This window comes from Martes martes, assembly GCF_963455335.1.
Source record: "Martes martes genome assembly, chromosome: 6".
NCBI classification, from domain to species: domain Eukaryota; kingdom Metazoa; phylum Chordata; class Mammalia; order Carnivora; family Mustelidae; genus Martes; species Martes martes.
The window spans coordinates 132,503,266-132,575,354 of NC_137893.1; the positions used below are offsets into that span (position 1 = coordinate 132,503,266).

At 40.3% G+C, this 72,089-nt stretch overlaps 1 protein-coding gene across 4 annotated transcripts; it reads right to left on the reverse strand.

Moving 5' to 3' along the window:
- Positions 1-302: 302 nt before the first annotated feature.
- On the reverse strand, positions 303-51,003 carry MAK (male germ cell associated kinase; the record flags this gene model as incomplete). Of its 4 annotated transcripts, XM_080806892.1 has the most annotated exons (14): positions 303-457; positions 4,234-4,353; positions 6,753-6,827; positions 8,515-8,646; positions 15,029-15,177; positions 18,002-18,174; positions 23,070-23,381; positions 26,887-27,054; positions 27,932-28,103; positions 31,745-31,877; positions 34,769-34,848; positions 38,636-38,757; positions 39,434-39,488; positions 50,903-51,003. In XM_080806892.1, 14 exons carry the CDS (start codon positions 51,001-51,003, stop codon positions 303-305), a joined length of 1,947 nt encoding a protein of 648 aa, XP_080663018.1. The 4 variants fall into 4 exon arrangements, with proteins under 4 accessions (XP_080663018.1, XP_080663019.1, XP_080663020.1 ...); XM_080806893.1 differs by lacking the exon at positions 6,753-6,827; XM_080806894.1 differs by lacking the exons at positions 4,234-4,353; positions 6,753-6,827.
- Between the last annotated feature and the right edge of the window lie 21,086 nt (positions 51,004-72,089).

The window sequence follows — 72,089 nt, forward strand, 5'->3', positions numbered from 1 at the left end:
TCTTATCATACTTAGTAACTATTAATTTGTAGATCAAATACTTGATACTTTGGCAAATAGTTTATTCAATACTTTGTAAAGTCCTACCCGTATATCATCACTGTGGGCAACCGATGCTAAGAATATGCATTTCATTTCTAGGAAAGAAAATAGGAGATGGTTTTGCTCTTCAAAGTAGTACCCACTACTGCATATTTCTTCCAGAACTCAGTAGAAATAGACATGATATCTGTAGACATATCCTAGGGTCAGGGGACTTGAGGGCTCCATGGAGCAGTGCTGTGGGGCTTCACACGAGATTCCTACCGGTGGCCGCCATACTTGGCCACCCAGTCTGTCCTTCCATGCACCGAGGGAACTGGCTGTGCACGGTTCACAATATTTAGATTCTTGGCCGTAGGATTGTAAGTAGGTCCTGAAAACTGCCCCCGACCAGGTTTTGTGCTCCAGGTATATTCTGGAAGAAATAAGAATTGGAAGTTGGAATTTTATTCATTTCATTAACAAATTTAAAATCAAGCAATTTATCTTTTTTATTTTATGGGGGAATCTAGAGTTTATCTTTAGTTCAGTGGTCTCTAAGATTTTTTTTAAATATTAAAACTAAAAATTCTAGTATACTCTTATGTTGATATAGAATTCTTAGTAGCTTAAGAGCCAATATTTCTGGTTTACAGTTCTGATACTGCTGCCGCTTCTTTTTTGGGTTTACTCAAATGCCTTAACACATTTAGGTAGGCAATATCAACCAGGATGACCAAGAAATTCTGGGTTCAGGTTCAACAGGCAGTACCCACAGTGTCAGTGACTTTGTAAAGTCACACAGTGGTTACATCTAATATCAAATGTAATACCCACTACAGAAAATTAGTTTGTAATTATGAATCCTATAAGTCTCTGGCTTCATGGAGCTACAGGGATGGGATCCCATTCTAGATTTCTTTTAAACATGAAAATGGGGTTTTTAGAGGCAAGAAACTTCATTTTTTTAATTGGGAAAATGATGGATGAAAACAATTCGTTTAAAAGGTGAGCCATTCCTAAAATCCCAAAACTTTGTGAAATTTTAATTTGTTAAATATTTGTTGTTACCTGAACAATTTACAAGCTAAACTTGCTTAAACATCTCAAATGACAAAGCAGTAAATCATTTCATAGAGAACTTCAGTCTCTTCTCCAGTCCTTCCCTCACCCACCCTCACTTCACATTTACAGCGGATTATCAGGTATTCTCTCTAAAGAGGATGTTTGATCTGTCCATTTGAGATTTAAGTATCTTTTCACACTGTGTGGTGACTATCACACTTGGATTAAACTCCTAAGTGTCAATTTTGAAATGAGTCTAACCATTTTGTACACCTAGCACTATACCATGTTCATGTACATGGTTTCCCTGTTTTTGTTATTGTTTATATCTATACTTTCTCTAAACCTGGGAGTGGAGGGGAAATTATAGGAACAGGATGGGTCCATTGTCCTGCTGACCTCCACTCAACAGGGAACATAGCATTAAGTGAGGAACTGCCCAGGGAACACCCTGTCCTGTCCTCTCACTCTTACCAGGTTTAAAATTCTCCGGGTTAAAGCCAATAGAAAGCTACCTGATGAAGCAGGGACAAAGTGTTTAGAAGAGCCAGTCAACCCTTAACTGTTAAGGAAAAACTGATTAAACCACTAACCAAGTTTTCCAGGAATGGCCCTTTACTTCTAACCCATGGGAGTGTAGAAAAGCACCAGTCTGTTAAATTTGTGAACCCAAACCTGAGGTCTACAGGCCAAAATGGTACTGGGCATGGAGGAGAGCGCCTGGGGGAGGGTGGGAGGGGAGGGAGACAGAGAGGCTATAAGCCCTGGTGATTCAGAGAACCCCTTCAGCTAATAGGGTGAGGCCCTTGGGGTGCAAAATGAGGGATGTGGGGAGTAACAGCTTTTTCTCCAGGTCATGACATAGCTACAGTCAAGTCCTAAACGGATTTGAGGGAAACCGTGTCCAGGCAGATACTTTTAAAGCCCTCTTGGAAGAGGGGATCGTTTTGTCAAGAAGGGTATAGTGTTGACATTTAGATTCCTATCTGAAAGATAATAGTTTTAGGATTCAGGCACCATTGCTGAAGAACGTAGGGGCTGACAAAGGATCCAAGATCTTGTGGGAGGGCAAGAAATGCTTTTGTGTCTTTGCCAGACCAGACCCTGCACCTCCTGAGCATGGGGCAGGCAGACAAGCCTCTAAGGTTTGCTGTGCATTTAAGAGCCACATGTGTCCTATCAGGGGCGTTTAACTTCTTATAAAAAATGTTTGCTTAAGGAAAGATGTTCACCTGTAGTTAAGAATTTAATCAGTGCCACCACTGTGTCACTTTTAGCAAGAAATAGAACCTCTGTAAAACAGATCATGATAATAGTGCTTTCTGTAGTGGAGTTAATGAATGTAGCGCACTTAGATCAGGGCCCTCCCTGCCCTTGTAAAGAAAGGGTGGCTGTCCAGGAAAGAAGTCCCCCCCTTAAAGTCCTTGTTACCATCAGAGCAAGGGGAGAAGGTGGTGTTAGGAAGTCTGGGATGAGAGATTACATGGGAAAGCTGGAAGAAATTAATTTGCATTTTCTTCTCAAAACCTGAGAGTGAGGACAAGGAGGAGCTGAGAGGGAGGCAGGCTACATGAGAAGGGGAAATAGTTGAGTAAATAAGGTAATGACCTGGTTTTGTTTTCTTGTGGGAAATTGCCACCCGGGTGGGAGTGCTGGAGGACACATCTCTTACAGAACAGTGGTTTCCTAAGGATTTGCCTTGACCACGAGAATGATTAATATTTACTTCTTTTTTTTACCTATCCTCCTACCACCATCTGTAGGAAAATCTGACGAGCAGAGTAAATGAAGAGATAAAAAGTTATGAGAAAGCATTTACTAAAAAAAAATGTAAATAGGACTATGCATGCTAATCTGACAGAATATTTAACATAAAGGCCTTCAGTATCTTACAAAAATAGTCTTAAAGATACCTACTTTCGCTTTGTAAGAGCAGGTACTCAGATAACAAAATAATTTGATACATTATGATTTCCTGCTTTTATTTTAAGAATTGCTATTAAGCCATGGCTGGTGACTTACCGTAAGGTTGACTTAAAATACCTGAGGCTTTGGGGAAAAAAAAACAAAACCATTGCTGTATATCAAATGTTGTCTTACATATTTTGTTTCAGCAGAGGGATAAGGAAGCAGTTCTTCACAGATAAGGTAACTGAGTACTATTTATTTCTACTCTGTGTTAAGAGATAGTAAATTATAGACGTCCAGTGCTTTTTACAGTTTTAGCTCCAACAGTGTGAACTTTAAAGACTGGCAGCTTGAATCAGGAGTTCTAAGATAAGCCCCTGGCTAGGACACACCCCAAGATTACTTTTCAAGTGAATTTCGCTGTTACACTACAACTTTGTATCTTACCAAACTTCTATCTGCCTTCGCCTTTAGGCACTTTCATGAGGACCTCTATTTTAGATTAGAATAATTTCGAGAATGTTCATAGCTAGATCTAGTCAAGCTCAAGTACAGAATCATGACCCTGGTCTCTGACCATACCACCCTGAACGTACCCCATCTCATCTGATCTTCGAAGCTAAGCAGGGTCGGGCCTGGTTAGTACTGATGATCAAGGGCATACTCCTGAACGTGGCTGTCCTGCCACGCTACTAAGGAATCAACCCTTCACCACTCACTGTTGCAAAGCCAGTGTGGTGTCGTTCAGTACAGTGGAACTGTAGAGGAAATGGCACACGGACAGTGTCTCAGCATTGGTTAAACTTCCCCTCTGGGCCAGGCGCCAGGTGGGACGCTCTGAAGGATGCCATCTTCCATCTCGTTGGCTAGCACAGCATGTTCCTTGGAATTACCCAGATCCAGTTGCTGTCCCGGCCGCACCGTTGACCAGCTGTGTGACCCTAGGTAAACTGCTTCATGTCAGTTTCCTCCGCTGTAGAAGGGCTCCCTGGTCCAGTCTTGTGAAGAGTAAATGGCATAATGTGTGCCTGGCAGAGAGAAGCCATTTAGGCAGAGGGAGCACTTAGGACAGACCCTCAGGCCACAGCTTCAGAAGAGGAAAGGACTTTTTGCCAAAAACGATTAGAACTGTGTTAATGAGACTAATTTAAAAGTCTTCACTTGGGGAAAGTGATGGTATAAACTTCGAAAGAGCTCCTTTCTGATCAGAAATCTCAAAAACTATAAAGTTGTTCTTACCTGAAGTTGCTGCACTGAGAGGTGCTAAGTGTATCCTCTGGCCAGCTGAGCCCACTTCTTTTTTGAGAAAGGAAGGAATATATCCTGACTGATTGTAAGTAGCATAGCTTCCAAGATTGCCTGGTGACGCATCATAAAGTTTCATAATCAGAAGGTGAGTATTTTAAAGCACCAGAGAGTAACGAATACTACACCCCTCCCAATTCTGGATTCCGTTTTTCGAGTATTGACTCTATTTCAAACGCTGCATAATAGCTTTACAGATAATCCTGTTGAGTCCATATAGTGCCCCTTTAGATGCCTATTTTACCCACACCTTGTGGCTCTTAGAACCTGCCTAAATGATCACAGTAAGTGACCAAGCTAGAATGTGAACCCAAGGCTGTCTTCCCTGAACATACCAGTTTTTTTTAATGACTTCTTTCTTAACCTGAGTGTGTTTTCCTGCCAGGAGGCCCCCCGGCGCTCCTGTGCTCTCTGCTTTTCTTCATTCTGTAAAATCACTCTAGTAACTGTACCTGTTCTCATAGGGTTGCTGTAGAGAGTGAATGAAATGTATGCAAAGCACTTAGCATAGAACCTTGTGTTCAGTAAACGTCAGCTGTCATTAACCTCATCCTCATCACTGTGAGTGAGTGATTGGCCTGGGGGCAGTAGAGTGATGGGCTGAAGGGGGAAAAGCTAAAGTCAGAAGACAGGATGTCAGCTCGAGCTGAAATGAGAGTCTGAACTAAGGGAGTCACAAAGGCAACGGAGAAGAGAACTAAGTGGGTGTACGGGGTAGGCGGGGTAGGGAAAGAGGACTACAAACCCCTCAGTTTGTATCTTAGGTGACCAAGAACAGCAACAGGTTTGTTGGAAAGACATGGTGCCTGTGGGATACTGGAGTTGTGGTTGAGCAGGCCTGGAGACAGAATTAGCAAGGTATGGCGGTTACGGGGCTATGGGCTTGGAGGAGCCAGCTCAGAGGGCTTGTGGGATGTGCAAAGATCCAGAACAAAGGCCCAGGGAACACCAGCATTAAGAGACAGGAAAGAAGAGGACCCGCAGAGGAGAGGGAAGAGGGAGGGTGGTAGATGATAGGAGGAACATCCAGGAGCACACAGTGTGTGAAGAAAGGAGGAAGACCGAAGGAGGCAGAGATCTGATGGGATTAGCCTGGCTGTGGACTCTGGCCACTAGGATCATGTCAGGACCTGGCAGGAGCGGTTTCAGTGGCCTGAGTCCAGGTGAGGACAGGCCACAGTGAGCTGAGAAGCAAACTGGAAATAAGAGGAAAAGGAATATAATTTCTTTCAAGGAGCCTCACTGTGCAGGAAAGGAGACACACTTGTCAGCAAGGAGGTGGAACAGGACTCTGACGGTGATGGTGAGCTATGACTGAAGCATTTCTTACAGCGTTACTGGTTCACAAGTCTGGCCTCTGAACCTCTTGTCCCTGAAGTCTGTCACAGTGCTCTGCACAGGAGGCCCTCAAGTGTGTGCTCTTGAACCAACAAATGCCAAGCAGCAGCATCATCACAGAAGTGAGACTTTAGATAGTGAACACGTCAGTTTGTACAGTTTTTAACACTACGGAATTCTGCATATGCACAACTGCCTAATTTGACCTTTCTTTCAGCTCCAAGTACCCATTTCTAAACCACTAATGAGCCTTTTACATCAAAAGATTTTTGAAAGGCAGTTCACGGCAGTGATCCCATTCAACAGCAGCTTCAGAACCCTGCTCCGGCTGTCCTCCGCCTCCTCAGAGCAGATGCTACATGCTTACGGTGACAAAAATCCTAGGGTTGGTTATATAGTAATACCTTGGTAAATATCATGTCCTTCATTGGCTACACAGCGAAACTGACTTAGGGAGCCTAATTGACTTGCCCACAATCACAAGGCTACTGAGTGACAGAATGGGGATGGGATATGTCAGATTCTAAAAGCCATGTGCTGAGCACGTAATGGGCTGTAGGGAGAAAGTTGCTAAGGAAAAATGCACAAAAAATTCATTATTTTGGCTTCTTACTTTAGAAGTACCTTATGAGCTGCAAAGTTTCAGGCTGGAGCCAATAGTTAGCACCGTTTAAACCAGCAACAGTGAATCTCTAGGAAATCTACCACCTCTATTAACCTGGTTAACTTTTAAGTGATCGTTAATGTGTAAGGAATGAGTTTCAGAACTTTAAAAAAGATTTTCCAGGAATACTGATTACAAATTAGAAAATATTCTTTTAATTCTTATTCTCAGTAGATTTGCTTCATTTATATAAATTGTCATTATTAATTTAAGAAGATAAGCCTAGAGCTTTGAGAGCAAGTTAGTTTAGAATCCCGACTGCTGAAGAATGGTGTTCTTGACGCCATGGAACGCTTCTCTTTCTCCCAGCCCTGGGACTTCTAAAAGCAGGTGACCTTGGTTGGCCTTCATAGTGGCCTTGTATGACAGGATTCAGGGCAGATGTGGAAAAGAAAATTGGACAAGATAGTCAAAGAACAAGTTGTACTCATCTACAATGCCCAGAAATTACCTTGTGGGTCCTCTAATTTTTCAGGAAAACTTTCATTGCATGATAGTTTTTCAATTGGTTTAATTATGCTTTCCTCTGAAGAGAAGGCAAGTGGAAGGAAAGAATGAATAAGAAGAATGTTTTAGGAAAAGCAGAGAAACAATGGTTAGATGATTAATGAAAAAATCAGGAAGGACATAAACTGTTCTCACGTGTGGTCACAGCTTTCCTTTGACGCCAGTCAATTCTATATTCCCCCAAGATGCAAAGTTGTAGTGGGATCATGTAAACTCATTTGTACTTAACCAGCTGGTTCAGTGAATATTATTTTAAAATAGTGGAAAAAAATAAGTAAATTAGTGCTGCAGTGTCTGATACCTCAGCACTATTAAACAGGTAAGTTGAGTCCTCAGAGATCTGGAAAACTTAAAATGTCCAGAGTGTGTTGTCACATCTCAGAACACCCCAGTAGACTACTCACTTGCTGCATCAGTGATCTCAGATATTTTTGGATCCAGTTCTCTGTCTATCTATCATCTGTCTTATAAGAACTCTACTTCTTCACACACTTTAAACTGTTGGGTAACATTTTTCATTGTAAGTTTTATAGTTCGTAAAGTTGTCATTTGTGGGATATTATAGACATTTTAAAATAAAACTATTACATCTCTAATTTAACTTTAAGCAATGGGATTTAAATACCATGGTGATTTTATGCCTACCAATACTGACTTACAGAATACATAAATACATTCTTCCTTTTAGCCATTGGAAATTTCACATTAATCTCATTTCTCTCTAAAATTTTATTTTCATTCATGTCAGCTCCCAAGTTTTATCCAAATATAATTTTAGGCTTAAAAGTCTTTAAGTTGACCGCTGAAAACTATGTATAAATTGAAACCTTTCAAAAAATTTTTATAGCCATAAGTATGTCAAAATACTTTTTTTATAGATTAGGTTCATTATAATTACAACAATTCATTGCATATAATTAATCAAAAAAGAGGAATACTATAAATTTTGATTACTGAACATTGAAAGGCATTGTTTTTTGGAGAAATTCATCTCACTGAGAAAGATGGCACCTTTTCAAGCTGTCCTTGTATCCACAAATGAGTATTGCTTATTGCTAAAATCAGGTTTCAGCACCAGTTCTGTTCCTTTTTCTCTTGTTCCTTTTTGGAGATGGAAGCACTGAGAAACCTTGTTTAACGTAAATAGATAGTTGGAAATGAAAGGTGTTCTGTTACACAGCTTTGTCACAACAGTCTTTGAACTCTATTCAGAGTTCTAGACCAGAAATCATAGTGATTTTGAAAATGAGTTTTCATTATCTGTCAGCTGACAATTCAATCAGGCTGAGAGCTGGAAGCCACGTGACTTAAACAGGATTTGTTCCCCAGTCATCAAGAGTTACTCACTTTCTCAACATTGAGCCCAACATATGAAACTGTGTCTTTGACTGGCTCCCCAGAGATTTTTATTCTTTGGGGAAACAGGAAACACACCCTAGTAAACAGAATTTGTCTTTTCTTTTGTACAGTCAGAGAATAGAGACCTGTTGCTCAGGAAGATGCATTTTTTCGGACAGAATCCATATGGAAGTTGAGATCTGGCAAATGATTGCCTTTAAATGATCTGTGCTGAAGTACCAGTTAGAAAGCTTTTGTGTACCCCCAAAATTATCTCAGTTGGAAGAAGGTAGCTTGCAATGGAGTTAAAAGTAAAAATCTGCAGAAGGAAAACAATGTAAAATACTCTAAATGTATTTTTGCTTTACCTGCATTACTCCTTTTGAAAGCAAGTTCTGTCCCCAGGGATCCCAATGACTTAGGAAATAACTGATTACTCCAAGTATACGGGTTTATATCCTTTCCACTGGCTACCAAGGACACATTCTTGGGATTTACACCTTAGAAGAGCAAAATAGTCATTTCAGAGGTTAGAGTGTGATCATTAACTTGAAGGAAAAATATATAATACATTTCAGATGAAGACCAGAAATAACATGGAGGAGGAGAATGGAAATAAATTTATGTTACAATGTAGCAGATAAATTGCCTTAATCTGAAATACTTCCAATAACCTGGAACCCTCACAGTGTATTTTATAAACATAAGGTGTTTTCTGTCATACAAGAAATAATAGGTTAAACATTGCTAAATGTCTTATAAAAATGGAGATGATAACCACATTTTCTTTAAAAAGATACTTCCTTGTCATTTACTTGTTTTCAGTATGAACTCTGGACCAGACCCTGGAGGAACACTTAGTGTGGCCAGGAAAACAGACATGTGACCAAGAAGTCAGGGGAATTGAAAGTTTGGAAGCAGATATGTCAGCATCTATCAGTGAAGCTTATTTGTATATGAAACCTAGTAAAATCTAAACAAAGTATTTCTGATTTTCTGAAATCTGTGAAATGTGGAGTCAACTTTGGACTTTGGTACTAGTAGTCAAAGGGTGGTGTTTCAACTTACTTTTTAAGAGATTTGAAAATTTCCTGAACTTGCTTTCTTTTTACTGACCATAAATTGGATGTAGCATACAGGACGGTAAAGACCTCACACCGTCGAAGCCTCTGGGTTGTACATGAGTGTTTTCTTCAGCTAATACAAGGAAAATCCTCACTGGGGACTACCATTAATGTAGGAAATTAGCAATTTTTTCCAGGTGGAACAACTTGCTTTTCAGAGTGAACTCCTTAGCAAAGTTTCCCATTTGTGAGACATATAATAATATCCCTAGTTCTGAAGACAGAAAAAAAAAAAAAACAGGTTGTTTTGTACCTCAAGGTTATTGGTCACCAGTTCTCTAATGAAACACTTTGCCAGGTAAATAATTTGCCTTTCTTATGGCATATAGCTCCGTATGGATTTTGGTTTCTAATAATACACTTACAAACTGAACTACAGTAGGCAGTTACCTGACAATAAAGAAGATGCACTTTCTAAAGAAAATAGCAATAACTCATGAAAAAATCTTCACCAAAAAAAAAAAAAAATCCTTTACCCCCTAAAGAAAGGGCAAGGTAGGGGGACAAACTAAAAATCACCTTAAATGACTGTTTTCATGAGTGTAGTTCAAAAAGAATGGGCTCTTGAGTACCTAAATTATTTCGTTAATCCAGTTAGCCTAGTTGTTTGTTTGGTTTTTTTTAAGTAAATATATCCATTAGCAAAGAAAATTGCTTTAATTCTTTTTTAAAGATTCCAGATTTCTTGGAAATAGACACAGTCTAGACTGTTAAGTCATTTACATCTTAGTTTACAAGCTTTTACTGGGCACCTTCTATATAGCAAACACTGGGATAGAGGTAGAAATGAACATACCATCATCCCTTGCCTCAGAAGAGATTAAATCAGTTAGCAAATATTTAGTGAGCACCTATCACATGCCAGGCAGTGTATATGGCACTGGACAAAAATTGGTGAACACAGCACACTAGTTTCTACTCTTTTGGCTCTTATAATTTAATGGGAAGGGAGACATTAAGTTATAAATAGGTAATTAGTGGTATATAAATTGTTTAAAAGAATCTGGTGCTGAGGGGGCAGGCAAATAACAGAAGCAAGTTTCTTTAAAAGTTCCGTACTCTTTCTTTAAAAAACAGGAATTTTAAGGTGAACTGTGAATCTGATTAGGGGTTGGGAAGGGGTGGGAGGTGTGTTCCTGGGAGAGGCGACAGTGTAGGCTGGAGACCCGAGATGGGGAAGCCCTGGGAGAGAGTCCGTGGACAAAGGAAGAACAGGGACAGGCACAAAATGAGGCTGGAGAGGGGAGTAGGGGTCAAGTCACACAGGGACGTATGTGTCCTGTGAAGAAATTTTAAAACACGGTAGGAAAGGCAAGTGTAGAGATGACATGGGACATTGAAGACAAGGCCAGGGGAGCAGGAAGGAGGAACAGAAGTAATAAAGGGACTCGAGAAGGAGCAGGGTTTCAAAAGCGCTGTGTGGAGGGAGCCGGTCTCCTTGCCAGCGTGGCTGCATCCGTGCGTGCGGGCCGGAGTCCTGGTGCTGGGAGCAGGACCGGAGACCAGAAGGCACCTCCGAGAGATGCTTTGTGCTTGCATCGCACACTCTACTGCAACTACCTTGCTATCATTAAATACCTAAGGCTTACAGGGTGAGCTGAGCGATGACCGCGGTCCCATTGTAAGTAACAGAAAACAAAGTCTTGTTCCAGTACACAGCCGGTCAGTAGCAGGTCAGTAACTATGACTCTTGCGTCTCTCTCCCTGAAGGCCAGTGTCACAGATCTGCCAATTCTTGTATAATGTCATGCTGCCCTGAAAGTATATGGTACATTTCTAGAGCTCTCATGTTCCTAAAAAAGTCGATGCTTAATAAAACCTTTAATGTTTGGATTTATAATTTTAAAAAAAAAAAGAGGACCCCCAAAGATATTATTTTTTTTTAAATCCTGAAGATACTCAATTATAAAAATAACTTTGGATCACAAATGGCAAGGAACACTTCTTATTGCAGTTTCTATCCTCTGCAGTTACTGGGTCATGATAGGTGCTCAATAAATGTTTGTCCAGGTAACTGAACTGAGCTCAAGTCTAGTTTCAAATCTCATCCAGCTCTAGAGGGGCATCCTCAAGACAAAAAAGGCCAACAGGGGAATAGTAAGGCTCAAATTGAGATTTCATGCACTTCTAATTTCAAGTCTGTTTATTAAGTTTCAATTATAGCCATGCTTATGAACCACAGTAATTTGCGAAACTGTTACATCTCTCTTTTAAGAAGGAAGTGATCTGACCAGTCTCAGATACCCAAAATATGTCCCAGAAAACCACTTTAGGGAGCAGAAATATGAAAACAGGGTACCTTGCATCCATTTATCCTAACAAAAATTTACAGTTGCCTTTCCCACCACCGGAGGGCTCCTGTATAGATAAAAATACCAATTTGCTGAGTGATTTTTATTTTTTTCCCCAAACGGAAGAGTATCCCCCATGAATTTGTGTTCTGGGAACTTTGCTACATCCCTACTTTTGCAGTCAGATCAGAACTCCCTCACAGTACCAACACCAACATTTACAAACCTCCAGGTATCTCGATAGAGATTACAAGGGAAGTGCCTTTGTTGCTTTCAAAAGTGCCCCCCATGTTTTATGGTCTTAATTCCAACTCTTCTCCCCTTCCTAAAGACTTTAGTCCCTCAGGCATCCCCCTCCCCTCCGGCATGATTAATGCCTCCCTCTGTAAGTCATCATTCCTGTCCACATGTAGATGAGCTCCAAAGACCCAGAATCCCCACCACTGATGTGCTCCCTGAGCAGACTCCAGTATGGCCCTGTTTTCTAAGCTCTTCGCAGCAGAACATCTCCAAAGAGGAGTATGCCTGTTCAGTTGCTACTTTCTCACTTCTCATCACTTTTCAACCCATTCCAGCCTACTTCTCCCTCACCATTTCAGACTGAAACTGCACGCCCAGGGTCATCAGGGACCTCTCCATTGTCAAATTTGATTGGGTATTTCTCTCCCTTCTTATAACCACTCAGCAGTAAACTCTTGCAGGTAAACGCTCCCTTCTTGGCTTCTGGAAACCACCTGTGCCTGGTCTCCCCATCATCTGCCTGGCTCTTTCCTATTTCTCAGCTCCTTCTCCTCTACCGCTACCGTGGTTCCCATTCCCAATCTCTCTACAGGTGATCCTAGTCAATCCATGGACTTAAATGCTGTCGGGGAGTTGCTGCGGACTCCTACATCTGTTCTTTGCGCAGGTCCCTCCTCAGCATTCCTGATTCTTCCCTCCTTCCACCCGAGTGATCTCTCCACACCGACATGTTTCACAAGCATCTCAAAAACAACAGCCCATGCACAGGACTGTCCACCTCTTTCCCACTCAATCCTGTTCCTCCTCAGTCTCCCCCATCTCAGAGCACGGCACCACCACCCAGCTCAGATTCAAGCTCCAAACTCGCTTTTCCCTTCTTTTCTACCAACATCCATCAGCAAGTCCACTTCCAAAGTCTATCAAGAGGTCATCATTTTTCCCTCTAAGTCATCACCAACTGGGTCCCTGTAGGCCATCATCATCTTTCCCCTGGAGGACTGCGGTAGCTTCCAGCTGGCCTCCCTGCATGTAGCCTTGCCCTGTTGCAATCTGTCCTTTATGCAGAGTCTTTCTAACACACGTGTCCTGTGTCATTCACCTAAGATTCCTTCAAAGGCCTCCATGGGACCTGGAACAAACCCCAAATTCCTTCCCCTGCCCTCAAGGTGCTGCCTCATCTGAATTCTGCTGGCTTTCCCCTCCTCCCCGCCTCCCCTCTCGCTGCTCTCCCCTTAGCCCTTTAAGCTCCAGATAGGCAGCCTGTTGATCTACTCAAGCCAGCGTCGTTCCCTCCACCTAAAACCCTTCTCTCAGCTCTCTGCTTGATTGCCTCCTCATCCTTCTGGCATTAAGTGAGAGGTGAGGGGATCAGGGAGTGCCCCCCACAGCCACACTCCGGGTCATCTCTCTGCTTCCACAACACTCATCACCACCTGTGAATCTGCCTTTTCTCTCTGCACTAGAACGTAAGCTCCCGGAGAGCACGGACCTTGTGTGTCTTGTTCAGTGCTATACAGATATCTCAGTGCCCAGATCATTAAGTTCCTGGCACATATTAAGTGCTTCATATATATTGCTGAGTGAATGAGTAAAACAAAGAAACCAACGGCATCCGTAAATGAATGTGTGTGCTATCCATGGGTCCCACAATGTCTTGCCCTTCCATCCACACGGAGACCTGCTGCTCATCCACTGATAACCAGCTGGGTCACCCCCTCTCTAAAGGCTAAAACGAGATAGACATTGAAGCCACAGATCTCCAAATACCCAGGGTTATAGTTTTAGCTCCTTCCTGGATAACTTCATGCCAATCTTTTCAATCTCTCTTGGATAGGACAGTATCTTCCTCCTTATTACTCAGCAGAGAAGTGCAGTCTGAACGCTGGCCTTGTTCTCCCTCCATTTATTTCAACCTCTTTGACGTGTGTCTAAACCTACACAGCCGTCGTGCCTCTGTTTTCTCTCCTGTCCATTTCTAAAGCCCTTCTGTAATTTCATTTTTTTCCTTTCAATTATTGGCAGTAGGCGTGGATCTCTACTGGATTCCTAGAACTGAAATTTATATGGTTGCCTAAAAGGTATACAGAAAAATGTTACACCGCAGTCTCATTGCTAACAATCCAGTTTCAACCTTGTCTCTTGTCTTCCTTATTCCTCCATCCCGAATTCCTGGGAAATGAAAACCATGGCTTGCTTCTGGAGACTTCCTCACGTGAACCCAGTGGCCTTTTTACTACATTCAGAAAGCTGTAAATTGCCATGCCCACAGATGAAAAACTTTATCTCTCCCTCTTCTGGGACTAAAGATATATCTGTACAGATACACAGTCAATTAAAAATCGATTCCCTTTTAGACTCCATTAAATGTAAACTTTCCTTTTTAAAGTGGATTTTGAGGAGAAAAATGCTGCTTGCAGGCACAACATAAACTCCCCACCATCTGTCTAGATTTTTCTCCTAAGCTCCAGGTTCATATATTCAGTCATCTTAGATCAACTCAGATGTTTGCTAGGCATCCCAACCTCAACTTCAGTTTCTCCACTTCCATACCTCCTGTCCTCTCCTCATCTTCCCTTTCTCAGCTAAAGTCACCACCATCCCCCCAGTCATTGCCACGTCAAAAACCCAGAAGCCAACACTAATTCCTGCTGTTTTCTACCATCATCCATGCTGGTCTATCAGCAAGTCTTATCTTTCCACTATTGAAATACACTGAGCTTTTACCCATTTTTCTGTCTCCACGTTTGCCACTCTGGAGCAAGCTATTACCGTCTCTATCGAGACACATGCAGTGGGCTCTTAACCAGCCTCCTGGCCCCTCTTGAGTGCCTAGCATGCTCGACCCACCATCATCTTTCAAAACCATAATCCAGATCATTTAGGAAACAGTGTAAAATCCCACATTTTATGAAATGGTGTAACGGGGGTGCAGAATTATTTTATTAAAATTTAGCACTTACTTAAAGGCATAGCTTTGGTGGGCGAGAGTGGTATTTTTTTGAACCCTGTTCTCATCCTGATTTTTGACTAAGCATTTCTTGAGCAGACTTGACAGAGGCAAGAGACTGAGAAAAGTCCTTGGAGACAAGTACTGGCAAGGCAGAGCCAGCAAAGAGCACTGTGATTATACTTGTTATCTTACTGGGGCCCTTCCTACAAAGATTCCAAGACACCTGAGCCTGACCTGTCTTCTAGTTGGCAGCAAACATTTCATTTCCGCTGCTTACCTGGAAGGTATCTTGATTGCCTCAAGTAGTACTGTTTAGCTGTTGAGGCCGTTGACAGTTCAGAATCAGATTTTAGGGGAAAAGCAGCAGGTAAGCTCTTGTTTTCCCCTGCAGAGTGGTGGGAGCCGGAGGGGACAGAGTCTGGAAGCCTTGGAAATCAACATAAGGCAGCATTACAATGTGAAAATGTGTGAAGATGACAGCTACTGTGTTCTCACCCACCCCCTGCTCATCTTTTCAAGGGCAAGGTCACCTCAATTAAATGGTTTCCATCAGAGTCCTTTTGCTGACAGGGACACTAAGTGACAACTTCTCCCCCAACAGATACTGGGCTGTCCACACAATCCTTTTTAATACTAAACATTACGCAACAGAAAGCTTTATAACTGAGCAGCACACTGCCTGTGTGTAATGTTTCTAGCTTTCCGGCCACTGCTACAATTGTGGATTTATAACAGGGGAGGACGGCACGTTGAAAGGGAAGACAATCATAGCCCCCCTCACCTGTCTATGAAAGCAATGTCTGTCAGTAAGGTTGTCTGGGACTCCCTCGGATCGACACTGTCTTGGTTGGCCCTTTGAACTTCTGGCTGCCCCAACCTGGTCTGGGGTAGCCCTAGACACAAGTAGGACCCTTTCATTAAAAACAGCCTCACCCATTTCTGGCCCCTTTCCCTCTCCCTCAGCCCACCGTAGACCTACCAACTGCTGAAATCCTACCCGTTTTCAAAACTGCTCTTACCAAAAAGACTTTGCTCTCCTCCACAAAGTAATCTGCCCATGAACAGAACTCTGGAGCTCCTTAGAGCTCCTTCATTAGCAGAACCTAATACATGCTCTGTTCTTGTGTTATATATTTCCACTGCTGTACATTTGATGGGATGAAGACAGACTACATCCTGTTCCTACCTTTGCTTAATACCATCTAGGTGTTTAGTAACTGTCTACCGCGCATGCATACAAGTGTAAGTATAAATATCTTGCTTTTGTTTTGTTTGCAAAAAAAAAAAAAAAAAGGCAACCTAATAAGTGAAAGTTTCACACTTTAGTATTTGATCCGTTGTGTTCTTTTTGAGTCAGCCCATGCAGAGAATAGTAGAGTGCGTTCACTTCACCAAGTATTGTACAGAAGACAGGCAGACATCTAGATAGTTTTGAATTAGGCCTCATCTGACTTTATGTGACCTGTTTATCCAATCTATCTGACTCTCAGTATTCTGTTCTACACTATGTTTACTGGAACATGAAGATTACAAATTAAAACTTAGGTAGGCACTTAACATATGGGAGTATATTAATAATAAATATTATTGTTATATGTCTAAATTCTATAAAGCCATCTGAAGATACTAAAAAATAAAAATGGAAGAAATACACGTCGAGAATTCATTGTCATACAGTTTTTCTAAAGACTTTCAAGAGAAAAGGAATAAATGTTATTGAAGACATTTACCAATTGTTCCCTTGCCAGAATTAAGTATATGGACTACAAACTTGATTTTAACTATAGATTTTGATTCAAATCTCTTCACCTAAAAACACATGATAAAATTCAGCTGGAAATGAGATGACATAGGTTTAAAAAAAAAGTTTTCAAGTCATCTACACAGTACATCAATGCAGATGCAAATAATTATTTTTTAAAAAAGCAACTATGTAGCTCTCTACATATCTTTAACTTGACATCTATAATTTTTTATCATAAATTAAATCATTTTGTTTCTTGTTTCTTAATAGTAAATAGAAAACAGTGAATAATATGTAAGATGAAATACAAAGATGAACTATAATTGGAGTATTTCATGGTGCGAGTTAATAAAGTTCTAGGCACCTTATTCTATAAAACACTGAATCTTCAAAAAAATTATGTACAATGTGTATCTGTAGGTTCTGAAAAAAGTCACAGTTTCACAGAACATTCTAGTACATTTAAAATAATAAGCATCATTAGGCTCTAGTGCTTTAGTGGTTCTGAATCCCCATGCTTTCCAATACCGGCTAACATACCCAATTTCTAACGTGGGGTTTTCTTTCCCCTAAGAGAAATACGTATAGGACTACAAAGCCTTCTGAGCTGAAAATGGCAGTCTTCTGATTTCTCCCTTTGTCTGGAATCTCAAAGGTTGTTATGCATTCATGCCACTCCAGATTCGAAATGCTGAGAGGAGTGACCCTCTGGCATAAAGTGAGAGGGGGATTAAGCATGTTTATTCTCAGGTTCATGTACTTTACGGAAGAGTACCTATGGAACTTGAGCATCTGGAAACCTACTGACAAAGAATTATCCAAGCGTAAGTCCTCCTAACAGAACCTTCCATGTACTTCAGAGACATGTGTGTCCCAAAGTAAATGCCATATAGCTATTAGGTAAAATTCCCTGCCTCCTGCCAATATTTTCCTCCCTCTTTTGTTCCAAAGAGAGAAAAAAAGAAGACAATATTTTTCCAAACTTTTGTTCATAAAATTTAATGCACCCTCACCTCAAAGTTGAAAAGCGCACTAATGAGGACTTAACTTAGAAAAGGGACTGCCGGAGATACGAAACTTCCAGAAAAAGTTTAAGAAATGATCAAAAGAGTTTAGAATAGCAAACAAATTAGTGAGTCTGAGCACCATCAGAGGAAACCATTACTTTTATAGATTGTGCTTTGCTTTTCTTCAAATAGGCATACAGATTTCAAATGGGAATGATGGTGATCATAATTCAGTAGGGCACACTAAAAACTTCACAAGAACTCTTCCCCTTCCCCTGCGCCGCCGGACACACACAACACTCAGCCATTAATACTGAGAATCATTACTGCGAGAAGTCAAGATTCTTAATCTTCCCAGAGGTGTGCGTAGAGATCTGGGATATGTGGAAGAAAACAATGGTAAGCTACTCATTGTCTTTTAACATCTTCAGTTATATGTAATGAGTAATATAAGTTCATGCATGATAAAAATATATTTTCCTGGAATGTGAAATCTTACCGAAATGGAGAATCTTTTTTCCTCTTTTCTTTGAATATATTCATGCTTGGCTTCTTGGAATGGGAGGCTCCGAGATCGCAGTCCTCAAATTCTTCCCAGCTGTCTCCAGACTTGAACACAGTCTGACCCCAACGCCTCCTAGCACTTTTATGACCCAGTGTGCCATTTGGCTTCTGTGATGGAAAATCAGTCATCATCATCTGTTGTCATTTGCTGAGTTCCTTTTATGCGTAAGCTATTCTACTTGATACCAAAAGTACCCATTCTCAAGGAGGCTTCCATAAAGTTAAGAAGATACAAATATACAGGTTGAAAAGTATTAACGAAAACAGATAGCACATGCCAAAAATATGATAGGAGTTCAGAGGGAGGAGAGATCTCTAGATTTGGGCTGGGGTGAGACTTGAATACTTAGGATCAGAATTGACTCCTCACTGATGTATAGTTTGGAAAACTGTGATGTGTGACTGTGTCTCTTTGGGCAAGTGACTTCTCAAAGCCTTGGTTTCTTCCTCTTAAATGGAGATAGGCAGTATTTCTCTAATTCGTGTTTCTGAGTTTAATATAAAATATCTTGAAAGTCCTTAGGATATGGCCTAACATATAACAAGAGTTATACTAAGGTTAGGTGGTATGGTTGTTATTGCTATTATTGTTGTTCCAGAGTTTGGAAGAGGAAATATACAGAGTATGACTTTCTAATAGAAAAGTGCCAGGGGCGCCTGAGTGGCCCAGTCAGTGAACGTTCAGCTTTAATCTTAGCTCAGGTCTTGATCTCAGGGTTGTGAGTTTGAGCCCCATGTTGGGCTCCATATTGGGCATGGAGCCTACTTTAAAAAAAGAAAAAAAGGAAGAAAGAAAAAAGAGAAAAGTGCCAGAGTTTGTTCCAGGAAGAAAGTGTAGACGTAGCTTATCAAAACAGATGGTTGGTGCTGGAAGTAGTGGAGGACGGGGTTGCAAAGACAGACTGATGCCGGCGTTAGAAGGCCTTCAGTGGGTCTAATGAGTTGCAGCTCTCCCGTGGGCAGTAAAGAACACTGCATGTCTTTGAGCTAAAAAGTGGTGAGATAAAGGCAGCATTCTAGAAGGCCAAGCTCTTCAAATAGGAGGTCTTTACAGTTATACTGGCATGGTCATGAAAGAATATATTTGCTCTTAACAAGGAATAAAAGGACTGGACTTTGCATCTCCCCGAACAGAGGTCAGAGGAGAGTGTGGCACACACTGCCAGGTTACCCACTCAGTAGCCATTCTGCCCATCTTCCTTTCAATATGCCTTCCTTTCCTACTTAAAATACATGAAATCCCAGCCTCCTTCACAGCTCTATGTAGCCGTGTGACATGATCTAGCCAATAAGTTGTCAGTGTAAGTCTCCTGGAGGGACTTCCAGGAGAGCAATTTCTGGACTCCCCTGGCATGCCAGTGGCTTTCACTCTTCCCTCTTCTAAAATGCAGAAGCTACGCCAAAGGAGCGGCAGCCGTCTTGTGGTGACAGGAATGAAAGCCACCTGCTAAGTGTGGCAGAACAGGAAGACGGAAGCTGTCTGGTGGTTCCTTCTATAATCTGCACCAGCCCTGGTTTGGCCCACCATCTCACTTCTTGTTACACAAGAAAACAACCTGTTATTCTTTAAGCCTCAGTGGTCTAGTTTCCATCATAAGTCACAGAAGAATGTAATCCTAGTGGATGCAGACAGGAAGGGCAGGGATGACTAAAGGTCTCAGCCTGCTTGTTTCAGGATGGTGGCTCTATTGATAAAAATAAGGAATGAGGAGGAAAACCTGGCCTGGACCACACAGTGGTTTTACTCAAATTTATCTGGGGCAGTTGAGGGGGGGAGGTACATAAATGGAAAAAATCCAAAAGGCAATTGAAAATCAAGGAATTTGGAAGCATATCTAAGTTTCGGGCAAGAAGATGTTTAAAGAATGGATATGCTATTGCTTGGAGCCCATGGTGCCTTCGTGATAGCTGATGACAGAAATGGTGTTTGCCGACCTCTATTATACTATTGTTTTCTTTGCCAGGGAAAATTAACTCTAGACTAAGGAGAATGAAACAAGCTAAGATCCCAGATAAGTAGAGCTAATCAAAGGTTATAGTTAGCTAAGTGTGAGCCTCTTATTTCTGTTGAGTTGTTCTTTCGGGCGCTGATGCTCTAGGCTGCTGAGCCATGTCACAAATATCAGGTAGTCTTCTATGTCTGAGAAGACTGGAAAGGGGCAAATATAAATAATGTTTGTAAAGTAGAAGGTGGATTTTTGCAAATTACACTTTAATATGTTTGGTATAGGATAAGGGCAAAGACTCTAAAATCAGTTATTAAAGGGAAAGTTTTTGAGCACAGAGGGAAAATGTGGGTAGATCGTATAGGTCACCATTTTTTATAAAAAGCGAACAATGCATACATGTGGTCTCTGTGGCCTTCAACAGAGAGGCTGACAGTCTTTGATGCTGTCAGTGAAATGAAGTGACAAAAGGACAACAAAGGTGGGTCAGTACTGTTACAGACTCAGTTTATTTGCCTCCAAAATTTATATGTTGAAATTTGTACACACCCCCCCAATTTATACCCCAAATCTAATATGATGGTATTTGGACAAGTGGTCTTTGGGAGGTAACTAGAGATTAGATGAGGTCCTGAGGATGAGACCTTCATGATGGGTTTAGGGCCCTCATGAAAGAGATTGCAGAGAGCTTGCTTTCTAGCTCTGCTTTGGGAGGACAAGGCGAGAAGGCACTTTATACAAACCAGGAAGAAGGCTCACTGGCAATCAAATTGGCTAACACTCTGATCTTGGACTTCCCAGCCTCTAGAAAATAAATTTCTGGCTTAAAGCCTCCCAGGCTATGGTATTTTGTTATAGCAGCCCAAGCCCACAAAGTACATTATTCAGTAGTCTGACCAAGAGTACTCTCAGGGGATCAGTGTCACTGTCGAAGAAAGTCCTAGTGGCCTGCCCAAGGGCTCACTGCCATTCTGTTCATCTTGAAGATATAGGAGGAAAAAAAGCAAATGAACAACTAAACCAACGCATAGTTAGTGACATGCTAGGCAGGATGGTTGAACTGACAAGACAAAAATAATTTAGAAATTGGAACGGTAAAAGTAAGATCTTGCAATTTTTTGAATCCTAGAGATCATAGTTTTGTAACTTGCAAAAACCCCATACACAAGAAAGAAGTAAAGAATATGTAATTTAGCAAAAGCACTTGTAGAAAATAGACTTGGGAATTTTAGTTGACAGAATGTTCAGTCCCTTCTCTGGAACCTATTAGCTATCTAAAAATTGAGCACTAGGATACTGGATCCTATAACTTAGAGAATACATACAAGGCCTTAGCATAGTACCTGGCACTTAGCAGATATTCAATAAATATTCATTTCTTTTCTTTTCTTCTCAGTGTGAGTCAACATTTGATGTGCCTCTCAAGAGAAAAAACAAACCAAAAAAAAAAATGTAATCTTTGGTGACATGAGTGCACATATGGTTCTGGAATGCTGAAGGTGATTCACCCATGATTTATACTCCCTGCCCATGGTTTGCCTCTACTTCTGGCAGCCTCTTTCTAAATCGGAAGCAGGGTGGTGAGGGGACTGAAAGGCTCCTTCCTACACAGGAACCAAGGATGACTCAGTCATTGGTGAATGATGTCCTGTGTGGAGTGTGAGGGAACTTGGGATGTTTCTTCTAGAAAAGAGGACAGGTAATATAAGGGCTATTTTTAGAGACCTGAATGGCTGCCTTTCGGGAAGAGTGATAAACTTTTATTAAAAGCTACAGAATGGACACTTGGGTGGCTCAGTTGGTTAAGCATCTGCCTTTGGCTCAGGTCATGATCTCAGGGTCCTGGGATCGAGCCCCACATCAGACTCCCTGGTCAGTGGGGTGTCTGCTTCTCCTCTGGATCTCCCTCATGCTTGCGTGTGCTCTCTCTCTCAAATAAATAAAATCTTAAAAAAAAAAAAAAAGAAAGCTACAGAAACCCAGATTTTAGCTCAGTATAAGAAAGAACTTCTGAATAGTCAGAAATGTCCCAAAGAGGGGGTGCCTGGGTGGTGCAGTTGGTTAAGCATCCAACTCTTGGTGTTGGCTCAGGTAGTGATCTCAAGGTTGTGAGACTGAGCCCTGTGTTGGGCTCCACACTCAGTGTAGAGTCTGCTTGAGATTCTCTGTCCCTCTGCCTTTCCTGCTCATGTGCTCTCTGTCTCTCTAAAATAAATCAATCTTATTAAAAAATAAAGAAAAGAAATGCCCCTAGATGGTGTAGACTCCTAGATGTACTATGGACAATTAATTCATCTGTTCAATGGGTAAACAGAGAAGTCAGCCATGTGCCAGGCACCATTCTGGGTTCAGGGCCTGTATTGATAAACAGATGAACATTCCTGAACTCTTGGAGCCTACATTCTATAGGAAGAGCCAGATAATAAACAATACACATAAGAACCAGGCAATTAATAGTACAGTAGAATAGGATTAGTGCTATAGGGAGCAGGGCTTGCTTATATAAGGACGGGGGGGGAGGGGATAAGGAATTAGACAGTATTCGTTGAGATCTCTCAGTCCTTAAATGCCCACAATGCAAATGCATTTGGGAGTATACATCTTGTGGATACAGCTCATGTGGCCCCTGGCGGAGCTGCCTGAACTGAACAAAAGAAGTAGGAAGAGAAAGTCTTAGACGATGCCTGATACTTAAAAAGCCCATTCTGTTCATGTTCATTAGTATTTAAAAACAGTATAAAATTACTGTTCAAATCCTTTGAGATTTAGGATCAGCTCTCTCGAGTCCCAGATTCTATTAAATTCTTTGAGTTCTTTTGCATCTGAGTAACTGTTAAAGTCTGTAGCATCCAAACTTTATCACATTCATTTTGGCTGTTTTTCTTTTCATAAACCGTATTAGGATTTTAGGTTATTTCTTGCAGAGCTCCTGCTAGAAGAAGCAGGGACTTTATTTAACATAAGTCATCTTTTATATCTTCTCCCACATTTTTAGGAATAAAATCCTAACCGAGCCTAGAAACTATTGCATCCAAAGTGTCGTTATGGGCTACTTACGGTCGGCATGGTTCTGACAATACTTGGAAACAGTGTTTGTGGCTGTTTCTGCTGACCCGGCTGCTTTGGCGCTGGCTGGACACTCGTGTTCTGGGGTGGCTGGATGGACTCCAGTGGCTGGTGGCTGTTCTTCGGTTGGGGCTGTCTGACTGTCTGGTCATTTATGTCTGGCAGGGGCTTCAATTCTAGATCCCCTAAAGATGGCTTTGATTCTAGTGGTTGCACCTGCTTATTTAAAGATTGTTTCGATTCCAGGTGATGTGAAGAAGGGCCTAACACTTGACCAACTTGAAAATACGAGTGTTTCAATGCCTACAAAAGCATGGAAATAAGAAATGTAAAACAGTTGCACCTAAATTTACTGCACACAAACGACTGACTGACAGCGGGCTTGGCATACAGCACTAGCCTAGATCAGCTTCAAAGACTTAGAAAGCATCCAGTTTTCCCTTTCTGTGGTACTTCAAAAAGGTAACCAGGAAATAATGATTTAGGACATAAATTTCATTGAAAAAATAAGGTACAACATAGTAGGAAGAATGTAAAACTCATGGGTAATGTCCAGGCAAAGCAACTGTTGTATTTGTATGAAGATAAAATCCAGCTTATAAACACGGGCTAAATTTGATGTGATTAATTCAAACCAAAATGCTAGATACTGATCATGGTTTTAGAGTCCCTCCAAAGCCATTCGGGAATGAGTTAAGAAGACCTTCTAAGGAGTTCATGTTAAATGATTAACTAGAACATTATATAAAATTCAGGGCCACTCTTATAGCTACATGCCTACCAGCAGTAAGAAAAATTCTAGGAAAGGAGATTACAAATGGATATGTGTTAGAGCTTATTATAGTAATGTATCAGCAAAGAGAAGATATTTCTTGGAAGAAAATATAAAAATAATAAAAAAAAGATCACTGTTTGGGTTTTAACCAGATCAGCCAAGCAGCTGCTGCTGCTGCATGGAGGTGGTGGGCTGGAGGGGAGGGTCCCTGGTGACTGCCTGGCCGCACAGTCTGCAGGAGTGGTTCTCCCGTGGCTGGGAGGTACGACTGTCATCTTGACATGCTACTAAGGGTGCTGCTGAACATCTTACAATAACAGGATGGTCCTCACAACAAAGAAGGATCTAATCCAAATGTCACAATGGCCAAAGTTGATGAAAATTGGTCTAAGGGATGTCTGAAGCCTTCCATACAGCTCAGCATATGGATACTGATCCCTTTACTCAGTAATCATACGCCTGGATTAAAGGAGGAACGTTCTCAGTTCTGCAGTTTGTGTTTGTATGTATGGGGGGAGGGTAAGGAGGGCACCTTAAGGTAGCCAAGCCCTATTACCCTGCACATCCTGCGCGAAGCCGGTTCCCACTGATGTGTGAGCACAGCTCTGACCCACAGTTAACTGCAAGGGCAGTTTTTGAGGGGACAGAAGTAGCTCCTGTATTCTGTAAGTTCAAGTCTCCTAACCTAGTCTTCCTGTTTCCACTAAAAAGCAGGGCTATGAAATAGTGGGCAAGAAAGAGGGTAAGGGCGGGAGGTATATTTCAGCAGATGTAGAAAGAGCTTTTATTCTGAGATGTCTAGAGCCTTTATTCTGAGATGTCTCCTACTACAGTCGATGTATGTGTTAATTACACCAACGTTTCTAAGTGGAGCTCTACAAATATAGGCAATTTAAATACATCAGTACCTGGCGCACAGAAAGCACTCAGTTTCTTAATTAAGTCCTATTAATTAGTATGTCAATACTCCTAAATTAAAAATGTACTGTTTTGGAGCTAGAAACTTTAAAAGTGTGATTTGCAATTTCAAGGCTTCATCTGTAACAATTTTTCCTCTTTAAGATATCAGCTACCATCCTTCAAGAAGAGGTGAGTCTTTAAGAAGGAACATGTTTTTTCTTGCTTATTCGGGGAATATTTGATCATCACATAGAGTAAGGATGTATGGAAAATTCTCAGGAAGAACTTAAAATAATCTGCAATAGCCAACACCAGGAAAAAAGTATTGCTCACATTTTGATGTTTTGCTTTTTTGTACTTCTTTCTAGTCATGTAATATATATACATATTTTTAATAAAATTATGTTGTATGTATAATAGTCTAGCCTACATTTAAACTTAGCATTTGGGCTTGAGAAGTCTCCAAAATGGTTACTTTATTTTAAAAATTCCATTTTTAATGGGAGCAAAGTAGTCTATGTTAAAGATATATATATATACCTCTAATGCGCAGTTTTCAATTAGCTTTGAGCATCTGTGGGCATAAATCTTTCTCCAACTTTCTGATTGTTTTCAACGTTCTTGATATACTACATTGCAAAACTATTTTCCATTACTTAGAGAAATAGCCTTTTAGCTGTTTTTTGTTGGTTTGTTACTGTTGTTTTTGCATTTTACCATAATGAACAATGGCTGCACATTTTAAAAAATAGTTTTTGGTAATTTTTATTTCTTTTTCTGATTTTTAAAAAATGTCTCATGCCCACTTCTTTTTTAGGTAAGAGTTAAAGACCTTTATTATATTTTTATTACAAAAGTTAACAAATATTTAGAAACATTAGAAAATACACGGTCTCATTTGTTGAAAAGAATTCTTGCTGCTTGTCTTCCAACCTTAGGATTTTCATAAGAGAAAAAAATTTAATTTTTATGTGAGCAAATCTGAGTTTTTCCTACAGAGAACAAACCGATGGTTATGAGAGGGGAGGTGGGTGGGGGTATGGGGGAAATGGGCGATGGGGCCTGAGATTAGCTTGAGATTAAATACTCACGTATACTTTCTTTAGTTCTTAATAGTTTAGTTCATCCTTCTTATTATTTAAACCTTCTGGGATTTACAAAAAGTATGGTAAGAAATAACCTAAATTTACTTTTTTCCTGAGAATTAAGTAACTGTGCCAGTGACAGTCCCCCTCCCCATGTTTACCTGCTGCTGACTTACAGCTGCTGCAAGTCGGGCTCTCTGTCGATTCTTATGCGAGTCCCTTCACTGTTGTAATCCTCTCACTTTACAGATTATTTTAATATCTGATCAGGCAAGCTGTTCGGGCCCTACCACTGTCCTCCATTTACTTATTCTTGTTCAAACCTGTCTTAACTATTTCCCATTTGTTCTTCCACTTCGCCTTCAGAAAACATTTCTCAAGTTAAATTTTTAAAAAGCCTTATAAATTTTTGGTACTTTTAATGCTGAATTTATATCTAAATAACAATAAGAATACAAGAAAGCTCATTATGACTTTTTCAAACTAAGCAAAGACAACCATGGCATTCTGGACTGCGCGACTTGAGTATCTAGATGTCTGAAGGCTGGGCACAGAGGCGCTGGGGGAGGGCGCCACCTGCTGGCCTCTTGTGGGAGCTGGAGCGTGACCAGTACTCCAGTCCTACGGAGGCTTGATACCATTGCGTAGTGTGAACAAGAACCCACCTCCAACCCATGGGAGAACACAGAAAGTCTCCTATGTTGCACAGTTGAAGAGATGCCCTGTTACTCCAAGTTTCTTCCTAATTAGCTGTCACATGCCTGAATTTTTATTAAAGAAATTAATTCCTTTCAGCCTCAACCTCATTTGAACCACAAGACACTGAAAATCATGGGAGTGGCTGTTTTCTCAATTCTCCCAGGGATGTTATAGGCCTAGAAATGAATTCATTACATATTGGATGCCTCACGTTTTCAGGCTTATTTATAGGTTGGTAAAAACCTGGTTGAGAACAGACTTACTTTGTAAACGAAAATATCCCTGGTATTGTAAAATCTCAAAAGCAAAAAAAAAGAAAAAAACACTGTACCAGAGGGATGTGTCTTACCTGACTTGCTGTTGGTCGCTTCTTCGGATCCCAATTCAGCATTTCAGTCATAAGCTGAATCGCTTCATTACTGGCATTGGGAATAAGAGTTTTTAAGTTTATAGGAACACACTGGGGAAAACGGAAGTTCATAGAGGATGCAAGCTGGTACCCTTCTGGCCAGTCACTCTGTTTAAGGAATATATAAGTGGGTGGGACAGGAGAGCAAAAAGAAAATGGTTTTTAGTGATCAATTTAAAAATACAGGTATAATATACAAATCGCTGGTGGTTTAGTGTTGATTTATAGAAACAGAATGAAATACCAGAACTACAACTCAGTGCTATATATAATATAGAAAGAATATTAAACTCTTGTCCATTTTTTAGATCTTAATGATGATACCCAGCCGACTTTGAATAAATAAGGCACAAGTGGTGTATACAAACAGCTGATCATCCCAAAGACCCTCATTATGTTAGACATTGCACATAGTTAGGAAATAACAAATTACACGAAGCTTTAATAACTATGTTTGCTTGTCTAATTTTAACTACAAGGCACATACTTAAATAATTAGGCTGTAATTATACATACTTATTAAGTACATATCAGAAAGTAAGGTCTGGCTGAATGCAGTAGTTAATTGAGAAGTACTCAGGTCGAGGAATCAAATACCCAAGGCAGAGGTATGTAAAATGAACCAGGAAAGGTTAAGAGGAAATGGTCTAAGACACCTGGGATTCTAGAGTTGATGCCAATGAATATTCGCAGAGTAAATGGGAAAGAGTCTAAGCAAGGATGGCCACGAGGTCATCAACGGGTCACGAACCCAAAGTAAATATACAGAATTCTAAATAGAATGTTCCTTTAAGTTCTTAAAGGTAAGAACCCTTTTTTTTTCAGTCTTGAAGGATTCTGACTTCTCATCCCACCCAATTGAAAAAAAAAAAAGGATAAGAAAAATAACTATTAAAACATAAGCCTATTTGAAAATGAAAATATCAGATGGCTAGGTAAAAATCATAATCAAAAGTTATAACAACTTAAGGACAAGAGTACTCACTTTTTTGGGAGTCCCTAAAACTTGGCAAATCTTAAAGATTTCATCGACCTCACTTGTCCCTGGGAAGAGTGGCCTTAATGTATATAGTTCAGCCATTATACTCCCAACAGCCCATATATCAATGGGAGAGCTGTACGCTGAAGATCTTAATAAAACTTCAGGGGCACGATACCTATGGAAATAGAAAACAAAACAAAGCGGGCCATTTTGGTTGGAGTTGGAAAGATGGAGAAATGGTGGGGTTTGGTTATACATTTCAATCAAGGAACCAGTACTAAGTGCCTTCTCTGTATTTGGCATTTGCATAGCATGTTGGGGCTCAGTTGGACATATACATTTTCCCTGGCTACTAACAGTTGGCGGGGTTAGAGACAAACGAAATGTCCAAGTGGCCTAAGTTAGGAACTCAAATGAATAAACATAGAAATAAGTACTATAAGACAGGGTTGGGGGGGGGGGGACTCTGAATGGAAGCAGAGGTATTCTGAATGAGAACAGTAGCATAATTTTATAAAATATATCCATGGTGTATTTATATGAAGGATAGAAAACAAAAGATGAACAAAGACTATCTCTAAGTAGTGGGGTTTTCCTCTTCTTTTTACTTATCAGATTGAAAGTGCTGATTCCTTCAGTGGACTCGGTTTCCCCAACTGACAATATCTTCAATGAAGAAAAATACCCTGTTTATGAGAGCAAAGGTACCTGGTGGAAAAGTAGTCTCAATTCTAACTTTTTTTTCACATTGAAATGTATAGATTTAGCAGCCCAAATATTTCACAGTATTGTCTTTTTGCTTCTGTTCCGAGTACCTCTCTTTGACAGGTTTATTGAGATATAATTTGAATAACACACAACTCATCCATTTAGAAGCGTATGACTCAGGGGCTTTAAATATATTCAGTAGGTGTGTAATCCATTATCACAATCAATTTTGAACATTTTCATTGGCCCCAAAGAAACTTCACACCTCTCCAATGTCCCTGTACCCCCAGCACTAGTCTACTTTCTGTCTCTAGAGATTTGCCCGATTGTGTGTACTTCATACCAGTGGAACCATATTCTATCCAATCCTTGTGCACTGGCTTCTTTCACTTAACATGTTTTTTTTTTTTTTTTAAAGATTTTATTTTATTTGAGAGAGAGAGAGATAGAGCACAAATAGGCAGAGGGGCAGGCAGAGGGAGAGGAAAAAGCAGGTTCTCCACTGGGCAGGGAGCCCAATGTGGGGCTCGATCCCAGGACTCTGGGGTCATGACCTGAGCCAAAGGCAGTCATTTAACCAACTAAGCCACCCAGGCGCCCCACTTAACATGTTTCCTAGGTTCATCCAAGTTGTACTGTAGCACCTATCAGTAGTTCATTCTTTTTACCACAAAATAATATTCCATTATATGGCTGTCGCACACTTTAGTTATCCATTCATCAGTGGATGGGCATTTGGGTTGTTTCCAATTTTTGGCTATTATAAGGAATGCTGTTGTGAACATTCATATATAAGTTTTTGTGTGGGTGTGTGTTTTCCTTTTTCTGAGGTGCAGAGGTATGGAATTTCAGATCCCATGGGAACTAGATGCTTAACCACCGAGGAACTATGGACTCTCTTGTGCATTTTACATTCACCCCAGCGGTGTATGACGGAACCAGTTTCTCTGTGTCCTTGCCAATGCTTGTTACTATATTTTTGATATTTTTATGAGACACAATTAATAGTTTTGAAAGTCTTGCCAAGTTTAAATTTTGAAAACAAGTCTTCTCAATTGCTTTCCATTTCAGTACAGTGTCTAAATTTACCCAGTTGAAAATAGATACTCAACCAAAAACAGAACTGTGCTTCCTCCCCCCCAGAAGCTCCAGTATTCCCCATCTCAATTAGTGCTGACACCATCCTTCCAGCTGCTCGGTAAACAAAGCAAAACAAAACAAAAACCCCCTTAGAATCATCGACTCCTTTATCTTATACCGCACATCTGATTCATCAGGAAATCATGGCTGCCCTACTTTAAAAATAGCACCTCCATGGCCACCAGATCCAAGTCACTGTCATTCCCTGCCAGTGTAACAGTCTCCTACCTGGTCTCCCTGCTTCTTCCCTTGCTCTTCTAAAATCTGTTTCTAACACAGCAGTGACAGTGATACTTTTGAGACCTGGCAGACCCCATCGCACCTCTTCTCAGCATTCTCCAGGGGCTCCCCAGTTCACTAAGATTAACAAGCCACCACAGTCCTTATGATGACCTATAAGGACCTCAGATCTTGCCCTCCATTAACTTTCCAGCCCCATTTCCTATTGCAGCCTTCCTTATTCATTATTCATTCTCCTCTCTGCAGAATTCACACACGGCTTTGATGTCTCAAGGCCTCTACACGCAGCATTTTCTCTGCCTGAAAGCTCCGTGCCTTGGCATCTCCTTCGCAGAGAGACCCTCTGTTTAAAATAGCAGCGTGCCCCTTCCCTCGCCTAGCCCTCCTACCCCCGTCCGTTTCCATATTTTGTTCTTCTCCATAATAATGTATCATCATCTGATATACAAATATTCTTGTTTTTATTGGAATGTAATACACATGCAGGAAAATGCATGTATCATAAGAGGACAACTTGCTGAATTGTCACAAATAGAATATACCCATTGACCCAGTGCCAAGATCAAGAAACTGGGTGTTACCAGCAGCCCAGGAGGCCCCTCTCCTGCACTCTCGCAGTCACTACTCAAGTAACTGCTACCCTGACTTCTAACAGCAGAGATTAGTTTTCTCTATTTTTGTACTTTGTAGAAATGGAATCATACCATATGTACTTTTTTTTTTTTTTCTGTTTGGCCTCTTACTCTCAGCATTATATCTGTGAGAGTCGGTCATATTGTTGCATGTAGTGACTTTGGTTCGCATTGATGTAAGGCATCCCACTGGATGAATATATTATGCTGCATGTGATGGACATTTGGGTAGTTTGGAGTTTGAGACATGAACACATGTCCTTTTTTTTTTTTTAAGATTTTTATTTATTTATTTGACAGACAGAGATCACAAGTAGGCAGAAAGGCAGGCAGAGAGAGAGAGGAAGGGAAGCAGGCTCCCCGCTGAGCAGAGAGCCTGATGCGGGGCTCGATCCCAGGACTCTGGGATCATGACCTGAGCTGAAGGCAGAGGCTTTAACACACTGAGCCACCCAGGTGCCCCGAGCACATGTCTTTTGATGAACATGCGCATGTCTTTCTGTTGGTAACTCATGATATTTTTAGCTTATTTAGGTGTTTTGTTTTGTTTTGTTTGTTTTAATATTTTATTTATTTATTTGACAGACAAGAGAGAGCACAACCAGGGGAGCAGCAGGCAAAGGGAGAGGGAGAAGTAGGCTCCCCACTGAGCAGGGAGCCCAGTATTAGGGCTCAGTCCCAGGACCCTGGGATCACGACCTGAACCGAAGGCAGATGCTTAATGACTGAGCCACCCAGGTGCCCTAACTTGCTTATTTGTATATGGGATGTCATGTAAGCAGCATGAGATCAATGGTTTTTCTGTTTTGTTCACTTCTGTGTTCCGCATGCCTGAAATAGTGCCTAGCACATAGTAGGGGTTCCACAAGTGTTTGTTGAATGAATGAATGAATGAAATCTCTTTTCCTTCAGAATAGTTGTGACCCAGTCCTCCTCTCTCCACAGAATCATTGTCCACAGAATGCAAAATTCATTTCAATATTTTGTTTTAAATACTCAAAATGGAACCTCCAGAAAGCTATGTTAATGACACACTGTAGTAAAGCTTCAACATAGACTTACTTCTGCCTCTACAGAGTTGCATAAAGGTACTCACCATCTGGTAGAGACATAATCAGTATATGGTGGCTGTGATCTTAATTCTCTTGCAAGTCCAAAATCAGCAATTTTCACAAGTTCTGGACCCATACAAAGCAAGTTTTCTGGTTTCATATCCCTATGAAAAAAACCTTGGTAACGTAGAGAGGAAAAGCAGTAATTGAGCATTATGTCTAAACATATTTGACTTCTCAACAAAATATAACTGAGCCTCTCTGTTGTAATTAGGGATGTGAACTTGGGGAGAAAAATCCATATTTATTATCTAAAAACTGATGGAGGTGGGGACCCTGCTTTCAAAATTTGATAAGGAAGTTCACACAGTATATGAGGCCATTTAAAATACCCACTTAACACGTATTTCTGTTTGTGAATCCAGTAAGTTCAAGCACTTGGGCTAGATACTGCCACATTCCAATTATCTCCAGTAATTTGCACAACTTGAAGGAGGTATTATGGTCACTATTATGTAGTAAATGAGGAGGGAGAAGCCCAGAGAGAAGGAACCTAATTAAAGCCGGAGCAAAGCTACATAATCAGGCTTATGTCACTTATTTGAAAAGTCCATTAAACAAAAATAGAACTCCACACATTTTAGCCAGTTCCTTAATTTACAATTACTTTATTTAATCGCTCTGATCTCCCCTGGCAGCTGCCTTATTGAAAAACCCAATTATTTACCAATTCAGTATGTAAAATAAGTGGTTACTGAAGCTGAGAGGCAGGGCAATGAAACTGAGGCAGAAAAGGCAGCAAGAACACGAAAGCCCTCTTGTACGTTTCTTTTCTTTTTTTTTTTTTTAAGATTTTATTTATGTATTTGACAGACAGAGATCACAAGTAGGCAGAGAGGCAGGGGAAAACAGGCTCCCCATTGAGCAGAGAGCCCGATGCGGGGCTCGATCCCAGGATCCTGGGATCATGACCTGAGCCGAAGGCAGAGACTTTAACCCACTGAGCCACCCAGGTGCCCCTCTTTGTACATTTCTAAGGGGGATCTAAAGCTTGCTGGCTGTAGACGGATGGCCTGTCTTCTAATGACCTTGCAAGGTGGGAGAATCCAGAAGGGTCCTGGTCATCAGTTGTAGTCATCGTCATGAGGGGGTTTTCATGTAGCTGTAGCCTAAACTTTTTAAGTCAAATTTTAAGCCCGAGCCTTTTTGATTCCTGCTAAGCCTGTGTGGGCTCTACGTTTGTGACATCTAACAGTTTTGTACTCAGTTTATCTGGGACTTCTTACTCAAACTAGTTGTTGAGATCCATTTCACGAACTTTCAAGGGAAATACACTGCACTTTCGTAACATGAAGACCAGAACAGGAGCACACGTGGCGGTGAGTAAAGCAACATAAAATCATACAGAATGAAACCAATTGCGTATCTGTACAGTTGACTTTTCCCCCATTCTCACAAATATATCAGTAAGTTGGTCCTTATTTTAATTAAAATAATAGTCTTGTTTTTAGTTAGCTACTATTTTAAAAATATTTACTCAAAGTATTACATCTGAGATCTTCTCCAGTACAGCAAGAATAATGTAGCATTCGTAAAAATGTCTGTTGTTCTTGGGATCTGGTGTCCCCAGTCATTGCATCATCGGTTGTATAATCAACCATACGTTATTCATATTATTTACTTGCGGCAGTAGTTTTTAAACCCCCCAACTAACTTCTTCCCTTCAACCACTTTGACTCTAAAGTTGCTGGTAGTTCATATAGATATCCAAGGAATGGAAACCAGTTTTATTACTAGCCTGAAAAATATCAATTATCACAAAGCTGTTTCCAAAATCAAATAATTCATAATGCTTTTGATTTTTCCACACCACACTTGTTTCTACTGGCATAATTTAACTCAGGCAAATATCATGAGTTACCATGCTGGCCAGTGTTTGAAAATAGGCTGAATATCAAAAATTCATTATGAACAATTAGAATAGAATATATTTTTGTCTCCATGTAATTAATAAATGACTTTAATCAATGGATTGTAGTATATCATCATAGGCTTTAGACTTTTTATTTTTAATATCTTCCTTCTTTTTCTTTTTTAAAACTTAAATTCCATTAGCCAGCATATAGCAGTACATCATTAGTTTCAGATGTAGAATTCCATAATTCATCGGTTGCTTATAACATCCAGTGCTCGTCACATCTCGTGCCCTTCTTAATTAGGGTTTAGACTTTTAAAGGACAAAAAAAGTGGGGTTCAGGAATATTCTGACAATGCTTATAAGGAATAAATGATAAATAGAGTTTTTAGAAAATAAATTACTTCCTATAACAGTTAAAGGGAAAAGGAGAAGATATAAAATATGGGATGAAACATGAAAACACACTAACAATGGGGATTTTCAAATGCCTCTGTTCATAATGCAGCGGTGGTCTGGCATAAAGTCTTCCCATTCAATATCTAAGTATCTAGGGATTCTAAACAAATGTTTGCCAAATATTTTCATAATAATCACGTTAACTTTTTGGATGAATTATTTGGTTTGATAAGATACATAAAAAACTATAAATGAAGATCACATAAATAAGAAACTCATAGAAACAAGATCACTTTCTTTAATTTCACTCAAAGAACAGAAACAACTAAATGTAAATACTAAGAAAACTATAAAATACCATAGCACTGTGCTTTAAACTGTTTAAATGTGGGGCGCCTGGGTGGCTCAGTGGGTTAAAGCCTCTGCCTTCGGCTCAGGTCATGATCCCAGGGTCCTGGGATCAGGGTCCTGGGATCCTGAGTCCCACGTTGGGCTCTCTGCTCAGCAGGGAGCCTGCTTCCCTTCCTCTCTCTCTGCCTACTTGTGATCTCTGTCTGTCACATAAATAAAAATGTTAAAAAAAAAAAGAATTACAGAAATTCTAGGTTTTTTAAAATAAAATTGTCAGTGTGTGTAGCCCCATACTCCAAATCTGTAGTTATTCAGTGTAACACTATTTAACAGATTATATATGATTCTTGTGCATGACCTTGACAGTAATCTAAAGAGGCAGGGAAAGGAAATTTAAACTTACCATGTTTATGGATAAATGCCAGCCCCTGTAATATTTGATACATAATATTTCTGATGACTGACTCAGGGAACAGCTTGTTTCTGTGAAGACAGGAACAAATAAACGGTCATGTAATTCTGTTAACCAACCTACCAAAACAAGAGGGCAGATGTTCCTCCTCCCTGGGAACCCCTGTTGGTTTCATAATCATGGTTAAGGGTGTGATTTATAGCTTTATAGTTGTTAAGGTTATACATTTAAAACATGACAATTAGAATTTTTGTCTGTTTTGATGTTTGATAAAAACTCAAATCCAATAATGGATGTGTTGCACAGATACTCAGCTAAATTTTAAACTGTCCTGAGAGGAGCAAAATAAATTGGAAAACTGATAACCATAAGATAATGCCAAATGTGCAAATACATAAAATGTAGGCTTTAAGAGTTTTAGGGGCATAACTGCTTCAGTTCTATATTGTCTACTAGTACTGTCCAGTGGAAATATAGTAAGAGCCACAAATGAGAACCACTTATGTATTTAAATTTTCTCTAGTAGCCACATTAAAAAAGCAAATGAAATGTGAAATTAATTTTTAACAATATATTTTATTTAATATATACCAGATATTATTTCAACATGTGATCAATATAAAAATTAATGAATTTCTTTTTTTTGTACCAAGTTTTCAAAGTCTGATGTGTATTTTAATTTTACATTTAAAGCACATCTCAATCCAGACTAGCCACATTTCTAAGAGTTCAAGAGTCCTGGGGTGCCTGGGTGGCTCAGTGGGTTAAAGCCTCTACCTTCCACTCGGTTTATGATCTCAGGGTCCTGGGATCGAGCCCCGCATTGGGCTCTCTGCTCAGTGGGGAGCCTGCTTCCCTCTCTCTCTCTCTGCCTGCCTCTCTGCCTGTGATCTCTGTCTGTCAAATAAATAAATAAAATCTTAAAAAAAAAAAAAAGTTCGAGAATCCCATGTGACTAGTAGCTACTGTACTGGACAGAGGGGCTTTATATGGAATTTATATGAAGTTTAAAGTAAGATCCTAATAGGAACTAAATTAAGACAAACATTAATTGTTAACATGCCACAAATTAATGTGATGAACACATTAATTTTTTGACCCTGAATTAATTATTTGACCCTGAAACCATGATGTTTTGGAAGTAATCATTTTAAACTTCAAAAGCTCATCATAATTTCAACACTTTTTAATATATTTATTACAGCATGATTGATTAGATTAGGGTGTTTATTCAAAATGTTCTCAACATGTAGAAAATGGCTTATTTCTGAATATCGTTAACTATATTATATGCTTATCTAATGTCTTAAAATATCCCACTAAATGGGCTAAGAACACACAATAGACAAAGAAAGATAAATTCTGGTCTTACATCAAAATTGAAAATAGTATTGATCACATATTATTGAAATAGTTTTAAAACTCATTTTCGTAAACAATAAAATAAATTTTAAAAGAGGCAAAATATTTTCATCCTTGCCAACAATTTAAATTTATAAAAAGAATGCTATAAATTAAAGATACAGTTATAGCACTGAAGCAAAGATTTATGTATATTGGCTTTCAGGTAAAATAGATTAAAAAGTTTACTTGAATAAAAAAGATTTTTAAATTAATCTTCATCCTTAAAACAATGTTCGGGAAGTTAAGCTACCAAAAACAAGGTGTAAAAATACCACTTAACCTCAGACAGCTCTTTACCATGTACCATTGTTAATTGTTAACAATTGTTAAATTTATACCTTTGACATTAAATAATATTCAAACAATATCATTTTTAGTTCCACTTCATTAAGAAATCTGGAATTGAATCATGAAATTCCAAAGTTGATTCTTTTTAGTGTTCATTTAGTGTTCATTTACTATTGCATTAACCACTTTCAATAACAGATACAGATATATATATATCTGTATATATATATATATATATAGAGAGAGAGATCTTACGGAAAAAAAATACACACACACACACACACATAAGTAATCTCTACATCCAGTGTAGGGCTCTAACTCACAACCCTGAGATCAAGCTCTACTGACTGAGCCAGCCAGGTGCCCCTTATATAGTTTTTAAATCAGATGAAAGTACAACATTTCAGATATTTATATTTACTTAATTTCTTTTTCTTCAACACATATATCTTAATATATCACGCATAGGTTTATCACTCCATACATTTTATTTATTTATTTTATGTTTTTAAAGATTTTATTTATTTTTTTGAGAGAGAGACAAAGAGAGAACCAGCAGGGGGAGCAGCAGGGAGAGGGAGAAGCTGACTGCCCATCCCGCAGGGAGCCCGGGATCATGACCTGAGCCAAAGGCAGCCACTTAGCTGACTAAGCCACCCACGTGCCCCACTCCATACATTTGAAAGAGCATAATTATTAGAAGCCAAAAATTTAAGATTGCCCATCACCTGATTAAGAAACTATTCAGATTTTTCAGTATTCTAAGCCAGTCCTAATCCATTTACATGTATAACTTTTATATTAAGTACAGTGTCACATAATTACAATTTTGATTTCTGTTTTTTAGCCACTTGGGCATTTTCATAATTTTCATAACTATCATCTTTAATGGCTACAAAGTAATTCCATCAATATTATAAACTATAATTACCAATCTATTCTCCTAATAGTTATTTCTTTTAAGAAGTTTAGAGAGATAAATGAAGCATGCTATAGTCATTTAGCAGAACATACTAACTATAGTAACTGTGAAGATTATATATCAGCACAACAAAATGCTTGTAAGTGAATCAATCAAATAAAAAAATGATCACCATTAAAATGGCAACTATGTAAAAAAACAGGCATGGCTGGTTCCAAGGGCTAGAAAGAACTGTAGAAAAACAAACAGTGATTTGAGGGGTAGAAATTTTTTTTACTTTTAACTATTAATGTTATAATGATAGCTTGTGGAACCTAACAGGCATTCAGTAAGTATTTTTTGAAAGAAGGAAAAAAATATGATTAAAGAAAACTTCACTCGCCATCCCTAAGGATTACCTTGAGTGTGTATATAATGTGTATATGAAAGAAATACAGAGAGAGCAGTCATCATTCTACTGGGAAGTTTATTTCTAAAGTATTTTAGGATCTTCTGTTGAACAACTCTGGCTTTAAAAGCAGGTAAAATGGTCACTAATCTCCCACATGTGGCCATCAGTTACCACCAAAATATTAGCCTCCCCAGGCTCAAGGCAGATACCTGACGCCCTCTCTCTTTAGAGATTCTGTTAATGGGTTTAAAAATGAAAATGAGAATTTCTTTGCGATTGGTAACACATTAAGTTTTATCGTTCACTTAAACATTCTAACAAATGAACTTATTAGATCCCTTCATGAAAACTGCCTCATTCCTTCCTCCCTTTTTTCATTCACCTTTCACAATTTGCTTGCGAGAGCAATGAAGGTAATCTCAATTTTGTTCACGTCTGGCTTTATTAGTATTCAAACTATAGAAGGATTTTGGGGGTGCCTGATTGGCTCATTTGGTTTAAGGGTCTGACTCTTGATCTCAGCTCAGGTCTTCATCTCAGGGTCATGAGTTCAAGCCCCATGTTGGGCTCCACTGGGCGTAGAGCCTACTTAAAAAACAAACCAATAAGCCAAACTATAGATAGATTTTGTTTCTAAAGTATAGATAGATAATGTGTATTTACATCAGAAAAATGGTGACTATGTCATAGCTGGTTCTTCTTTAAGGTTATAAAGGTAGCAGCTAATTAATACATCCACCTCTTGGACTGATATATCTGTACACTGTTAAGTGTAACATATTGAGGGGATCCAAGGAACTCACAGAGGAGATGATGGGGAAAACATTATAGTTTTTATAAAATAAAGGCATACCTGTCTTTCATTAATTGATAGAGGTTTTCTTTCATATATTCAAATATAAAATAGAGATGGTCATTTTCTCTGATAACTTCTTTAAGTTTAATCACATTGGCATGATTGAGTTTCTTCAGAGACTGTAACACAGCAAATAAGCATTAAAATTCTTAAAACAAAGTTATTGAAGTCGGCAAAATCTCATCAATCTCTATGATAATTACCTTAAGTAATCTTCCATTTCTTCTGCACTCATGAGTGAATTAAGTCTTAATGTCTATAGAACATCTTAGAATACCAATTTTAAAGTAAGCAGTAATTGTTTTAAGTAATGAATGTAAGTACAAAAATAAACCAAGCCAATAATACCTGCCAAACATTTCAATCTGTCACTTTTTTTTCTCAGTCTATTCACTAGGCCTAACTTTTTTCTGACTTAACTATGTGAAGTTCCATACAAAGGTATCCAGAAATTTATGCATATACAATATACAAAAATATACAGCATAAAATAGAAATGGTATATAGTAATTAAAAGTTGTCTTTCCTTTGATAACATGAATTAAAACGCTCTTTTAAAAGTGAGTATACATTGAAATATGAGTGTATAGTTTTTTCTGTTGTCCTCTACTGACATTCGGGTAAGAAATGAGAAATTACTTAGGAAGACAAAGAAAAAAACATAAGAAATACAATTATCTTTGGAATGTTTTCTACAAAGAACAGAACAATCCCTTTAGCTACCATCCTCATAAATCAGACAGGGTGAGGCAGAGCGAAGGCCTCCTAGTGTTCTTTACACCTGTAGGATCTTACCTTAACTTCTCTCAAGTTCATACATTCATCCCAAGAATAGAACTTTCTCTTCATTCTGAAATCAAATAAGAAAAGCTTAGTGTACAGGGACAGAGGATTTGAAACACAACTTATGCTGTTGGCTTTCTTAACTCTAGTATTCACTTTGGGTAACTGTGATCTCCCCTCCTCCTTAAAAGGAAGTCCCCTCTCTTCTGTATATCTCAAGGCAGTTTGGTACAGGTGCACGATTATGTTCTATCTGAAATTCTGCTTTAAACACAATGGTGAAAGGATTACCATTAATCTTCCTTTCTGGGTGCCTTCTCATATTTCCCTCATCAGTTTAATTGTGCTTTTCTAAAAGGTCCCCTTCCAAATTTTCTCTTTCTAGAACTTAACAGATAAATATGAAACACTAAAGTGGAGAGGGGAAGAAAATCACAAACGCTGGTAGCAAATTTAGTGATGTAACTTGAACTGAGGACTTCTATATCATTACCTCTGCTTTAAACATGCAGCCCATAAAGTTAAGTGATTCAGGTCAACAAAAATTCAGAAGCAACCAAACTTTAGAAATAGCTTTTTTTTTAAATTTTTTTCTTAGTTTTTATTATTGAAGTTTAGCTGACATAAAATGTTACATTAGTTTTAGGTATATAACATAGTGATTCAACAGTTATGTACATTATGAAATGCTCGCCATGATAAGTGTAGTCACCATCTGATATTATTACAATATTATTTACTCTATTCCCTTTGCTCTACTTTTTGTCTCTGTGATTTATTTATTTTATGACTGGAAGTTTGTGCCTCATAATCCCCTTTACCTATTTCTCTCATCTCCCCACCCCACCCAGCAACCACCAGTTTGTTCCCTTTATCTATGAGTCTGGTTTTTTGTTCATTTATGTTTTTTTTTAACCTTTTAGATTCCACATATACATGAAAGCATATGGTATTTGTTCTTCTCTGACTTGTCTCACATAGCATAGTACTCTAGGCGCATCCATGTTATCATAAATGGCAAGATTTCATTCTTTTTTTATAGCCAGATAATATTCCATTGTATATATATATATACCAGATCTTCATCATCTTTATTTTTTTTAGTTTTTATTTAAATTACAGTTAGTTAACATATAGAGCATATTAGTTGCAGGTATACAGTAGAGTGATTCAACGCTTCCATACATCACCCAGTGCTCATCGTGACAAGCACCTTCCTTAATCACCCCCATCATCTGTTTCCCCTATCCCCCCCCGATAACCATCAGTTTGTTCTCTGTAGTTAAGAGTCTGTTTCTTGGTTTGCCCCCTCTCTCTTTTCCCCCACCCCCGTTGCTTATTTGTTTTGTTTCTTAAATTCCACATATGAGTGAAATCATATGGTATTTGTCTTTCTCTGACTGACTTATTTCACTTAGCGGAATACTCTCTAGCTCCACCCATGTCATTGCAAATGGCAAGATTTCATTCTTTTTTATGGCTGAGTAATATTCCTTTATATATATTCCTTTATACACCTACACACACACACCCCCCACATCTTCTTTACCCATTCATCTATTAATACATACTTGAATTGCTTTCATATCTTGGATGTTGCAAGTAATGCTGCAGTAAATATAGGGGTGCATTTATCTTGTCAAATTAGTGTTTTTCATTTTGGGGGAATAAATAGCCAGTAATAGAATTCCTAGATAATATGGCAGTTCTATTTTTTTTTTTAAGATTTTATTTATTTGACAGAGATCACAAGTAGGCAGAGAGGCAGGCAGAGAGAGAGGAAGGGAAGCAGGCTCCCTGCTGAGCAGAGAGCCGGATGCGGAGCTCGATCCCAGGACCCTGGGATCATGACCCGAGCCGAAGGCAGAGGCTTTAACCCACTAAGCCACCCAGGCGCCCCTGGCAGTTCTATTTTTAATTTTTTGAAGAACCTCCATACTGTTTTCCACAATAGTTGTACCAATTTACATTCCTAGTGCACAAGGGTTCCCTTTTCTCCACATCCTTACCAACGGTTATTTCTTGTCTTTTTAATTTTAGTTATTCTGACAAATGTGAGGTGATATCTCATTGTGTATTTGATTTCCCTGATGATTAGTGATACTGAACATCTTTTCATGTGTCTGTTGGCCATATGTATTTCTCTGGAAAAATGTCTGCTCAGGTCCTCATCCATTTGTTAATTGGATTATTTGTGTTTTTTGGTGTTGAGTTGTATAAGTTCTTTATATATTTTGGATATTAATCCCCCATCAGATATATCATTTGCAAATATCTTCTTCCTTTTAGGAAGGTTGCTTTCTTGCATTTTGTTCTCTATTTTTCCCTCTTCAATCCCAATGTTACCATTAGAGATAAATATACCAAAAGTAATAACGTAGTAAAGGTAACAAAATAATTCCATTATAAACACCACAGATAGAGGTTGTGTTTTTAATGAACAGATTTTTAGTCACCATGCCAAATGAGAGACAAGAAAAAAGAGGATTTATGTTCTAAAAAATATTTCTTCGATTATAGAAATTACAAAGTTGGATTATGAAAACAAGGACCCTACGAGCACCTGGGTGGCTCAGTCAGTTAAGCATCTGACTCGTGATTTCTGCTCAGGTCATAATCTCAGGGTGGTGGGATCTAGCCCTGCCTCAGGCTGCACACTCAGCGGGAGTCTGCTTGAAATTCTCTTTCTCTCTTTCTCCCCGCTACCCCCCTCACATGCTCTCTCTCTCTCTCTCTCTCTCAAATGAGTAAATACATCTTAAAAATTAAAAAAAAAAAAAGATCCTATGTGCCCTGCTGTTTTCATTTAGTAGTATAATCTCCTACTGAGGTGTTCTAGAAGATTCTCAGGAAGCTTCGTTATCTTTATTGATTAAACTAATTCCTATAGGAATTCTTCAGAGTCCCTTCAACAGTGTAATACACAAGGGTAAGGAAGTGAGTAAAGGAATGGCAGCACAGAGCATTGGCAGTATGCCATGGTCATTAAGAATGTGGGCTGTGGAACTGGCCTGCTGGCTTCAAACCCTTGCTCAGTGACTCACTGATGTATGACCTTGTACGGGTTCCCCATGGACCATTCTGTGCCTCAAATTCCATAGTTGCAAGTAGAAATTACTGCATAGGAAAAGCCTATTGCAAATTGCTTAGTTCAGTGCTCAGTAAATACTGGATGTTCTTGTTTTTATCAGTATCAACGATCAGCTATGACAGACACGAAGGGCATCACTGCTATTATTTCTAAAGTATCCTTAGTGAATCAGAATTTCATTTATTCTTATTAAGGTGCTAGAAATTTATGGAGGTTTAAGAAATTGATGGTTTACAAGTCACTTACCAAAAGATACAATTTCCATGCTATAGATTTATAAATATCTTGCTAATATGATAAGGCAAATCTAGCACAATGTTAAATTTAAAAGTCAATTAAAAAAAGTCAATTCAAATACAGTACATAAGAGAAGTTTAAGAAAATTATCAAATCCATCCAGAACTGCACATATAATGTTATTATTCTTAAAAATTGTAAGATTTTTTAAAATCCATTTTTGAGACACTAGATAGTTCCTTTTTCAATTTCATAAAAATTGAAATTTTTCTTCTATTTGAAACTTTGTACTAGCTGCATCCACATATTCTAATATGTTCATTTCTTTCCATCAATTACTACTACTCATCAATACTGCCCTAAGGTGGGGTGCCTGGGTGGCTCAGTGGGTTAAAGCCTCTGCCTTTGGCTCGGGTCATGATCCCAGGGTCCTGGGATCGAGCCCCGCGTCGGGCTCTCTGCTCAGCGGGGAGCCTGCTTCCTCCTCTCTCTCTGCCTGCCTCTCTGCCTACTTGTGATCTCTCTCTGTCAAAAAAGTAAATAAAATCTTTAAAAAAAAAATACTGCCCTAAGGCAATGTAGGTGTCTATATGCAACAAATACTAAAGTTTCCTTATAAAACAATTACCCAATTTCTTCAACCAATGTGAAAAACTTAATTTTAAGAAATTAAGCCAATTTGTTAGAATGATAGGAAAAGGCACCTCCTTTTAGATTCCCTGCCTTTTTCTCTTTCATTTATTCATTCATTCAACACCTACCACATGCCAGGGCAAGGCACAAACGAGAACCAGAGACGGTTACAATGGTACCTCCCATTTAACACAAAATGGGCTTTAGACTAGTGACCACAAAACAGACAGATCAGTTACAAGGACCATGAGCTAAGGGGCTCTTTTTTAAAAATTTAATGGCCCAGCCTTTTTGATAAGGCTGTATGTCCGCTGTGACCTGAAAGATGGAGGGTACCAGCAGGTGAAAAACTGAAAGACTGAAAAGACAGAAGTTTCAACCAGACAGACAGAGCTAGAAAGAGCTGACTGGGCAAAGGAAATAAAAGACCATTTCAGCTGATCCTTATGAGTAATGCCCTGAGCTAATTTTCCTGTCTATTCCCAGCTAGTCATCTGAAGACAAGGATAGTACTTTCCTAGGTCACTGTTTCTGCTCTGCTTTTTCTCCATAGCACTTACCCTCTCTAACATCCTCCCCCTCCTCAAATGTAAGCTCCTTGAAGACACCCCCACATGCCTACATCAATTTTTGGCATACAGTAAGTCCTCAATATTTACTAAATGACAGGATGAATTTCTGTACCCACAGATGGGCTCATGAGGAACTATCTCACAAGCAGGAGACCCTCCAAAATAGAATTGCCTTCCAAGTCCTTAAAGAGCAGAGAGCTTAATAAGTATTTTAAATTTAATGAGATAAGAGGATCTTACTACCATCCACTAGAAATGAGTTGTTACAGCCTTTTTTTGTTTGTTTTTAATGGCAACAGATACAAGGTTTCTTGCCAGAGATCTAAATTAAAATTTCCCAAAGAAAATTTTCAAAAAGGTACCTGTTATCTTGTATAGTATTCTCCCAACTTCTAACCACTCATCCACCAACTCATCCTAGCCAGTTTGATGGCATTTCAAGACTGTTCAGAAGGCTTGCCCACTGCTTACTGAATCAAGTACAGACTTTCTCCCCAAGTTCACATCTCAAATTATAAGGCGTTGACATCTACCAGCTGGCACGCCACACCCTGGTTTCTCCTGGATATCTTCCTACTGTGCTAGCGCTCAGACTTCTCTATTTCACTCCTCAAACATCATTCTCCTGATTCTTCTGCTTAAAAGGCTTTCAGAATGAAAAATACCTTCATCCAGATAATGTTTCCCTTCAAGAGGACATGCTTCTTGCTCACTTTGAAGATTAAAGAAAAAGCAGCTCTTCATCTGCTACACAAAATGTATTCAACATGGAATTTGTTTAGAATTCTTTATCCAATTTGGATGGATTTAAAGTGTTATTCCTACAGTATTTGTGGCCTGAATTCGCAGTGCCTAAAGTTTTATGCCACGACGCACAAGATGATGGTCCTGATTGGATATTATGGAATGTAGGTTGTTTTGGTAACAACTAGGGATACATTGAGAATGGAGAATACAGGGTCTAGTACTTCAAGCCAAGTTTATTGCTTTGCCTCAGGCTCCAGAGAAATGGCATAGTCTTCTGTATGACTCTTGCAGGCCAAAAACCATCCTAAGATTATGTCTGGTCAAGAATTTTAGGAGTAGGAGGCCTGGGTGGCTCAGTGGGTTAAGCAGCTGCCTTCGGCTCAAGTCATGATCCCAGGGTTCTGGGATGGAGTCCCACATTGGGCTCCTTGCTTGGCAGGGATCCTGCTTCTCTCTCTGCCTCTGCCTGCCTCTCTGCCTGCTTGTGTGCTCTCTCTCTCTTTCTCTCTGACAAATAAATAAATAAATAAAATATTTTTAAAAAAAATTTTAGGAGTAATGAGTGAACATTCATATTGATAATCCTGCCGGTAGCCTGTCTTCATAGTTCTTCACTCCAAAGAGCTCCTCCCTTCTATGATGCCATGGGCACTCATAAACACCTTGCTGTCATGAGGAATGTTCTACCCTCCAAGATCTCGGCCTTTCAAACTTCACACCCTGACCACATCCTCCTATCTTTTTACCATCATTACCATTGGATAAAATGTATGTGTCTACTTGTTCCACACTTGACTTTGCCTGCCTCCCCCTCTAGCTTGGATCCCATGGTCAGCCTTCCCACCCACTGTCCCCCTCAAGAGCACCTATATATTCTGATGTCCCCCTCTCCCATTCTTCTACTACTCCTGCCCTGCCATCCTCCAGTCTCTGCTCTCCGTACAAATCCGTGAAGACTCTACAAAGTCACGTACACGCCGCCAGTAGCTCTAGTTCAGTATTCATCCCATGTACTTGGGGATTCTGAGAGTGGATTCTGAGAGTACCGAGAAAAGCCTTCTGTGAATTTTTTTGGCAACTAAGTGACATGTACTCCATGATTATTCAAAGTTCAATGCCTCTACTACCCCACTTTGTACTACTCCTTGCCCTACTGCAATCTGGCTTATCTCTTCTTCTATTTCACTAGAACATCTCTCACCACAGCCACTAAATTATACCATGTTCTCCAAGTCCAAAGAACACCAATATCGGTTTGGGTACCAGAAAGCCATCTCTAGCTTCCTCCCTTTTGCCTCCTAGTATAGAGGCTGGAAGAGTAGATTCTCACCTCTTAGCCTCTCTTGTACATAAGACAGACCATCTGATCCATTTCTAGCCAATAAGATGTAAGGGGAAGTCATTATGGGGCTTCTGGGAAACAAGTTTACTTAGAATTTGAGAGAAGGGTTTGCTGGTATCATTCTCCCTTCTTTGCGCCTTGAACCACAGATGTAATGCCTGGAAATAAAGTAGTCATAATGTGGCCATTAAGTGACATGCTTGAGGGCAAACAAATGCTAACGGCTCAGTATGAAGAAGATAGAAAAGGCCTACATACAGTTCACTGGAGTCATCAAAATCCAGATTTCCTGATACGGAAGAACAATGATCTGCTTATTTAAGCCATCGGTTCTATCACTTGCTATTAATTTACATACTTGTCACTTAGAGCAAGAAACATTCCTAACTAACCTAAATGCTTTTCAGTCATTAGTTTTTAGTTGTCTCCTAGTTGAGCACTTCTTTATATATTTCCCTTGGGTCCAGGTATTTTCTACACTCTCCTGGTTTTCTCCCTACTTCTCTGGTGGCTCTTTTTCAGGCTTCTCTACAAGCACCTACCTCTTCCAAGGCCCATTTCTTTTTTCTTTTTCTTTTTTTTTTTTCCCCCAAGGCCCATTTTTATATGCTGGGATTCCTGAGTGCTCCCTATGAAGAGCTCCTTTCTTTTCCTTCTATATAGCTTCAATTAGCGTCTGTAGACTAACAATTCCCAAATCGCCAGCCCAGACCTGTTTTGAATGCAAATATTCAGTTACCTGTAGGCCTCTTAAAGTCATCATGTCCAAAAGTGAACCCAGCTTTACCCCTAACCCTGTCATGGTGAATGGCACCACCAACATGCATTTAAGAATCCCAGGAGTTAGCCTGGACTCTTGCACATGCTTTACTCCTTTCCCTCTAAGCCCAGTGACGGGTCCCTACAGAGCCTATCTCCGAAATGTCCCTTGAGTACTTTTACTTATGTCCATACTCAATGCAGTTTTTCTAGATTAGGTCACTGCCATCTCTAACCAAGATGGCTGCTTTAGTCTCCTGACTGGTCACCTTTGATCAAGTATCCACTCTTTTGCTAAAGGGACCATTCTGAAGCAATATTTGATCACATCAACAACTCTCCTGCTTAAAATCCTTCATCACCTTCTAGTCAAGATAGACAAACTCTTTAACCTGGCTTCATGGCTTCACCCTTTGGCATCAGGTCCTTCCTCCGCCCCACTCAGAATCTACACTCCAGCCCCTACTTCAGTTCCTCAGCCCCAGGCAAGCTTTTGCATTTTCTCACATTCTTCACATTCTCTCATCGGGTCTTCATACGTATTATCCTTGCTGCTTAGAACATTCTTCTCCATCCTCTATTGGAGGGGAGGGACAGAGGGATGGAGAGAATCTCAAGCAGACTCTACGCTGAGTGCAGAGCCAGACTCAGGGCTCAGTCCCACCACTCTGACGTGACCTGAGCTGAAACCAAGAGTTGGATGCTCAACCGACTGAGCTACCAGGTGCCCCACCTCCTCTTTTTCTTGATACTCTTTTCTCCTTCTTGAGATCTCTCGTTCTACGGGAAGTCTTCCAGCATACTTCTTTGGCATCATTTCTCTGTGCTCCACTAGGACCGTTATTCCCCCATCATAGGACTGAACTGTATTTTATATCGTAACTTGTCTAATTTGTCAGTCTTCCTCACCACATTGTAACTCCTCTGTCTCCTTCCCATTTTGTCCTGAGTACCAGTGTAGGAGCTTGACAAGTGTGTGCTGAATGAATACTGAAATTTTTTTCAAGTCTTCCCCATGATACCTCCCCTTCTCATTCATTTTTGCCATGTCCTTACTGAAGTTAGGAACACCATCTAGTACACAGTAGATACTGAGACTGGCAGACACTAAGCCAGTGTCCAAAGCCACTCTTCTCTTTGTCTTTATTATCCCAGCTTCTCTAAAGGGACATAAACACCCAGCTAAGTACTCAGTTTCCCAGCCTCCCTTATAGCCAGGTGAGCTATGTGACACACTTCCGGCCAATGACAAGTAACCAGAAGTCTTCGGGAGAGGGATGAGGCAGCTATGTTTTGAAGACAGAAGAACCTAGGTCTGTGTTAACAGCATGGACAAGGTACTGGCCCTGGGCTGCCTCCTTCAAGACTTTTTCTTATGTGAGAAAAATCCCCGTCTAAGTTACTTTTGGTTAGGGTTTCTATTTCACGTACCAAAGCATTCCTAAATTATATACTTATGGCTTCTTCTCAGCCCTCAGACCTCTTACACTTTTGGACCCTTCAGTACTTTCAAGGCTTTATCTAGGTCTATGCTGGTGAGGCTCAGTTCCCTGTCTTGTGAAATGGAACAGTGAAACACACACATGATTTTGCCGTCCACAAGGAATAATGTGCATTGTGTTAAATAAAACAGAACAATGGTAATAACCTTACGTGACTCCACCTGACCTAACCTCATTCTCATTTTTTTACCCCCTCCCCAGAAGCCACAGCTTTCATGAATTATATGTGTGTCTTTCTAGTTCTTTAAAAACATTTATATATAGTGCTTGCTTCAGCAACACATATACTAAAAATATTTATATGTATACATTTATTTATGCATCATGAAGTATTTGCATGAGTCTATACAATGATTTAATCTATAAATAAAGATGGTTTCATCTCATTTTGGCTAATACTGATGCCTCCTTTTTTTTCTCTTACTGCATTCATTAGGATCACCAAAGCAATCTTAATTAGTAGGAATATAGCAGGCAGTCCGGTCTTAAAACCAACTTTACCAGCAGTCCTGCTAATATTTCACATAAAGATGGTGAATTATTTAAGTCTTACCAGGTTAGGGAAGTTTCTTTTTATTCCTATTCGCTAAGAGCATTTTTCCCACAGTCATGAGTGGGTATTGAATTTTATTAAGCCCATTCAGTAAATACTTCATTTCAGTTATGGCACATTGTACATTTATTTGACAATAATGGCTATTGACAATATTTTATAAAGTTATTTCCTTGCATGTGTAATGCTTTAGATCATAGTTCAAAGTTTTTTAACATTTGAAGAGCATTTGTTAAAGCATTTTAAATTTTAGACTGTCATCATTTGGTTGACGTGGTAATCAGTCTCCAGGACTCATTCTGGAGGAATCCGACTGCCATGTCGTGAGAGGATTCACGCAACCCTCCGTAGAAGCCCTTGTGAACAGGCCACTTGTCAACCATGTGAGTGAGTGTTGTGTTGTGGGCTAACCTGTGTCCCCCCACCCCCACTACACACACAAATTCATACGCTGAAGTCCTAACCCCCAGTACCTCAGAATGCGACCTAATTTAGAGACAGGGTCTTTACAGAGGCAGTGAATTTAAAATGAAATTAAGGTGAACCTGAATCCAGTATGACTGTTCTTATAAAAAGGGTAAATTTGGATACAGAGACAAGCACAGAGGGAAGTCTGTTATATGTGAACCCCATTCATGGAAGACCGTGTAGAAGAGATATGGAGACACATGGAGAGAAAATGCCATCCATCCGCCAAGGAGAAAGACCTAGAATAGATCCGCAGAAGGAACCAACCGTGCTGACACCTTGATCTTTAGACTTCTAGCCTCCAGAACTGTAGATCTCTAAGTTTGCCTGATTGAAGCCACACACAGTCTGTGGCTTAAACCTTGTTACAGCCACCTGTTCTTGGCTAAATTACCCCCACCAAATCCATACCCGTTGAAGTTATAAGTATCCGAGTGTGATTACATTTAGAGACAGACTCTAAAGAATCAATTAAGGTTCAGCGAGGTCTTTAGGGTGGGTCCTAATCCTGTGTTACTAGTGTCCTTAAAGAAGAGGAGGTTAGGCCACAGACTAGCACACAGCAGAAGATCCTGTGGGGACACAGGGAGAAGACAGCCATCTACGAGTCACAGAGAGAGGCCGCAGAAGAAATCGTCCCTGCTGAAAGCGTCGTCTGTGACCACGAACCTGTCAGAACCATGAAGAAAGAAATCTCTGTTTAAGCCGCCCATCTGCCGTACTTCGTTACAGCAGCCCAAGTCCACTAACCCAGGGAGCCACCTTCCGGGGGATGCTGCAGTCTCCGGCCAGCCTTCAGCGGACGGCCACCTCAGCAGACACCTGGAGCCAGAACCATCCGGCTGAGCTACTCCTAAATTCCTGACCCCCCAGAAACTGGGAATTCAGAACGGTTTGTTTCCGTTTTAAATCACCAAGCCTTGGGGGGAACGCCTGGGGGGCTCAGTGGGTTAAGCCGCTGCCTTCGGCTCAGGTTATGATCCCAGGGTCCTGGGATCGAGTCCCGCATCGGGCTCCTTGCTCGGCGGGGAGCCTGCTTCTCTCTCAGCCTCTGCCTGCCTCTCTGCCTGCTTGTGTGCGCTCTCTCTCTCTCTCTCCTTCTCTCTGACAAATAAATAAACTCTTAAATCAGCAAGCCTTGGGGTAATTTATTAATGTAAAACAGATAACAAATACTGTAGATTCAGAAGAAGTAACTAAGTTAGTAATAGTTAATTCTATTTCATTGGTAAGCTTAGGAGAACAGCACATACCCCTCAGAGCTCAGTTTCATATTATGAACACCATCTGATTCTGAGGCCCGTCGTTTTAAGGAAATAACAAACTCTACTCTGCACTCAACTTTTAAATTCTAAACAATTTCCAAACATGCGCTTCAGTTTCAGCTCCTAATTGTAAAGCCGGACAAACCAGAAAACTCAATCCACGTACGTGGGGACAAGCGGAACTCCCTTCTGGCAGCGTCCCTGCAGAATGGCATTCCCCGTCAGCTAAACGAGCACAGGGGCTGCACCAGAACTCTTTCTAGAGGAAAGGAAAGATCAGAGCTCCAAGCTCAGCAGCGTCGCACACGGTACCTTTTGATGGCCACCAGCTCCCCAGATTCGTTACTCTTGCCCATCAGCACACTCCCGTAGGTGCCGTCCCCCAGCTGTCTCATGGTTGTGTAGCGGTTCATCTTGGAAACACAGTGCAACAGAAGTTGTCGGTTGGAATGACTTCTTTGTTGCATATAAATGTAAACGCTTCTTTCTGTTTTTTTTTTTTTTTGTTTCTTCCCCTCAGACTGCTGTTGCTACACCGGTGACAGGTTTGTCATCATCAGACACAGGCTCTTCCCCAGGATGACAAAGGTTCATGAGATAGAGTGATATGGAATCTGGCAAGGAAACAGGGCTTCCATTCCTATGAACACCCTATTAAAAAAAAAAACAAAAAAAAACAGAACAAGAAGAAAGAATTTTATTAAAGAAATTTCACTTCATTAACTGGTAACCTAAGCGCAGGGAATTATAATATACATACCGGTGGGTTAAACATTTGTCAGTAAGTCCTTTGTGCTATGTGGAATGGGGTTCACATATAACAGACTGATAATGTTCATTTATGACTGCTTCATTTACATGGTGCCGTGCTATTTATGCCATTATATTCAGTAAATACAGGCTTAATGATTTGTAGGATTCCTTTTATACTGAATATAATCTGTATTATTCCAAGTCAGACATTGGAGAATCAGACAACTATAATATCCATTCCTTGAATCACTTTTTGCATTATATTTAATTTGGCCCATGATCCCTTATGTGAAACCCCTGGGCCAGATGTGTTTGGAATCCAGGAATCCGTACATTTTAGAAAAGTAATATGGTGGATAGAGCATACGTCATGTAACACCTCCCAAGCAGCATCTTAATGTAGCTGCAGAAAACTGATCAAAGTCCACAAAGTAAAATAAAATAAAGTTCACAAAGTAAAAAATACACACTGGCATCACATCACGCAGTTCATGTTACGTTGCAATGTTGCACAAATTTATTTTTAAATGTTCATTGTTCAGAACTTTGTGCATTTTGAAACCGCAGATGAGGGACTGTGGGTCCGTATATATTAGAAGGGCACAGGTTTCAGTAGGTCCTTGACTGTATTACTTCAGTTGAAGAAAAACAGAACACAGTGCTGGCTTTCCTGTGTACCCCATTACAACATTCAGTAGTTTCCTCCCATTATTTCCTATTACTTCTGTTTCAAGGAGCTGCTTCTCATTTCATTCTTACATTGCTTTTAAAAAATCTCTGTCATTCTGTTACAAGGCTTTATGCTGAGTTCCAGATGGTAACAAAATGCTTGGCACCATTCAAATAATTTGTTTTCAAAGGCCTTTTATAATTTGATGCTTCATTCAAAGATTGCTTTGCCTTCACTGTAGTACTGTTTCCTTGCCACTGAATAAAATCATAGAAATTGTTTCTATGATTCTAGAAATTTCGGACCCACAGGACATCAAAGTACCTATGACTTCCAAAAGCAGGCTTTCAGGAGGAAGAAGCAAAAGTGCAAGGAAGGACAATAAAACTATGTTGTTTCCTATTACGGGAATGTGTTCATCCACAGGAAAGGTGGGAAGAACCCTGTGGGACTTTTAAGGAACAGGGTGGGGGTGTATTAGGGTATCGTTTATTTTACTTCGTATAGATAATACCCCTTTGAAAGTCATGTGTGAATTAATTTAGGCTGTGCTAACTGTGGCCAGGATCTTAAAAAAGAGATCACAATAGTAGTTTCTGTATCTATTTAGGTATTCTTTTTCAGCTTAAATCTGAGCAACGGATGCCAGCAAATGATTCCCCATTTGCCTGAAAATGGAGTTTTCTGTAAGTGATCTTTACAATATACATACACATGGAATTGAAATATTAAGGCATTTTAGAAGGGAAGTCAACACCCCTTCCCCATGGTTCCTGACCCACACATGTATTTGTTTTTCTTAATTTTTTCCTTTATCTGCATAAGGAAATTTATTTTTGAAAGATTTTTTATTTTTTTTTTTATTTTTTTTTTAAAAACAATCTCTACATCCACTATGGAGCCTGAACCCATGACCCCATGACTCCTGAGTCATGTGCTTTTCCAACTGGGCACCCCGGTTGTTTTCTGTACTATGTGCTATGATTAAACAAAACATGGACTAAAATGCAGTAATTCTTATCATTTAGAATTTTATTAAATCAATATTTTGCAATTTGTTATCGACGTGTTAAATTGTTTGACCTCTTTTCTAGCTTGTCACACTTAAGGTGGCATACACCTCCCTTTTAAGGAAAAGTTCTGTCTACAGGTTTACTGATCCCTTCTGGTTAAGTAACAATGTAGAGAATATATTTGTCCATAAGGCCACAGTGTTCATCGTATCAGTAGGATTGTAATCTATAATATAATGTGTCGATAATCAGAGAATCAATGATGGAGTCAGTCTAATACTTGCATTAGGTTTGAGGCTTTTGTAGGGTAGTCCCCAACTTCTAAAGAACCCATTCTTACTGGCTTTTACAATCACTGATGAAGCCAAAGGAACGGCCCCCCCCCCCATTTTCCTTCAAAACCATGCAGAGTCCGCCCCACAATGAAACCTACCCACCCCCACCTCCACTTAAAGATTCCTAACCCATTTCCTTACCCTAAAATACCAAAATGCTAATGACCAAATGGAAATTGTGAATGGTACTCCTTACCCCCACCTAGACTCTGAGGCTGCATCTGGCTCTATAACCCAGAAGGACACTATAAAAATAACAGGCCAGAAACAGTGGGGGGGAAGAAAGCAGTGCAGGGGGAAGGAAGGAAGTAGAGCTAAGACAACTAATTTCTTAATTCAGAAATTCAGTGGGATAATAGCATCATCTTTCCTTTCATGTTAATACCTAACTGAGGACAAGCACTGAGGGGCTGATAGGCAGGAAGTAATGTAGGCAATTCTGGAAAAGGACCTTTTGCTTGAGAAGGGAATGAAAGAGGGAGCCAAAGGCAGAGGTGAGAGGGCGCAAGAAACAACAGTCAAATTTTACCTCGCCCTGACTTAGCCTTTAAAAGTGGAATTAATTACCTCTTTATCTTCCACTATTAAGACCATCAAGCACCATCATCACCTGTATTATCAGCACTACAGATCAATCACTCATTGATGACTTTCTGCACTGGCCTGGAAACCCAGCCATTTTTGGAGAGGAAATTGTAGAAACTTCATGCCAAGCCTAACCAACCACTTTCCAAATAAACATGGAAATACAGTTTGTTTCAAGTGAGGGTGGCTACAGCATAGGGTTTACTTATATCCAGGGAAGAATAAACAGGGGACCCAGCCATTTCTCAGCTGGTGTCATTTAAGGGGTGGAGTGATGAAGATTATGGATATGACATAGATTTTAAAAAGGTCTGATTGGGGGCTCTCAGAGAATCTCTCCAGTTTAAGCCTACCTAACCTTTAAGTAAAATAAGTTTACAGACTATACTGCCAAACAAAAACCTTGAGAGGACTCTTTTGAGCCATATTAATTACGAAACAGTTTTCTAGGGTTAGAAGCTGACCATTTCAGCTGTCCCTGTATCCTTGAAAATATAAAGACAACAGCCTCATGTAAAGAGGCACAGAAATCCAGGTGAAGACTTTGTTTGTTTTTTTAATCATAATTCCCATGTTTCAACTCACTGGTGGCACATAAACAACCACTTTAACCGGTGTACCATAGCGAACTGCTAAACTAATTACTAGTCCAAAGCAATAGATGTAAGTTAAGAAAACAGAGGCTGATTACGGGTCCTCAGTTCACACACAATAATATTTCTCTACAGGTTACATTTATTCTTCTCTGTTGATTTACAGAAGACAAATTATGACGAACAGAGATGTAGTAACATGACCTCTTATGTATGTGAATATTTCCATCTCTACAGCTGACTCTTGAACAACATGGGCTTCAACTGTACAGGTCCTTTTATATGCGGTTTTTTTTTCTGATCAATACCAGACAGTACTGTAAATGTATTTTCTCTCTGATTTTCTTAATAACATGTTCTTTTGTCTAGCTTACTTTATTGGAAGAATACAGCACATAATACATATACAGAATATGTGTTAATTAACTGTTTATGCCATCAGTAAGGTTTCTGGCGGACAGTGGACTATTAGGTTTTTGGTGAGTCAAAAATTATACTAGAATTTTTGACCATGTGGAGGTTCACACCCCTAATCCCTGCGTTGTTCAAGGGTCAACTGTCTGTCCATCTATACGTACATACGTGCAACAAGGCAGGACACAAGTAAATGTAATACAACTATGATCTTTAATTTAGAACTGTTAGGAACTTGGAATTTTCTACAATTAACCTACAATATTTAGTGACTCTCCTACGGCTAAACAACATTATAGTTTGATTTAAAGAAAAGAGATTTAGAGCCTCATTATAGACCTACATTAAACAAATACCCTTATAATTTCTCTCCCATTATAGTTTTCTTGTTTTTATCTAAGTGCACGATTACCATGTATTTAAATGCGCAATTACTGTAAACTTAAGCTGTATTCTCAAGGGCTTCTGCCAGCTAAAAGGGATTTAGACAGGATTAAAGTAGATTAACACAGAGGACAAATGGAGGGTAAAACTTGCCTCTGCCAATCACCGAACAGATAACCTTTGGAAATCTTCAGCTTGTCTTTGCAGATCCTACTGGAACGATATCACTCCAACGCTGGCATTAACTTTTTAAAAAATAATAACGTTTTAAAAATCACTAAGTTGTTTAAGAGCAAAGCAAAAAAAGGTCTCAAAAGTCACCAAGACGCATGTTTTACAGAAATTGAAAGGAGAACTTTAAGAGTGGAACAACAAAGATTGCGTGTTTAAAAAAATACCGGCATTGTGCTTCGTGCTAACATTCACACATTATTTTGAAACTAAACAAAATAAAAAACCACCCCAACGAAGAGATCAAACAACCTTGCGCAAGGCCAGCTTTGCACAGGCAGTTAAGGGGCCACCTTGGGTGGTGGTGGTGGGGGGGGTCTCCCTTCCCCAGACGCTGCGGTGAATTGGGGGATAGTGGACGTAAAGGAAAGTCCGAAGCCTGGAGAGTAATTTGTGACTTTGGTTCAAAGAATTTCGTTACCATTAAGACAGATGTCTGCTCTTTTAAAATTATTATCTAAATATAATTAATCTCCTTAAGAACTGAAATTACAAGACCCTAAAATCAGTTTTATTGCTCCCCACTCCCCTGCCCCCTCCAGACTCTGTCCCTAAATTAAAATATCTTATCTGCGGTAAGAAAGTTTTCATCACCGCCGCTGTCTCATCCTTTTTCGCAAACTAAGGCCCTTTAAAAGACTCCTGGGGCCGGGGTCCTGCCGATGTACCGGAACGGGTGGTCCCCGGGCCCTGTGGGTCCGGCCGCCGGCGGGTGATCCCCTGGCACCCCGGCAGCCGGCTTGGCGGAGTTACTGCTGGGAGCCCCTCAAGGCCATCCTGCGCCGGGATTCCTTTGGGAGTCATTGGGGATGCACGAATGCGGGCAGAATTTAGACCCAGTTTTCTGTCTTTTCCTTCCTTTTAAATTTTGTAGTAGTTCTGAACTCAATTCCGCTACCTTCCCGAGACGCGATCCCGCTTCTGACTCCTCACTCCTAAAGTAGTTTCTCCCTCACTCCAATCACTCCCAACTCCTGGCAGTAGGGCGAGCGGTGGAGGTGCGGAGTGGAGGGGAAAGGGCTAGGGGCGTAGGGGGATCAAAACGGGGAGGTTCGGGGGCGGGGGTCCTCACACGGAGGGATGCCCGCCGTCTTCCTCCCGCCCGGAATCCAGCCCACCGTCAAGGAACACGGAAAAGTGACCCAGGAGACGTCGGAGAGCAAGGAACGAGGGAGGCGCAGAAGGACCCTCCCCCCGCTTCGCCCTCGCCCCCCGGGTCCTTCTCCCTCCCGTCCCTCCCCCTACCAGTGTCCAGGGCCCTTCTCTCGGCGCAGGTTGGCCCTGGTAGGACGCGGCACCGAGGGGACATGCCGCGCGGGCCTCTCAGGACAGGCTCGGGCTGGATCGGACAGAGGGTGGCAGCCCCGCAGCCCGCTCGGGATTACCTGCCCCGCACCGGCCGCTTACCTCTTTCGCTCCCTTGTGAAGCTCTGGCGTCTTGTGTGTTTCGTCTCCTAGGAAACGGCGGGGGCGTGCGCAGGCTTCCGCGCTTCCTGCCCGCTTACACCCCGCCCACGGGGGCGTGGCCAACGAGGACAAATCCCGCCCCGTTTTACAAGCCCCGCCTCCCTCGGGGCAGGGCTTCCGTTAACACCCGGGCGCCTTGAGAGCTGGCGTTCTTTGTATTTGGGGCTTGAGAAAGTGTTGGTTACCTTTACAGTTTTTTTTTTGCCGGAAGTTGGTTTGTTTGCCCTTTATTTTGTTTTGGTTTTGCTTGGATTCGTTCTGCAAAAGAATTTGATTCGTTAAATCTGGTTTGCCTACTTGGAAAGGGCAGAAGAAAGATACATGTTGACCTGTACTTAATTTGCTTATGCATATACCACCTGGGGGAGATTTGCTCTCGGATTGCAGTCCTTTGTGTCAGTCAACTGTTCAGGTATGTGTTACCTCCCAGGCCACGCCTCTAAGTTTGTTTTCATTTATTCATTCAGAGAACCTACTAAGTACCAGTTAGTTGGTAATTCCAAGATAAACTAATGTGTTTGTGTAAATAAATGAGTAACTAGTAACTAGTCCAGAGTTGTGAGAGGAGGAAAAAACTTGTGTTACTGGGAAAAAAAAAAAAAAAAATCCAGATTGCCTAGCAAGAGGGTCCATGAATCAGGAGCTTGAGAGATGAGGCAATGATGTATCCATTCAGTAATCATCTATGAGGTATCCGCCCCGGGCTTGGCACCAGAATAATGCCAAAGTAAACAAGACGGTTATGCTCATGGCCCTCTTGCAGTATAAAGAAAAATAGGCAGAAAAGTAAAAAGCTTATAAAGTGACCTCATGGAGGTCTTATATGCCCAATTATGAAGTCTGGGACTTACCATGCATTAGTGGGGAAACTGATGAAGATTTTCCACAAAGGACTGACGTGTTCATATCTGTATTTCAGAAGATCATGAAAGCAGCGGTGGGCAGGGCAAATTTCAGCAGCAAGTCTGGAGGCAAGAGAAGGAAGGCAGGTGATGGCGATTGATCAAGAAGAAATGATGAGGATCCGACTGCAGCAAGGATGATGGAAATAGAAGAGAAAGGGACAGAATTTAAGGGATATTTAGGTGTGTGGTTTTTTGTTGTTGTTTTGTTTTGTTTTGTTTTGTTTTGTTTGACAGGCCCATCCAGCTTAGGTGAGTGGTGGATAGTGGTGTCCAAAACTGAGTTGGGAAATGTTGGAAGAGAAGCAGATTTGTAGGTGCTCTATGGGAGAGATCATAAGGGAAGTTGTGAAAATTTTGAATTTGAGGAAAATCCAAATGGAGGTCAAGAGAGGGTAATTTAAAACAGATTTATAATTTAGGGTTGGAAGGGCTGGAAACACTGGAACTATAGCTAAAGTCCAAGGGTGTGGGTGAGATAAACTAAGAAGTAGGGAAAACTGGGATTCTGGAAAACTCTTTAAATACTTTAAAATACTTTAAAGGGTGGGGGAAAAAATGGAGATGTGGGAGAGAGAAGGACTGGAAAAGAAAATTCAGAGAAGTAGCAGGACGTTCCTGAAAAAAAAAAAAAAAGATATTTCAGAATGAAAACAGGTAGATTAAAAAAAAAAAAAACAAGCAGAGAGGAAAGCAAGAAGAGGATATAATGGTAGACTAGATCCTTTGAAGAGCCCTTTAGATTTGAAACAACTCCATCCTCCCAACTCCTTTTAAGAGGTACCTGATACACAAATAGGAACAATAAACATACGTGAAAGGCAAAACTGGCCCAAAGGCAAATCTACCTTCAGCACAGCAACAAGAAGACAAAGCCCTGGACCCGTGACCATGGGGCTGAGCTGAACCAGAAACTAGAATATTAACCAGAGAAACTGGGAAGGGACTAGAATGGTCTCGGTAGTGTCACCATCCAAATCCCAGAAGAACACAAATCATCTCTGGAGAAACATCTTCAATTTAGGCACCCAGGTTTTTCACAAAATATCGGCTCATAACCACATGAAAAATGAACCCCCTCAAATGAGAATTAGCAGAAAAAGCAATAATATGTTTAGACTTTTGACGGGTTCAGAAATTGGCAATATCAGCTTGAATATAAAATAATTATGAATTACGTATGAAAAGTATACAAGAAAGGATACAGAATCACAAAAATGAACAAAAATTGATGAGGAATATTAGAAAAAACTGTTGAAAATGAACATAATAATCATTAATGTACATTTTTAAAAGAAGCAAATAAGTTCAACAGTGTATCAGAACTAAAGAAAGAATTGGGAAACTGGCATGAAATCTGCAAAAACCACTCAGAATGTAGCACAAATACATGAGATAGGAGATGTTAATGACAGACTAAGAGATATGATGGAAAGGACAAGAAAGTCTAATATATATTTAAGTAGGGTCTAAGAAGTAGAGAATAAAGAAGGAGAGGCAATTTTTGCAAAATCACGGCTGAGTACTTTCCACGATGGATTAAAGATAAAAATCCACAGATAAAGAAGAGACAATGAATGCCAAGCAAGGCAAGTTAAAAGACAATCACATTGAGACACAAAGTAGCAAAACTGCAGAATGCCAAAGACAAAGCAAACTTAAAAGCAGCCAGGGAGGAAAGAGAAATGACCTACAAAAGAAGAGCAGTTAGACTGAGGGCAGACCCGTCCATATTAAAAATGAAAGGGGTGCCTGGGTCCCCAGTGGGTTAAAGCCTTTGCTTTCAGCTCAGGTCATGATCTCTCAGCGGGGAGCCTGCTTTCCTTCCTCTCTCTCTGCCTCTGCCTACCTGTGATCTCTGTCTGTCAAATAAATAAATAAAAATCTAAAAAAAAAAAAAAAGAAAGAAAAGAAAAAAAGAAGGCTGGAAGAAGACTTGAAAATTCCCCTGCAAGGGGCACCTGGGTGGCTCTGTCTGACCCTTGATTTCAGCTCAGGTCATGATCTCGGGGTCATGAGATCAAGCCCTGCCTTCTGCTCTGCACTTAGTGGGGAATCTGCTTGAGATTCTCTCTCTCTCCCTCCCTCTGCCCCTGCCCCTGCTTGTGCTCTTGCTCTCTCTGAGATTAAATAAATAAATCTTTGTTGTTTTTTTAAAAGATTTTATTTATTTATTCGAGCGAGTGAGTGAGAGAGAGAGCATGAGAGGAGGGAGGGACAGAGGGAGAAGCAGACACCCTGCTGAGCAGGGAGCCGGAAGTGGGACTCAATCCTGGGACTCCAGGATCATGACCTGAGCCAAAGGGAGTCGCTTAGCCACACAGGCATCCCTTTCCACTTTATTTTTAAAGCAAAAAATTTTGTTACAGAATAAAAGCTGGTATCAGTGAAGAAACCAGTTCCTGAAACAGTTTCCACTCTAAACAAAGAAAACCGCTCTATATAGGTATTTTCCACAAAAGCAAGAATATGTGTGAATTTGGTTTTGTTGTTGCTGTTTTGGTTTGGGTTGTTTTCTTTCAGGTGTGTTGGTTTTTACCAACATTGAGCACTTGTAGCTTTTTGCCGAGGAAGGATATCCGTGTCCCTCGGTGTTAACAACAGCATCTTGGTCAAGCGCGGTCCCCGTGCTGGGACACTTTGCACCTTCCCCAGGGAGGTCCCAGAGGTTTGAAGGGAGGGTCCATATCTGGATCAAAAGACATTAAACACAAACAACTTGATTGGAGCTTCAGACACAAAACATCCCTGTGGGTGACCAGAACTGCCTTGAAGGGCCACAGGGCAGGGTCGGGAACCTGAGATCTGGCCGGTCTGTCAAGAAACAGTCACTGCGGAGCGTTATGTTTAAACAAACTCTGCAGTTCACTTCATTTCTGTCACAAATAAGTCTAGAGCCTGTCCTGCTTCGGAGGAAGTCATAAATTATATCACTTCAAGTATGTTTGCTTCTGTCAAGCTGCTTCGTGGACCAGATCTTTATCAATATGTTTCTAGGTCCAGCAACCTTGTTTGTATGTTTTATTCACTGACTTAGAAGATTTTTACTGTAAGATGATAGATCACCAAGGTCTTGCCACAAATAAAGTTTAAAACCTCTGAAACAAAATCTTAAAAGTACCAGTGGGACATCATCAAGACAAGCGACTGTTGAAATTCCAAATTTCATTCCCAGCTTTTTTGATTTCTTAAGATGCATACTTCTTGATTTGGGTCACATTTGGGGCAGATGATGTAAAAAAAAAAAAAAAAAAACCCTCAAGAAATCAATGCAGCTTTTTTTTAGGCACAGGAGGTAAATTTAAGCTTCACAGTTTAAAAATAACACACAAGTCTTTGGTTTTTTAATCAGCTTCCTGCAGAAATTTTAGAGGTATTTATTTTGATATATGTTTATTTAAGTTCTAAGACTTAGAGTTTTTTAATAGAAAGGGTTTTTTAGTTCTAAATCAAAAGTTAGACTTAGCCCAATCCACTTGGTATTTTATATACTGATTTATTTTTTAAAAAGATTTTATTTGACAGTGAGCGCAAGAGATTACAGCAGGGGGAGCAGCAGAGGGAGAAGCACACTCCCCACTGAGCAGAGAGCCCGATGTGGGACTTGATCCCAGGACCCTGAGATCTTGACCTGGGCTGAAGGCAGAGGCTTAACGCACTGAGCCACCCAGGGGCCCCGAAACCCATGCTTTAGAAATATAGTAACGTCGGAAGATAAACTTCAAAGATTTGAAAGTGGTGCCTCAGGATGGTGGGAACCAGATAGCCCACGGACTGTTAGACTTCTTATATATATTAAATATTAGTATATTAATATTGTATACATACTGGTATATATAATAAAGTAATAAAATGCATAATATAATACACATAATATAGTATATATGATATGTATTCTCTCTCCCTCTCTCTACATATATTTTATATATTATGCACATATTTTATATATATATATAAAATACATATATTTTAAAATATATGTACATACATATACATAATATATAATACATATACATAAAGATACATATATTTTATATATGTAATATATAAAGAAAAAGTACTTTGAGAAATAAATTAAAAGTAGTTTCAGAATAAAATGTTTTCCTGGTCACATTGCCTATTTCAGTGGGGATTTGGTTATGTCAAAATACCAATTCTAAAAAAAAAAAAATACCAATTCTAAGGAATTCTTTATGTTGTCTGGCTTCTTAGTGAATCGTCTTAGAGCCAGCTGGAATATGCTTCGATTTTGAAACTGGAAATATTTGCTGCTGAACTAAGACTAAACTGTTTCTGCTAGCCGACCATGATTATACAATAAAGCAAAGATGGCCCACAATTACCTAGGAGAAATGGCAGCTTTGAAAGCATGTTGCTGTTGTTTTTATTAGAAACAAAGAACGCAAACAGTCCAACAGCTCCCCCCTTCCCCACCTTGACAAACACAGTTCCAGATTTTTAACTTTGGGGCAACGTGAATTCTATCAACCATTGCTTCGTTTCCATGTTCACTTTGTAAATGGGGATTTAATTTATGCTTGAAGCCAAAGACAGGTTTGTTTTAGTTTTGCCATTAGTTTTAGGGGAAGTGCTTTAAAACTAGGATATCACCTTTACTCCTTGTGGCCCTTGTAGGGTTTTGGTGGAAAGCCTAGTGTTTCCCAGACCCTTCCAGCGTGGTCAGATGCAAACTCCAAATTCGGTTTCCCATGCAGTGGACGGCAGAGAATTCACTGCTCAGCCTTTACAAGTTTCCAGCTACTGCTTTTTGTGGGTCCACCTGGTGTCTTGTCTAGGCAAGCACAGTTCAGGGTTCAGGTGAGAATTTAATGTGAGTTTGTACAGTTTTGGGACATACTCTCTGTGGCTCCTGATTTTCCAGGACTCAGCCCTCGGTTTCCAACTGCTTTGCCAGCCCCACACTCCATCCCCTGACAAGCCAAAAACATCACGGTGTTACCCTCTAGTTCTAGCTGCTCCTGGTCGTGGAGACTAGAAAGTGCTCTCAGGAGAGGAGCTGTATTAACATGAACTACAGGCAGCGTCGTTCCTTCCTCTCATGGGTCCAATGCCCTCTGATATCTGCCTAAAGCTGGTGACTTTCCAGGACCCTCAAAGATTTAAACTTTATGTTTGCCCGGAGTTTAGAACTGTTACCTGAAAGAGAATGAGCCCAACACAAGCCACTCCACTGTTTCCAGAACAAGAAATTCAAGAATTTGGGGCTCAGTCAGTTAAGCGGCTGCCTTTGGCTCAGGTCATGATCCCAGGGTTCTGGGATCGAGCCCCACACTGGGCTCCCTGCTCAGCAGGGAGCCTGCTTCTCCCTCTCCCTCTGCTTGCTGCTCCCCCCTGTTTATGTTATCTCTCCCTCTCACTGTCAAATAAATAAATAAATCTTTAAAAAAAAAAAGAAAGAAAGAAAGAAATTCAAGAATTTGCTTTTAAGGATTGCTACTTCAAAAATTTCAGAACGATATTGTATTTTCTGATCCCCAAAATGTCTATTTTTATTTTTATGAATTGATTTGTAGGTATCTAATAGCAAAATGGCAAAATATGTATTCTGATTCTCAACTGAAATCGAGATTTCAGTGATTTTATAGAATCATTATCCTTGGAATTCCCCCATATACTCTCATCCTTGTGTTTTGCATTTTTGTTTCATCCTCAAATCATCCTCTTTTCAATGGTTAAATCTTAGTAGAGGTTTCTTTCCGTTCTTTTTATGGGCTAGAATGTTCAAAAGTGTGTACATTTTTAACTACCAGCATATTTCTTATCAAAGACTGGCGACATGTCCTTTGGTACATGATTACTATCAAGACAATGGCTCATCGAGCAGCTTCATGCTCCTTTAAGACTGTGCATTTCACATTTGAGCTTTTCAGTCCCTAGGAAGATAAGGATTCTTGGAGAGGATGGCATTATGGGGCCGTCTCAGAACTTCCAAGCGTGCAACTTGGAACTCAGAACTTCCAACTTGCAAGCCTAAAGCTAATGACGAATCTCTGAATCTCTTAATATTTAATTAAGATCAGCAATAAAGTAGTTAAGAAGTAGAGCAAGAAAAACTTAACACTTGCATATGCCCTATTTTCCAGGAAGGGAAAAAAAATGTGTTCTCTTAAAAAAAAAAAAATCTTTTAAAAAGTATCTTTGGTGATCCAAAGGAGTAGTGGGGCATTGCTGTTGTGTTATATTCATGAGTAACGGCTAGGTAACAATGCTGTATATTGGAATAGCATTTTATAATCTATGAATGCCAAGTATTAGTATATGCCAGCGATTCCCAAATTTGTCTCTCCAGCCCGTGCCTCCAACCTTAACTCTAGGCTCATATGCCCAACTGCCTATTCAATGCTTCACTTAGAAATCTAAAAGCTGGAACTTAACATGTTCAAAACTGAGCTCCTGGTGCTCTCTCCTTTATCATTTGCCCAAAGTGCTCCTCCATCCACCTTTCCCGTCTCAGCTAATGGCAACCCCACGATTTCAGTTGTCAGATTAAATATTTGGTGTGTCATCCTGAAATCTTCTGTCTCCCCCCCTTCATAGCAAAATCCATAGGCTTTACCTTTGTGATTTGCCCTGAACCTGACCATGTCTCACCACCCCCGCTGCCCATAACCCTGATCCAAACCACCATCATCTCTCACCCATATCATCGCAATCACCCTCCAACCGGTTGCCTCGCATCTGCACTTACCCATCTTCAGTCTATTCCCAACACAACGGCCAGGGCAATTCTGCTAAAACGTGGATTAGATGAAGACCCTCTGCTCAAAACCCTCCCGTGTTTTCTTCTGTCAATCCTGTGTCACAGTTCTTATTAAGACCTACAAGGCCCTACCTTATCTGTACTACCCTCCCCTTATTTATCCAGGTACAGCAAACATTCTGGTCCAAACATGCGGAACACTGGCTATTCCCTCTGCTGGAATGCTCCTACCCCCTTTATCTACATGACTAGCTTTTGCATTTTCTTCAGATTTTAACCCAAAGGGCTCATTCTTAGCAGCCTCTGCATCTAAATGTGCATATATCCTACCAACACATGCTTTTCGATCTCCTTTCTTCTCTGTTTCCTTGCTTAGCAGTTATCACTCTATGTCATACTGTGTATTTTCTTTTAAATATTTTATTTATTTATTTGACAGAGATCACAAGTAGGCATAGAGGCAGGCAGAGAGAGAGAGAACAGGAAGCAGGCTCCCCGCTGAGCAGAGAGCCCAATGCGGGGCTCGATTCCAGGACCCTGGGATCATGACCTGAGCCGAAGGCAGAGGCTTTAACCCACTGAGCCACCCAGGCATCCCAAACTGTATATTTCCATATTAAGTTCTCCTGCATCATCAATCTCCATGACGGGAATGTAACCTCAGTGAGGGCGAGAATTTGAGCTAGTTGTCCTCTGCTCTATCTCCAGTGTCAAGGCAATGTCTAACACAGTAGGATCTCCAAACGTATTTGTTGAATGAATATGCGTAGCATTTCCATAGCTGATCCTTACAACAATTCTATCTCCATTGTGCTAATGCAGAAAGTACATTCAAGGTGATCACATGACTCAATCTAGGGCACATAGCCAATTTCAAAGACCATAATTATATACAGATTTTTGTTGTTTTTTTTTTTAATTCTGGGTTCAGAGGTAATTCCATAGCACTATACTGCTCCACACCAAATTCGAGACCAGTGTACTACTTAATCATCTGAATCCAATGAGTAAATGTAGGTGTTGTTTTTATAAACCAATAAGAGAAAGATTTTTAGGTGTCTCTATTTCCATATTATTATAATACCTCCTCTGAACTTGTAACACAGATTTTTTAAAAATTGAGCTGATAATTACGTAATATAAATTAGCCTTTTTAAAGTAACAATTCAGTGGCATTTAATACATTCACAACGTTATGCAACCACCACCTCTAGAAATACAAGATTTTAATCTTTCTTTCCTTCCTTCCTTCTGCAATCGCTCCTTCCCTCCCTCCCTTCTTCCCTTCTTCCTCTCCTCTCTCTTTCTCTATTTCTTTTTTTTTTTTAAGATTTTATTTATTTATTTGACAGACAGAGATCACAAGTAGGCAGAGAGGCAGGCAGAGAGAGGGGGAAGCAGGCTCCCCGCTGAGCAGAGAGCCCAATGTGGGGCTCGATCCCAGGACCCTGAGATCATGACCTGAGCCAAAGGCAGAGGCTTTAACCCACTGAGCCACCCAGGAGCCCCATCTCTATTTCTTTTTTCAGATTGTGCTATGACAAATGTAGAGAATAAAGTCAGAAGAAACTTAGAGAACCCAAATTATTTTCTGTGAATCAGTTTCTTCTTCTCTAAACACAGTTATTTTTCTATCGTGTTTACTGGACTATTGCTAGGCTCTAGTACTCTCAGGGCTTTAGAAGAAAAATATCATATAAATAACACAGTGATATACATAGATTTGATGTGTAGTTAGTTATTACTATTCACAGCATCTTCTTGATACTTATATTAGAATTACCCATATGAACTTAGTTCACATTATCTGATGTCTGCTAATATCTGGGCTCTCTGTAGTCTGTAGGCTTTTTGTAAAACTTTAATTTTACATTACAAAGTCTATTTTTATAATTTAATTAATTACACATTATATAACATATTGGGATTTTATATAAATACCATCTATTCTTATGAGTTTGTCTCAAGAACATGCCATGCTCTGTCCCATTTGGTGGACTCTTAGGGGCTCACTTTTCCTAAAGGCTTTCTCTGTTCCATCTGTCAAATTCTCTCCACACCCCAAGGCCCAGGCTTCCTTCTTCTGTGAGGTTCTTACAGCAACTCAAAGTGCCGCTGATTTTCTTAGTCCTCTGAATTTGTTTTACTGCTCTAGTCCGTACCACATAATCGACCACTCAGTCACATTCTCCTCCAACTTGCTCATTATCATTTCATCACTGGCTAAGCTGGGGCCCCACCGCATTTTCCATCAACAGAGAGGATGAGACTAGATGTCCTTGAAACTTTCTTCCAGCTCGGAAAATTCTGATTATGTGTTGCAGTTCTTCTTTCTTCTTGGATTATCAACTTCTTGAGACAGATACATATATTTTAAAATCCTACAATGTGCTGTGCTCAGCATAGACAAGGTTCAGTAAATTTCTAGTCACCATCAAGAGGTGTGTTTCTGTGTATGGGAGTGTGATACAACTCCTAGATGTGATAATCATCCATTAGGTCAAATTAATAGAATTATAACATTCAGGTCTTGGAAGTGGCAGTCTTACTACTTGTGCTGCTCGCAACATGCCCAGAATAACGTATCCCACTCTGCAGGTTTGCCTTAAGAAAGCAATCTTTCATTTGGATACAAGCGAATTCGGGGAGACTCTGGAAACCATACTATAGGAGGAACTGAAGGGATTTAGCCTGGATAGGAAACAATTAGTAGGAGCCAAAAATACTGTATTCAAATGCTTAAAGATACAGAATGAGAAACAGAACTATTTTGGGTGGTCTGAAAGATAAATCCGGGACCCATGGATGGCTTTTCATACAGAGGTGATTTCAGGTTAGCGTAAGTAACAACATTTTCGTAAGTTTCCTATAAATTAGCTATTTAACAATAGAATGAGTTACGTGCCTCACTGGCTCTATTGATTAACTGTACAGATATTGACTGAGTACCTGCTTTATGCCAGGACTGTCCTGGGCATGAGCAAATGACAAATGAGATAGTCATGGACTTGCTGTGATAGACCATACATTCTGGTGGGACAGAGAAACAGTAAGAAAAAAAAAAGAAGAACTCCACTAAGAAAATAAAATGTTGGGATGCCTGGGTGGCTCAGTGGGTTAAGCCTCTGCCTTTGGCTCAGGTCATGATCCCAGGGTCCTGGGATCGAGCCCCACATCGGGCTCCTTGCTCAGCAGGGAACCTGCTTCTCCCTCTCCCTCTGCCTGCCTCTTTACCTACTTGTGATCTCTATCCCTCTGTCAAATAAATAAATAAAATCTTTAAAAAAAAAAAAAGAAAGAAAAGAAAATGTCCATGAAGAAAATGAAATGATGATGGGGATAGAAAGAAGAAAGGTGGAAAGGGAACTGGATAAGAATAGATGGTCACGGAAGCCCCTATGAAGACGACATTGGAACTGAGGCCGAAATGACCAGAAGAACCAGCCATGTGAGCATCTCAGGGAAGGGCATTCCAGGAACTTGGTACAACAAGGGTGGATGTTGGTCAAGGGCCAACCAGCCATGTGAGCATCTCAGGGAAGGGCGCTCCAGGAGGTTGGTACAACAAGAGTGGACACTGGAAAGCCCTCAGCCCATGACCCTGCGATGGTTCAAATGTATGTGTCCACTGGGCTAGACTAGACTCTGATGCCCAGTTGTTTAGTCAAACACTAACTGGGATGTGCTGTGAAGATAGTTTGTCGATGTGATTAACATTCACAATCAGTTAACCTTGAAGGAGATTACCCTCCAAAAGCTGAGTGGGTCTCATCTAATCAGTTGAATGCCTTCAGAGCAAAAACAAGTTTCTCTGACAAGAAGGAGTTCTACCTCAAGACTACTGAGGGAGAATCAAATCTTGTTGAGTCTCCTGCCTGCCGGCCTACTCGACAGATTTCAGACTTGCCAGCCCCCATATCACACAAGGCAGTTCCTTAAAGTAAGGGGGTGTGTGTGTGTGTGTAGTACCTGCATTCATATATATACACACATATACACATAGGGAACCTATTGGTTCTCTTTCTCTGGAGAGCTCTGACTCACACAGACCACTTCCTGGGAGCTTCTGCCTATCTTGGCACTGTACAGCCGGTGGAGTGGGAGTGGAGAGTAGACTCTAACCGGTTACGATGCCAGAATTATTTAGGGACCCGAAAAGCTATGAATGCAACTTTTAGAAAAGTACTCCTACTTCACATAGATCCCTGCTGTCTACTGAATCCTACAGGGTGGCAGGGCCGCCTACCATTGCAAATGTCCAATGAAAGAATGGAAATTTCAACACTCAATCTGTTTTTACATTTTAGAATTGACTTCTTACTTTAGAATTTCCCTTGGAAAACAGTTTAAAGAAGAAAAGGTGGTTGTAGGAGTTTGAATTAGATTTTTCCATGCTTTCCTGGATTAAAATAGACATATCTATGTCTTTGGAGAGCTTCCATATCTGCAGTCCAAAGAATACTCTAGAAGTCCAAGGTGAAGTGCGTGATGTTATCAGCCAGCAGCCATTTCTGGTTTATAATCTATTCCCGGAGAAATCACCTTGAAATTATTTTCCTGGCATTTGCACAACTGATACAGGTCCCTGATAGCATTTCTTATTCTGTCACCACTTACTACTCCCTTCAGACTCAGCAAATGGCTCATTTCACGGACTCAAGGCAGCTTTCTCACCAGAGAACTGAAACTCCGGGGTCTTCTGGCCGTAACTGAAATCACAGATGTGTCTCCAGTATTTTCCACCAGCAGGGCAGAGTGTAGAAGAATGTCACTGGCTTCCAGATAGCTAGTAGCAGGGTAAGAATTACAGATTACTGTGGTAAACTTATCAATTTGATGAATAGACAAAGCTTTTTATATTACCTTTGCATAGTGTTCATCCTTTTTTCTTCTCCATATAAAATATGTTTTAGTTTTTACCATGCCTACTCTTATCTAATCTTACAAATTATGCTAATTAAATTTTGTCAAAATACATCCAAACCTCAAAGCATAAGTATTCTAAGCTGTGTTTTATAGGTAGACAGTTTGTAAGTTGGAGCTGAGCTCTTGTCCTAAATGAGCCATGAAGGAATACAAAACCGGGGATGTGTGATGGAAATCCATATTTGAAATGTTGGAGTCTCACCTCCCATCTTCCTTCTAGGGATGTGCTGAATCCCATTTTCAGAGGGCTTAGCTTGATTCACAGATTCCAAGACCTGAGGAAAAGGCTCTATGATAACAAAATACTTTTTCTTAATCAGATGCATTTTTCTCCAGTCTTTTCCTCTTTACCTTCAATGGGTTACTTCTGAGGAAACTTCTAGAAGACATCCTGTTTTCTGTCCCAGTCTTACTTATTTCAGATTGTAAAGCACATATTTCCTCGGCTGCCATACAAGTCTTCCAAGTAATTTAGTACATTTGTCTGTAAGCAAAAAGGAGAGATTCCAGGTAGCTTGAGGGAAAGGAGCCACAGCCCTCCAGTCCTCCCACAAAATCTTCACAGTGCACAAAAGTGCTGGGCCCAACACCAGCCCCCCCTAAACAGCTGTGCAAGCGTGGGCAGCATTCTTTCTTATGCTCACCATTTGCAGCTGTGTGGAAGACCATGCCCCTAAACTCCAGTACTTAATTCCATCTCTGCGTGAGATTACATCTAAATATTTCTAGACTTTATCATGACCCAAGTTTTGCTTCCAGCTAAATATCCCTGGTCCCTCGAATCCATCTTTATCAAGTGTGATGGTCAATTTTATGAATAGTTTGGCTTGGCTGTGGTCCCCTGTTGTTAGGTCACAAGTTATTCTAGAATGTATCTGTGAAGATATTTAGAGATGTGATGAACTTTAAATCAGTAGACTTTGAGGGCGCCTGGGTGGCTCAGTGGGTTAAGCCTCTGCCTTCGGCTCAGGTCATGATCTCAGGGTTCTGGGATCCAGCCCCGCATCGGGCTCTCTGCTCAGAGGGGAGCCTGCTTCCCCCTCTCTCTCTCTGCCTGTCTCTCTGCCTACTTGTGATCTCTCTCTCTCTCTCTGTCAAATAAATAAATAAAATCTTTAAAAAAAACAATCAGTAGACTTTGAGTAAAGCATGTTAACCCTCTACCAGGTGAATGGGCCTCAACCAGTTCAGTGAAGGCCTTAAGAGGAAAGACGAAGGTTGCCCAAAGATGCAAGTCAGCCTCAAAACCGTAGCATAGAAACCCGGCTTGAGTGTCCAGCCTGCTACTCTGTGGGATTTGGACTCAGGATGATCACAGCATCAGCTCTTGCCAGAATTTCCAGCCTGTGGGACTACTTGATGGATTTCTGATCTGCCAGGCCCTGCAATCCTGTTGGCCAATTTCCTAAAATCTCTCCCTCTCATTCTCTCTCTCTTTCTCACATTCTCTCTCTTGCTTATATATTTCTAGAAATTTATGTATTGGTTCTATTTCTCTGAAGCATCCTAATACACCAAACAACAAACTATTTTCATTTTTCCATTCTTCCTCATTATTTTCTGAAAATGTCCAGGTTACGATTACCCACCTAACATACTCCAGGTATGATGAGCACCAGGCAGAGCACTACTAGTCTACCTTATCCTAGCTCTGGTGTCCCTTAGTGTGGATAACTTACTGCTAAAGAACAGAGCCTTGGCATCAGAGAGAGCTGGATTTAAGCCCCCATCTTAAAGATAACTCTCCTTTAAGAAGAGTATCAGTCATTCTGTGGCTTTAGTAACAGGTAATCCTAATTGATCAATGACAACTTGCTACAATAACCAGTAGACAAATCAGTGACAGATCACAGTTCTCAAAAACAGCCCATCAGCCGCAGCCCCTCAGCAATGACCATACTTTCAAAGGTCAGCCAGCCAGCAACTGTCTTAGTGAATTTCTCTGTCTCCAGAGCTAAATAACAACCCATCCCCGAGACCTCTGCTTCTGAACACGCTCAGTCCCTGAACTTGACATTTGCCCAAGCCCTATACAGCTCTCAGCCTTGCTCTGAGACTGTGCGGTTGATAAGCACAGCTCTCCCTTGTTCAGCAATAATTTCAACTTTTTGTTTCAGGTCATTGAGTGGTGGTCGTGTCTTTTTTTTTTTTTTTAAGATTTATTTATTTGAAAGCGAGAGAGAGAGAAAGACAGAAGGAGAGAGCACAAGCAGGAGAGTCAGGGAGAGGAGGGGAGAATCTTGAGCACATTCCATGACGATCACGGAGCCCAGGGGTCGCATCTTTTGACAGAGGATAAAATTGGGTCATATGTGAAAAGTATTGAGCATAGCGCCTGGCATGGAAGAATCACTTAAGAAATGTCATTAGCTATTAACTTGAGTGCATGGTTCTAGTCACGTCCTCTAAGTTTGCTCTGACTTTTTCGATAGCAAAGGCTGTCAGCCTCAGAATGACATTTTGGGTCTACGGCCATACCACCCTGAACGCGCCCGATCTCATCTG